The sequence below is a fragment of the Amblyomma mixtum genome, chromosome 2 (assembly GCF_055824585.1).
Source record: "Amblyomma mixtum isolate Tamu chromosome 2, ASM5582458v1, whole genome shotgun sequence".
In the NCBI taxonomy this organism is placed as follows: Eukaryota; Metazoa; Arthropoda; class Arachnida; order Ixodida; family Ixodidae; genus Amblyomma; species Amblyomma mixtum.
Window position 1 is genome coordinate 135346329 of NC_143013.1, and position 72089 is coordinate 135418417.

The 72089-nt window shown below is 46.4% G+C and overlaps 3 protein-coding genes and 1 pseudogene across 3 annotated transcripts; 2 read left to right on the plus strand and 2 right to left on the minus strand.

Moving 5' to 3' along the window:
• The first annotated feature begins 21341 nt into the window (after positions 1 to 21341).
• LOC149361005 (uncharacterized) lies at positions 21342 to 22739 on the plus strand. Its single transcript, XM_089569438.1, has one exon. The coding sequence runs from the start codon at positions 21351 to 21353 to the stop codon at positions 22653 to 22655; it is 1305 nt and encodes a 434-aa protein (XP_089425564.1). The 5' UTR covers positions 21342 to 21350; the 3' UTR covers positions 22656 to 22739.
• Positions 22740 to 25732: 2993 nt separating this feature from the next.
• Positions 25733 to 29398, minus strand: LOC149361006 (uncharacterized). The gene is made up of 2 exons (XM_089572569.1): positions 27375 to 29398; positions 25733 to 26328 (listed from the first exon to the last, which is right to left on the minus strand). Exons 1-2 carry the CDS (start codon positions 27627 to 27629, stop codon positions 26128 to 26130), a joined length of 456 nt encoding a protein of 151 aa, XP_089428695.1. The 5' UTR covers positions 27630 to 29398; the 3' UTR covers positions 25733 to 26127.
• Positions 29399 to 31039: 1641 nt separating this feature from the next.
• Positions 31040 to 40011, minus strand: LOC149361007 (uncharacterized). The gene is made up of 4 exons (XM_089572568.1): positions 39891 to 40011; positions 38653 to 38861; positions 35139 to 35213; positions 31040 to 31475 (listed from the first exon to the last, which is right to left on the minus strand). The coding sequence occupies exons 2-4, from the start codon at positions 38858 to 38860 to the stop codon at positions 31240 to 31242; spliced, it is 519 nt and encodes a 172-aa protein (XP_089428694.1). The 5' UTR covers position 38861; positions 39891 to 40011; the 3' UTR covers positions 31040 to 31239.
• Positions 40012 to 41809: 1798 nt separating this feature from the next.
• Positions 41810 to 44046, plus strand: LOC149361008 (uncharacterized; annotated as a pseudogene).
• Positions 44047 to 72089: the final 28043 nt, after the last annotated feature.

Genomic DNA, 72089 nt, shown 5'->3' on the forward strand with positions numbered 1-72089 from the left:
AGACGTCTTGTCTTCTGTGAGGATCTCCGAGCAGCTTCCGCCCTAGAGTTCAACGCGCGTCGTGTGGAGGGCGGCCTTACGTCTCCTCTAGCTTCAAGGCCTGTGACGCGTGTTTGGATCTGTTGCATGAGGTGTTAAGTTGTTGGATTTGCTGCTGCATTGTTGGAACTGAAGCATTTGCTTTTGGATTTGTTGGGAGAACTCAGCAAATTTTGCTTCGAGCTTAGCATCATTTTTAGCCTCTAATTTTTCCTCTAGGCGAGCCTCAAATTCTTCGAGGTCGACAAAATTAACGTAGCGTTCTGAGTGGGAGGTAGCTTTCCGCTAAGAGGGAGGACTGAAGGTAGTATCTTTGGGTTGCAGTGGAGTAGATGGGGGCGCCTGAGGTGAGATGCTAGGAACAGGTTGAAGTGGTGGAGTGGCATTTATTTGAGGTGGTGGATCGGGCGCAAAGGGTGGACGCTTTAAAGAAGCGTTTTCTTGTTGGAGCCTATGATTGCTAGCTTTAAGGGTTGTTATATCGTCGCGCAGGGCTTGCAGCTCTGAATCACGAGACTGAGATTGCTGAGAGTGAGAAGCCGCAGCTTCCCAGCTCACCTGATTTTTCGTGGAGGGCTCTCGGTGAGGAGACGACTTGGAGTCCAAGGGTGGGAAGGACCGGGAGCGATTCCGGCTGGAGCGCCGGTAAGACGAGGAGGAGCGGTTAGAATCCATTTTGGCCGAGGTGTTTCCAGACCCTTGGCGATGGGTCCGGGATCGGGAACGATGGGAGGTCGAGGCACTGTCTGAGTCAGCTTGCAGCGGGCGTTTCAGTACGACAGCAGGCATTTTGTAGCGGCCTTTACACTTGGAGGAACCAGTCTGGTGAGGACCAGAACAAATTACACAAGTGGGGGTGCATTCATGGGCCTCGTCAGGGTCGCGAGCTCCGCAGTGAGGATAATTTGAGAGCTTGGGAGACCGGCAAACGTCCTCTCGGTGTCCCGTTTTGCGACAGTTAAGGCCGGCTTCCACTTTGTTTTTGAAGATGTAGCAGCGCACAGCACTGCCAGCGTAGGAGACTTGGCGGGGGGGACCTTTGTCTCTGCGAAAGTGGTAACAATAGATTGGGTCATGCCTAAACGGCGGGCGTAGAGAATGCGGTGTTCTGGATTCTGGGGTATCAAGTACTCCATGATTTCCTCCTGGCTCTCATCCACGTATTGATGGTGGATGATACCTTGGACGTATGCGCCTGGTGGGGCCAAATAGGTGGCAACTGCCCAAGTAGCATGACAGCGGGCCAATATTGGAAGACTGTTGGCAAAGCATGGCCCTAAGTAGGCCCAAAGTTCCCAATGAGTTTCCAATATGGGCTGAACCACTCACTGCCGCATCCAATGATGGCCCTGGTTGTCCATCGCTTTCCCAATACTGGCTGTGCCATTACAAAATCCTAGCTATCATGGGCCAGGTTAGCCAGAATTTTCCCGCTGTTTGCCATTGTCGGTTGTGCCATCTTAAAATCATGGCTATCATGGGCCAGGTTAGCCAGAATTTTCCCGCTGTTTGCCATTGTCGGTTGTACCATCTTAAAATCATGGCTATCATGGCCCATGTTAGCCGGAGTTCCCCCGCTGTTTGCCAGAATTGGCTATGCTATTTAAGAAAACTGTCTATTTTATTTATTTATTTATTTATTTATTTATTCAATGTACCTACAGCGCCCTCAGATACATTATTGTAGGGGGGTAAGTACATTAGCAGTAAAATTCAATACAGCAAAATAGAACACAACAGAAAAAAGAAGGTACAGACAAATGCATGAAGAACTTCCAATAAATTCTGATTACAACCGAGACGCCTTCAATAAAAATTGTCAACAGGCGCCTTCAACAAAAATCAAAAAAGTTTCATTTGATTAAATTTTTGGAATAAAAAAATCGCTTCTTTTATTCGCTGTAGGAATTCGCTGCCGCAGTGCGCAGCTGGTGTCTGCTTCATGGAGATCGCGATACAAGCGTAATAGATTAGTGCAAGTGCATTCGCTAAACCGAAATTGTGCGCAGTGTTGGCAACGTCCAGAAACGAAGCAGTCGCCTCACAATTTCGAATTATGCGTTGCGGTCGTGAAATATTAGGCGGGTGCTTAATAAACGCACGCGGAGACGTGCTAAGCGATTCCTGCGCTTCCCTACGTCGTGCCCTGTGATCGCGCCTTTCCCGTGTTTTCTGATTTGCTATTTCCTTCCTTTTCTGCATATCGTAGTGTTAGAAAATGTTGTTTGTGTCCATTTTATTGTTCTATTGCGTAATTTGCATTGGGGGCTATATAGTTCTTGCTCACGTCTTTGCATATTTACTCGCAAGTTTTTGTTTTCTTTCGAACATCACCTTTATTGATGAAAACCGTCGAAAGTAGTTGCGAACCACAATTCATCATGCCTTTGTTTGTTTTTGCTTTTTTTACGCGAAACTTCCACACCAACAAACAATTTGAGGATTCTTCGACGACCACTGAATAAATCGACTGACAACTGGCATTAGACGCATGTTAACCTGGCATGTTTGGCACATGTACGGTACAAGAAACTATGAAAGAGCGCGCATTCTGCTTGGATATTTTTTTATTTATATTTTTTGTTATTATGTGGTAACATTTTAAGCCATCTTGAACTAACAGAAGCCACATCATACGGCCCCACAAAATACGCGAGTGTCTGAAGTCGTTTTGGCGAAATGCATCTTGAAGCTCCAAGTTTTTCACTTCAAAGTTTTCAGGCTTTTGCTGCGGCTTTGCAACAATACGTTGATGCTTCCATGTTTCCCATCCACTTGTTTCTTGTAGATATAGCCTTTTGTACTGCCTGTGACCATGTGACTCATTCTTCGAAAATTCCAAACCCTTTAAACGTGTTTTGGCCCCTTTCCCTCTCTCTCTCAAGTCGAATATCTCCCCACCTCTTCTCCCGGCCGCGTTCTTTTCCAGGTAGCGGGCTAACCCCCCACCCCGCGAAGGGCTATTTTTTCTTTTTGTGTGTCGCTATCTCGAAGCTGTTTACCCTTGCACGCGCTTCGCCGTTCGTGTATACTTCCACGATCTCCCTTTCTCCACCTTTCAGCTCGAGGACTTTTCTCGGAACCACAAAACCTGTATAAAGGAAAATGACTCTATCCCCTCCAGCCAACCCCCCACCATCGTCTCCACTGCTCGTCTTGGAAACGCACGACGCATCACAATAAGACATTCTTGACTCCACGGCGGAGCCCAACCACGCGCACAACCAACACGACGAAAATGCATGCACAATCGAGCTAGCACCGTTCATAGTCTGTGCACGCGAAAAGCCACACTCATATATTAGGAGAGCTCCGACGCTGTTCGTACCGCCTGCAAGATGTAATTTGTAAGTACTAAAACTCTTTTATCTTGATATACGTCTGGAAGTTAAAGTGGTTTTTGTAGTAAATGTTGCTTTGACTACATGCGCCTTTATTTTTTCGGCAGGAAAAGAGAGCGAGCCAAAAAGCACGAGGACGACTTCTGTGTACCCACTCTCATTGCGAAATGGCTTGCTTGACGTCGTGCGCAGTGGAATTGTGGCCGAACGGTGAGAATTTAATTTTTCGTCTTTGGTGAGATGAACTCACTAAAGATTCACTACTTTGGCTAACAGCGGGTTTGAACTCATATGACCTGAGATAGGATGCATTCGGGAATATGTCCTTTACCGCTTATGCACGACGGAAATCAGAATCGCTTAATTAATTTTCCACTGCAGACCAGTTGGTAAGAATATGTGTAATACTTCCGTACTGTTTCTTTTTGCCTTCTACACTTGCAGACTCAATAGAAAACCCGCAATTTCTGGTTAAAGCTTTTGCCCAAGTTCTCTAGCAATGAAAAAGGGCATTACTCTGGACTATCAGACGAGTATTTTTGTGTGGTTTTCAAGTCGCAGTTCCGAATCCAATTATAGCATGCATGCGAAGCGACTAAGTTAAAACCATGGTGCCCTGAGTTCCTTGCATTGAGCGTATTTCGCAAAAAATCGCAAGCCGTATTTTTAACCCCATTAAAAAAAACTAATAAAAAATGTTGTTTTGACGTCCATTTGGAAAAGACGCTACACCCTGTGCATATTTACTTGAATGAAAAATTAGCTCGCAATTTAGAGATACGAGTTATGATATTAAAAGAAAATTATACATTAATCTGTTTTCAATATCACATTAATTTGCTTACCACGCATTGAATATATTTACTGGGAGTGCGACACGACGCATTAAACTAAATTAAACCATCTGGTATAAGGGAAGTTCCCAGGAAGCACAACAACATTGGCCGAACGTTGGGCAACTGTTGGCAAAAATTGGCGCGAACATCGGTCCTACGCTGGCATTTGGGCCGAGCGCTACCACTTTACACATTGGCCCTACTGCGGTTGAATTTCTTTGGAGGAGAAATTCCAGAGGCCTGTGTACTGTGCGATGTCAGTGCCTGTGTATAGCTTGACTTCTTTCGTATGTGCAATTTTGTGTTCAAAATTTTTTGTTTGTTTTTGTTTTTTTTTCTATGTTGGTATGAGTGTTTAGACAAGTAATGTATGCATATGGAGGTATTTCTCCACCTGCTGCCTGATCAGCCAACAAGCAAAATGTGCTTAGGCAGATCAGAATTTACGAATGTGTACGTATACAGACGAATAAAATTTTGATTTGATTTGATTTGCTGAGCAAGCTCCCCGAACTGAGCTCTTGCCGTGGTGGCAGTATTTTATTGGCAGAAAAATGCACAAATTATGCACGTGTTGTGCATTATTATAGTCATATGTAACAACAAAAGAACCAGGAAAAGCCCCTGAAAGGAAGCTGTCCAACAAGTCATGGTGATTGGATTCTGCAGCATCAAGCTTAATCACTTTATAATCAACAAAAATACTGGCACCTGCCAGCTGGCTGCAATGTCATGCAGGGGGATTGAACATAACGTCATGAAAAAGCATTTAGTGCCATTGGGTCAAAGGCTTGCTTTCGGGGCATCACCTGATTTTTTTATTGTTTCATCCGATTATAGGCTACGTGGTCTCAGGGTCAAAATTAACCCTTCCTTGCATTGCCTTTCATAGCAAGCATTCTGCATTGAGGCCTTCAACCTCAGGTATAGGTAGGATAGTGTTTTGATGATGTTTAGTCTTGATTTCATGTGAAGTGGTATTTTCAGTGTAGACTGCATAAGAGTTTGGCTTCTGATGTGTAATCTTTTGCAGGCACATACAAAAAAGCGCAGAAGAAAGCTACAAAATACCAATACAGCTCGGCTGTGGAGAGCTCAGCATTGTCAGGTAATTTTGAGAGCTCTAGATTTTTAAAGACTAAAATACTAGTAAATTATTTGTGCGCTGGAGATATGTAGTGACAATTTTTTTTAGGAAATGGATCTCCTGCGGCACCAGCAGTCCCGCTACCATCATGTCGTAAGTGATAAGCATGGAGGGCACAAAAAAATTTGGGTGGGGCTCTTAAGCTTCGCCTTTAAGAATATAATGTGACAGCATTAATGCTTCCGTCACGGATCCTTTGTCACGCACATACACATTGCTACTCGCCTAATTCCTAATCTGTTAATCTGTGCCTCTTCAAGCTCACACATACTCATTAGTATACATTTGTAAGCTACCATATTATATTAGAGACCACCACACATAGCTAAAAGTCCGATTTAACCAAGCCTTATGAACATGTCTGCGTGGCCTAGGGTAAAGCTAACTCTGGATGCAAAGGTCCTGGGAGCCTGGATTTCGATCTTACCCTCCCATCTCAAATGCGAAGCCCGAGTTGGCAGTGCCTGCTAGCTTGACCATGTCATGTCTTGTGGCTGTCACACAACGCCACTACCAGTCGGTGGATGGCCAGTTCACCTGCCAGAGGCATGCCCGTTCACTCACAATGCCACTGCTCGATTTGCTGGCAAACGGTGCCTTTAACGCCGTCGCGTTAATATTCATGACACATTGAAAGTCCCTGGACACCTTTGGAAAATTTGCGGCCGAAACTAGCATGAATTCTGTACATTACTGAAGGTCATGCTCTCTCGCATAGATTATGTACAGGTTCTTAACTTTTCCTATGCAAGTCTTGTATTACATGCTTTGTCCTCATGTCAATCGATTTCAGGCCCTTTTTGACCACATTACCAGTGGGCAAGAGGAAGTGGTGGACAAGCCATCCGAGGAGACTATGGCTGACGGGGAGCAAGTGACTCCCACTCATGATCGTAAGTCTTGTCACAATCTTTTGTTGTGTATAAACAGCTGTGAACAAGAGAGCCCTTGAATCCACAAGCTCCAAAATAATTTGATTATTCATCACCACTTTCATGGAAATGCTCACTGCAAATATTTTCCAAAGGCAATGGTCTTGTTTAGTGAAAGAATTCAGTACTTCCATTATTTGTCCCCTTGTTATCCTACTGTGCTAATTACTGTAGGTCCTGCCCTGCTTATGGCATTAATTTCTTTTTGTTAGACCTGCAGTTGTCCCCTATAGCCGGCATCACTGGTAAGCTACAACTTATGAGAGAATCAAAGAAAATAAAGCATACAAATTACAAGCTCAGGGCTGCAGGCACTCATTGTCTATTTTAAATAGATTTTTCCTGCATTTTGTTATTGTGTTTCTCACCAGCAAAATCCAGTTGGCGTCAGCTTAGGCATGGTCCTTATATGCTGAAACCCCACCCTTGCACCAAATGTGCCAAACTGTGGCAAAACAAAAAAAGCTGTGCCATCCTGATAAAAATTGAGAATATTTTGTCACACTGCTCGAAACTCGACGTCTCGCGCCAGCATGGATTTGCATGGCATAGCAAGGTTTCGACTTGTGTTTCATACCTCGGCATGAGGTGGCTCAATCATGCTCACGGCTACTCTCATTTACTCGCATTCATGTCCACTCATACAACCACTCAGTCACACTCGAGACGACTCGCACTCACAACTATTCACTAACGCTCATGTCCGCTCGCATTCGCATTCACTCACTGTTTTTTTGGTTGCTGACAATGGAGGGGGATGAGAGATTTACTACCGCAGCCGACAACACTTGTGTCTCCCCTAGCATAACCTAGGTCGCATAGATGTTGTGGTGAGCCGCCCGGGGCTTTGTCGGTCTCTTTGGCCACCAATTTTCAGTTTCGATTCTTCAAGGAAGTGGTGACTTATCATGCATCTCCCGTGTCCTGAACCAGTGTTACGCACGTCTGCTCCCGCACTTGCTGCTAGGACGATGAGTGCCTGTTTATTGGTTTATTGGGGTTTAACGTCCCAAAGCAACTCAGGCAATGAGTGACGCTGTAGTGAAGGGCTCCGGAAATTCCGACCACCTAGGGTTCTTTGAAGGGTCAGTGTACTGAATTTTATCGGCCATATTTTCTTTGCGGGAACCGATAGCTCTTTACTCAAATTACCCTTTAGCTAGGTGTGGTGCCATGAAGTACGGTAGAACATTTTAAAATAGAATTTATTGATGTGGGAACACATCTATATCAGATGGTAGTCTCATCTGGCAACCATGAAAATACAAATGTCATAGCAATTTATAAAGTGCAATTTTCAAGTGCTGAGATGATTAAAAGAAATCGGCACTGAGAGGACAATGGTTACATATGTCGCAACTATGGGAAGCGATGACAAGTGGGAGTCATGAAGTGATGACGAGAGTAGCGACGATCCTGACGATTTCCGCCGCGTGGCATAGCGTGGCGACAAACACGGCGGCGCCCTTCGAAGCCGGATCCCTCGCTTCGAACTGAATTCTCGTTGTTGCTGCCTTTTTCAGTGCGTCCACTGGCCATAAATAGGGCACCGGTCTTTCACTTCGTCTCACCTCGCCTATAAGAAAACGTATAAGAGATAAATTTGCTTTATTTCTTAATTAGGGTGACGATTCTGCCGCTTTTAGGCTTAACAGGAGAGTCAGTTTGTTTACAGTAATGGTTCCTGTCCTGACAACCAGATGGCGCCACTATAGGCTGAGTTTCCCGTTTCAAAGGGGGCGCTCCTATCCATCCATCCATCCATCCATCCATTTATTTTTGCGTCTCTGCTAACATGCGCTGAGCTAAAAGTGGGAATGTGCCTGCGTTTAGGGTACGTATAACTAAAAATATTCATGTGATATACAGAAAAAGCGAGCGGTACACCTTCTACAGTTTACTAGAACGAAACGTAAGTTTCTGTGACATTGGGGCATACCAACGGTACGTAGTATATTCACTTATGCTGATACAAAAAAAGACTACCACCTGCAGCAGAACAATGAACGTTTGGGGTCGCCGCCATGCATTTTTACGCGACTTTTAATGCCAAAATAAAACACAAATTCCTGCCTAAACTGCGAGCAGTTCCCTCGTTATTGACGTTATAGGGTGCTAACTACCAGAATATGCCATTATTTACATTATTTATACACTCATCTTGGTGAGTAGACTGACCCTTTAACATGCACTGACATCGCACAGTACACGGGCCTCTAGAATTTCGCCTCCATCAAAATTTGACCGCCGCGGCCGGGATCGAACCCGTATCTTTCGGCGTCAGCAGCTTAGCGCCGTAACCACTGAGCCACCGCGGCGGGCTATGAGTGTGTGTTTAGTGTAAGCTAAGAAGCTTGCACATTTTTTTGAACAATTTCTAATAACAATAATGATTTGCCTTCACAATGGAGTGGGTCGCAAGTACAGATTTTCTCTTTCCTATTCTCTTTCCTAACTCTTTCCTATTCTGCAGGCACAGTCCAGTGTCCAACATGCCAGTACCACGGCCGCTCAATGGAGAGCGCACTGGGTGCGGCCCGTCGCGTCGCCCGAAAGAGCCGTATCGCGCCTAGTTCTCATCGCCACCGCTGCGGCGCCACCGCTCCGGGACGGGTCCGGGCGGAGAGGTGTGCGCTGCGGCCGAGGAAGTGCTTTCGTTTAGGCGTCCGCGCGGTAGACGCTTTATAATTTTAGCATTTATGACCTGTGTTTCACACATTATGGTGATGCCACGTGCAAGTTTGCTATTGATAGCGTGATAGCGGCATGTCACCATCACAGCGCTTTTAAAAATCGCACGTGCGTTTACACCGAGAATCGAGGCAGAAGTGCGCTTCGCCGAGCCGTCACCTATTCAGTTACGGGCGTTTCAACAACTGTAATAACTTATTATATATTACAGTCTTGAACTCGGGACAAGGTTTCGGGCCACTTATTCAACGTGAACTTTCTGTAAACTTACATTTGTGGTCGTAACGTTCTGTATTATAGTTCAGCCTGTTGCTCCGTTTTCGCTAGAAATAGTTACAAGTGGGTACCACCAAGTACGAGGGTCATCCCAAAATTAAGGTTTGCAGTTCTTTTATAAATCGACAGATATCTTTATTTTAAGCAAATTACAAATCACTTAAAAGGGACACCATTCTTCTACTTTTGCACATAATCGCCGTTGCGGTCTATGCATTTTTACAGGCACTGGGGCAGTTTTTGTATGCCCATGTCATACCAGCTCGCCGCTATGCCGTTGAGGAATCGTTTGACCGCATCTTTCACTTCGTCATCATCAGTGAAGCGCCTTCCAGCGTGGTGTTCTTTTAGCTTTGGAAACAAGTGGTAGTCACTTGGTGCCAAGTCCGGACTGTAGGGTGAGTGGCTTATGACGTCCCGTACAAACTGTTCTAGGAGAACGATGGTTTGACAGGCAACGTGGCGGCGAGCGTTGTTCCTCTTCTGCGATTTTGAATCGCCCGTCTGAGTTTAAGGGTTTCACAATATCTGTCCGCGCTTACTGTGGTGCCAGGAGTCATGAAGTCTACCAACGATACCTATTTTCGATCCCAAAACGCAGTTGCCTTTGCCGGCAGACTGCGCTCGCTTGAATTTTCACGGCTTGGGCGAAGATGAGTGCCGCCACTCACGTGATTTTTGTTTGCTCTCAGGCGTGAAGTGGAATGTCTAGGTTTCATCACCCGTAACAATAGAATACAAAAATGTCTCCGTTTCATCTCCAGAATGCGGAAGAAATTCGCGGGAGGAGTCAACGCATTGTTGTTGATGGTCGTCTGTGAGCATTCGCGCAACCCGTTTTGGGTACACCTTCCAATATTTCAACTTTGCTGTCAAACTGCTATGAATAGCGCTTCTAGAAAAACGCCAGGAACCAAAATGCAGAGATCGTCGAGTGTGATCCACCGATATTGCCGCATCATTTCTTCGACCTTGGCGACTGTCTCATCAGAAATTGACGGTCTCCTGCTTCTTCGTCGTGAATTCCAGTGCTACCAGCTGCGAACTCCCTACACCACTTGCGGAAGTTTTTAACATCCATGCAAGACTCTCCGTACACTCTAAAAAAAAAGGTGGTTGAGGTTACTACATTTTGGGGTAGTAACGACTGTCACATATATGACTACCTAGGTAGTAACTGTACGTAGTAACTGCAAGGTAGTAACATTTACTACCTCTCAGTAACTGTACGTAGTAACTGCGGGGTAGTAACATTTACTACCTCTCGAGAGAAAACACCTTAAGAAATAATCTAATGACTTTTGACATTAGAATCTTATGCATATAAGATAGTAATAGTGCAAAATAAGAGCCAAAATATAAAAAAAAACTAGAGCAAAAAAAAAAAATTTGCCTGCTTTCAGGACGATCCGAACCGCCGACCTTTGACTTTCCATCCTCAAGTTGTTCCTAACCTGTTTCTATCCTACCACGCTAACCACTACGCCACGCCACCATTTTTTTTTTTTTTTTTTTTTTTTTTTTCTTTCATGGTATTTATTTACATGGTTTTGTATACAAAGCATATATATACATATGTGTGTGTGCATATACACACACAAAAACAACTATTTACAGAGCACCTAGGTAGGCGCTAGGTGGCAGAAACATAATAGTAACATATTATAGCTAAAAGGCCGGTAAAGATATACAGCGCATCAGGAGAGGAAACCAATCCGGTACAAAGTCCGATTTTTTGTAAATGTCCGTTACCTGCAGCAACATTCGGCTAAAGTGAATTCTGGGCGAAACAACAGGTTCAACGTTGCGATCTTGCATGCGTGTTTTCCAAAGACTATGAAGTCCAATCAGAAGAATCATATCATAAGGATTCGAGTCAGGTTGGGAAACAACAAGGTAGCGCACACTGTAGGAATTTAGGAGAAAATCTTTCTGTAGCGTCCTTTGCAACACATCCCAAAACAAAATCGCGTCTTTGCAGTCTATAAAACAATGTTCAATTGTTTCAGGCACATTGCACAAGCGACAGTTTACAGAAGACACAAAAATGTTTTTCTTATCGAGCCACGTCTTGACAGGTAGAGTTTCAGTGTGTAATTTATAGAAAAATGTTTTGGTGCAAGGAGAAATTGGCATTTTACGCACTCGCTTTAAAACATCATGACCCATGAGCCCAACGTAGACGGAACGATACAGTGGGGGCGGGAAGAGCATGGATATCAAATCCCTGTACAGATTTTTGCGCGAAACAGAATATAAGTACTCATTTGAAAACCGAACTGTCAAAAAACGCACGGAGGCATAAACTTCCTGCATAAAGCCTAGTAAACGGGGTCGTTCAGTAAAATTGGAAGAAACTACTAAGTTCGGAAGTAAAGTCATGAAGTTAACCTGCAAGAATGCTCTAATAATCGGAAGGGAACAAGCACGAAAAAAGAAGAAACGGGCAACCAACTGCCTCACATACAGGTGCTCTAGGCCCAGGCCTCCTGCGCAAACAGGCCTGAAAAGGTTATCACGCCGCATGGGCTCAAATTTGGAGGACCAAATAAACGTCGCAAATATACGATGGAAACGCTGTATGTAATGTCTGGCGCAGTGAAGGACCTGGAGTACGTAATAAATTCTTGTTGCCAGAAAGGTGTTGCAAGCCTGGGCTCGACCAAAAATTGAGAGGCGATGCGGTACAAATGTCTGAGCATAACGCTCAACAGCCGGAACTCGCTCTCTCCAGTAATGGGCACTGGATTTGTAGGCATGAAGTGGAACGCCAAGATATTTAGGAGGCACACAAGACCATTCTATGCCAGCGTACAGAGGTGGAGTTGTGCCCCATGAACCAAACCATAGGCCAGAACTTTTGGAGCGATTCATTTGAGCACCAGAAACGATGCCGAATTGATCTATTGTGGACAACACATTATCAATGCTGGGCTTGTCAACGCAGAAAAATGCAAGGTCGTCAGCATATGCCAGCAATTTGACTTCATTACCCAAAATAGGGAACCCATGGATATTACTGTTACGCAAAACACTCAAACAAAGCGGTTCCAGGTAAAGAGCAAAAAGCAGAGGAGACATCGGACAGCCTTGCTTCACAGAAGAGCGGATTGGCACAGGGTTCGAGAGCTGGCCATTAATGATCAATCGTGTTGAACAGTTGCTGTAGCAAAGCTGCACCCCTTTAAGTACAGTAGAACCCACGTTTGCTCGCTCTAGAAGTGAAAACAGAAATGAATGGCGAACGCGGTCAAATGCTTTCGCAAGGTCAATCTGAAGGAGGGCAAGCTGCTCATGACAGCTGGAGGAATATTCAAGTATTGTCCGCGCAATGTGCACATTACTTTGAATGGAGCGGCCTCTCAAACCGCAAGTCTGGTGAGATCCAATGAGTACCGACATTGCAAATTGCAGGCGATTTGACAAGACTTTAGCAAAAATTTTGTAATCCACATTTGCCAATGTAATGGGCCGATAACCTTCTACGGAGCGCAGTTTTCCTTCATCAGTAGTTTTCGGAATTAGGACTGTGTGACTTTTTGTAAAAGACTGAGGAAGGGCTCCTATATCCAGCCCCACTGTGAAGACCCGCAGCAGGACAGGAGTGAGAATAGATTTAAAAGCCTTGTAAAATTCGCTTGAAATGCCGTCAGGACCAGGCGTTTTTGAGACAGGTAACTGATCAATTGCATGTTCCACCTCTTCCTGCGTGAAAGAGCCGCTAATAACAGAACAATCATCTTCTGATAAAGGGCTCACTAAGGTGCTGAAATACGCCAAAATTTCCGAATTATGCACATCAGGTGAAGCACTAAACAAGTCTGTGTAATAATCTACAAATACGGTCATCACCTCATTTGTACTGGACACTAGTCTGCCATTGGACATCATCCCCGAAATAAACTTCGCAGTCGCATGACGGCGCTCATCAAGCAAAGCCTGTCGTGTCGGGTGCTCACATTGCAGATCACGCTTGGTACGAGATCGAACACGGGCACCCCGGTAACGTTCTGCATCAAATCGTTGTACGCCACGCCACCATACATTAACTAGTCAACTTATGTGCCGTGATATGTGCAGCCACAGTTGTTTCTTGTTCTTTTCATTGCGTGTAAATGTAGCAGCAGCATCTACATTCTCGCACGGGACAACAATGTTGTTGAGAAGGACCTTTCAGTGGCTGATGGCCAATGACATAAGGAAATCTTCTGTGTTAACGAAAAAGAGTCTCTGCTGAGTTTTTATTGTCGAAAGACATGAATACCCGACTTCGTGGTGACTTTCTAATGTGTCACAAGGAGTGCATGAACATGACATCAGAAACTCAACGCCCATTTTTGTGCATCTTGTAGTAAACCAGAAGGAAAAATGAGCACAAGTCAGGCACAATAGCTTGGGGTTGGTGAAAAAGTGCAATTAAGAAATCAAACTAAAGAATGGAACACATACGCGCTGCGTATATTGTATTGGAAACAAAAAACAGCACTGGCAATTTTGTTAGATTTGCTGCCAATTAGGAAACCCTTTTCATTATATAAAAACATGGGGCATTGAGTAGCAATGTCACCGGGAATGTTAGTATACCTACATGTGCATATTCCGATCATCCATTTCCAGATCAAGGTAGTAATGAATACTACCAGGGTTATAATGAGGTAGTACAAGTGTAGTAACTGCCAAAAAACGTAGTAACAGCAGAAGTTACTACCTTGTTATACTTAATTTTCTTTCGAGGTAGTACCAAGGTCGTAGCAACATAGTACATAGGTAGTAAGGGTTAAAAAAAGGTTGTAACAGCAGCCGTTACTACGTTTTCACTACCTTTTTTTCTAAGAGTGTACACTTCCATCAACTGGCGATAATTTTCGATTGGTTGAACGCCATTTGCGTTAACTTCGCTCCTGGCGGTAGCGACTAACGGGAGCTCCATTTCAAATGGTTGCCGGGCCAAGACTGACCGTCCCTTTCGCGCTGAGTCATGGCTTGTTTGGAACACGGGGAACAATGAACACAGCAGTATGGCTAGCAGCCACGCAAATAGTTTCCCTGCGATCGCAGCCCTTTGGAGACCTTACTTTTGGGATTACCCTCGTAAATATACTACTGACACAGTTGCAAAAGAAACACAAGACAGCCAGTTCAACCAGACTCCAGCAGGCTCGGCCAATGTTCTGCGTTTTATTTTGAAGCTACGTGATGCACCGAAGGAATTAAAGCCTTTTTACAAGCGAAGAACTTTCCTCGAAAGCGTTTTATGAGCAAGTATGATTTTTTCCTGCGTAAGATTGATGTTTTCTGCCCAATTGGTCAGCAGTGGTCGCATTAGTTTGGTTAGAAAGGCTTTGCAGATGTCCTCGGTGTGACTGCGGTCTTCTCTCTCGCAAATCATCTCCGGACATTGCTCAAAATAGGGAATAAGGGCTGAAGCCACCATGTTGCATAGCTTGCTGCTTCTGCGAGAACTCATGGTAAACGATCTTCGGATCTTTTGTTGCATTTGTGGTGCACAGCGGCACGCAGCAGTTGCGTGGCGTGGTGTCGCATGCGCTTAGGACGCTGTCGACACAGGCACCGATGACAAGCACGCAGAACTAGCTGAACCACGCGGTCATGCAGAACAGTTAAGGCGCGAATATAGTCCGACGTAACGCAAGCGAGCGCGCGCGAGCGCACACGCTGCGTTGCGTTGGTGAAAACAGCTCCGTATATAGTTCGACGCACTGCAGCGGCCAACGCAACCGGCGGCTGCCAGCGTGCCCCGACGGGCCCGGCGCAGATTTGGCTCCTGCTCCAAATGCGCGCCGGCGCCGCCGACCGCGCCGACCACAATGCATTGCGCGGAGAAAAATGGCGGATGCCAGCGCGAGCGGCGTGAGCTGCCCAAACACCGAAACCGAGCCGGATATCGTTGTGGAACGCTTTATTGAAGCCATAAAACAACACCCCTGTGTATACGACACAAAAAGACTCGATTTCAGAGTACTTGAGATGGTACTCTGGGTCTGTTTGCCGTAGTTCTTGCACAAGCTGGTGGTACTCGCCTGTTGTTTTCCGCTGTGCGAAAATCTTTCGCACATACATTGAGCGCCTGCGCTTTCGCCGCAAGCGGTGGACTAGTAACACGAGAGCAAGTTTCTGTCGCGCGGATAACACCCTAGCCATATTTCATATAGTAGCCGCAATGGCGTGAATGGAGCGAAACGGATGAGGCGACGCAGAAAAAGGCGCGAACGGAATTCAAACTACCCGCCGGTCGACGATCGGCGCGCGAGTCGGCGGTCGTTCTGCGCATGCTTCGAAGCGGCGCGCGGCGTCTGGACGCATCAAATACTCAGGGGGTGGCGCTCTGGTAAAGTGAGCTAGAAGGGGTAGTGGGCTCACTCCTCAGCCGCCGCCATGCATTGTGGTGACGCCGTCTATGTCAACAGATTCTACTTCTCCGCGCCGCCGCGAGGTGGCACTACCGCCGCCTTCACAGTAGGAGCGTGCGTTGACGCGCGTTTGAGCCGCTGCAGCCGCTGCTGTATGCCTTCGCGTCTTGCGCGTTGCCATAATCAGTACACCAGCTTATCTTACGCAGAAAGTTGGATACAAATACTGGATGACGTCAAGAACCAGTCAGGACCACCTTGAAAACCTATTTGGTATTATCCGGCAGTCATCAGGTAGCAGTGACGGCCCCACTCAGCTTTTGATGTCTTTCACTCTATGGTCTTGTCAAGACAGTAAGCCAGGCGAACTGTGACCAGGGCGAGCTAGCCGCATTGCTAGATATACAGACTTGTGCTGACACGCTGTCACATCAAGAAATCACAAATGCAGCTACGAGTGTATAAATAGGTCAGCCAATTACTGCACCCACATCTGCTGTCCCCAGCCAGCATACAGCTAGAAGTGATTCTAGGCTGATATTTTACATTTCTGGGTACTTTGCTACAAAATGTGTAGTGAAAACGAATTGCGAAGCCTATACAAGCCTACTAACCATGGCACCGCAGGGAGGCTTTCAACTTGTTCGGCTTACAACTTTTCGCGACAATTTCCAAATTTCAGCCACCTTTCACAACATCTCAAAGAACAGCTATATTTTACTCGCATCCGCACGGTACTCGAATATGCCTCAGTGTGCTGGGACCCGCACACACAAGAACTTATTGATAAAGTGGAAAAAATACAAAACAGGGCAATTCTGAGTGTCCTTCAATAATTTCCAAAGCGGACTGGTTTGGTTGGATTTATGGGGTTTAACGTCCCAAAGCGACTAAGGCTATGAGAGACGCCGTAGTGGAGGGCTCCGGAAATTTCCACCACCTGGGGTTCTTTAACGTGCACTGACATCGCACAGTACACGGGCCTCTAGAATTTCTCCTCCAAAGAAATTCTAGCCGCCGCAGCGGGTTCGATCCCGGCTGCGGTGGTTGAATTTCTTTGGAGGAGAAATTCTAGAGGCCCGTGTACTGTGCGATGTCAGTGCACGTTAAAGAACCCCAGGTGGTGGAAATTTCCGGAGCCCTCCACTACGGCGTCTCTCATAGCCAAGCTTAGTCGCTTTGGGACGTTAAAGGTTAAACCCCATAAATCCAACCAAACCAGTCCGCTTTGGAAATTATTGCAGGACAATCAGAATCTCAGAAAGCAAAAGGAATCTTCAGTGGCCAGAACTTAAAACTCAAAGAAGAAATCTGAGATCAAAATTTTTACCTAACATTTTCTATTCCAAGAGTGGTATAGACGGAACAAATTATTTGAAGCAGCCTTTCTATGTCTCGAAGCGAATTGGGACCACAACTTAAAGCTTTATGAACTTCCTTTTAAAGGTGACGTACTCCACTATTCGTTTTTTTTGCGAGCAGTTCGCGAATGAAATGCTTTGCCACCACATATTGTTAATGTTGTACCTAATGAAGCCTTTTTCACGCGTTAAGTGCATGATTTCTTGTTTTTTGAATGTGAAGTGCCCCCCTGCTGTAATGCCGAAAGGTGATGCAGGTACCAAATAAATAAATAAATAAATAAGAGACTGCTGTATCCGTCAGGTCAGCTGTACAGCTACATGAACAAACTAGAAAATATGTTCACGGAGTGTTTTTCCTGCAACGAGCTGCATTCGGACAGCATCATGGATGTACTCGGAGTTGTAAAAGAAAGGCTCTCGCAAGAAATCGGGTGCCCACAGCATGCCTCGCGTCTCTCGGCTAACGTTATCAGCTTTTATCTAACGACACGGTTGCATTTTTTTTGTGTGTGTTTGTGAAAGGAATGCTGGCGGATCAGGGAAGCGAGAAAAAGCTAAACATTTAAAGTTGAGCCGCTGCTCATGAACTATACACGTCCTATAAATCGTGTTTTTCATGTGTTCAGAACTCCATAGTGCGGCCTCACTTCTTTCCTATAAGTCAGTTTTCATGTCAATGTAAAAACTCCATATGCGCGCCGTTTCATTTTACAGTTATTTTAGATACTTTATCTGCATTGAACAAGCGCGAGTAGTGGAGAATGTGCTGCTGCAAGCTTTTAAGCTATGTTGAACGCAACAATTTTAGTTAGCTCTGTTCCAGAAATGGTGTGAGCAGTAAATTCACGAGCCAAAAGAAATGCGCACAACGAAACGGCGCTGACAGCTACAGCTGTAGCCAAAGAAATACCAAGAACGTATGCATGTCCTTATTGCACGCTTCGTATACTTTAAGCCGTGAATAATAATCCTCAGGAAGCGGGGCTATTGGGCGCCGCAATCATTTTCATACAGGTGTGTATTCATGTTTCTGATCTGCGTTGCGGCAGGTACGCCGCAGAGGAGCCAGAAATGCGTTTGCGGTTCGAACACGGTAACCTGTTAGTTCATCGTGTGCTACCGGTAGCAGCATTAGTTATTATTATATTCGACGTCTGTCTACCTGTTCCATGCAAGTCTAACAATTGTGACTGAAGGCAGCGAGGTTTTCTAAGCCAGACTGCCGCGAGAAAGCTGCTCAACCAGCAAAGCGCTACAGTGAAGTCGCCGGTGGCGCCACCCCGTGCGTGTAACATATACTGCGTCAGGGAAAGAGCCCCAGCGAGCCCACTACCCCCTTCTAGCTCACTTTAGCTCTGGCCGGCGCAGCGAAACCGGCGTAGCGCGACAGACTGCGAGCGACGCTCGCACACGTGCCAACACAGCCAGCGCACTCCTTCCGCGTCGTCAGGCCGTCCGTGCCGGCGGCGGCTTGTCACGGAGAGGTGGCGCCCCCGCGGAAAATAACGGCGGAAACTTGAACTTCTCCCAATACGCGCTCCCCCAGCCATTGAGGCGCGACGCGGCGGGCCGCACCAAGTGCGCCGCCTCCATTGAGCGGCCGTAGTACCCTTCAGCCTGTTTCTAGACAGGTTTTATGGGGAGCTCCTTTATGCATCCTCTCGCCCGTTGCCCCTACCCTAGGTCTGTTCCCTCTTGGTGATATTTTTGGCTATGGTGAAAAGGAACAAAAGATTGCCGTTCCGCTCTTACGGAAACCTCTGCTTTGGTTGTCCAAGAACACCGGCGTGCCACCTTGTGCAGCTTCACCCTTGAGCACCCTCGACAGTGCATATTTGCTTCTCTCAGCTGTCAGCAACATTAAAATAGCTAAGTGGATACCATCGTCGCAAAACACCTGCAGCAAACTTTGCTGTCGAGTCCACCCACCACTCACAGCCACTTGCTACTCACATCCACTCATTCCCACTCTTGACCGCTCACGGCCACTCGTCACTCACGTTTACTTGCAGACTTAAGTGTGAGACGATATAAGTTCACTCACTGCACACTGACCTCACCCAATCACATCACTGCTGACTTGAAAGTGAACTGCACGATTGGAATTAGCCCAGACAGGTACATGATTCCTAATGTTTATATCATAACATAGTTAAGGGTAAGAGTGTGACGTCTAACGTTTTTTTTCCAAAAAAGTTTCGAAAACACCCATTTTTTAATCCATGCTTTCTCTGACCTCTGTATCGCTGGAGGCAGAGCAAATTTTTTTGAATTAGTACATTGTCATTTGTAAATACTGAGAGCAGCCTCAATTTTTGTCCTGGATAAATATTTTTGTAATTGCAATAATTTTCGTTATGCAAGTTCAGTAAACGGAAATGTATAAAAATGGCCATTTTTTTGAACATTTCATTCTTTATTTGTCTATCTATGAACACTTAAAAGATTTTACTGGGCCGCTTTTTCACCATTCACGCTGCAAGCCAATTTTTAAGTAATGACATATTTGAAATCAGCTGGACAAGACTAATGTCGCCACAATTTCTTTAAGTTATCTTCAAGGATGAAAAACTGTAGTGCTCGAGACAAGGACACAACAAAGACGACAACACATGCGCTAACTTTCAACTGAATCTTTATTCAATGCACAGTTTGTAAAAACTGCGAGAGCATCAAAATATTGTCCCACAAGCCCATCACACCGCAAGTCACTTTTCACATTTTGTTCAGGCCATCAAGAAAAATCATCTCCTTCTTTGATAGAGATACATACGGGATGCTTACACACTTCTAAGTTTTTTATTCGTCTTGCTTCAATAATCTCCCGTGCTAGCTGTTTCCTGCTTTTGTTAATCACCTGGCATTCATCAAACTTTGGCATGCATATATCTGGTTTACATTCCTCATAGTGTTCTGAAAGATTGCCTTTTCCATTTTCTATATTATTATTGTGCTTGCATAGCCCCTCGTTTAGGCATCTCCCGGTTTAGCCAATGTAAACCATACCACATGATAGTGGCAAGGAATACACGACACCTTTTGCGCAGTAAAAAAATTTCTTCTTGTGATTCTTTGTACAGCTTTGATTTTTCACAGTGTAAGGATTCGTCATCTTACATAGTTTTGCCAGTTTATCTGGGGCTGAAAACACTACCTGAACGCCTACTCGTTGGCCTATCTTTTTTCAGATTACTGTTATTTTTCTACATCTCTCAGGCAGAGTTTGACATTTGGAATTATTCTTACGAATCATCCCCTCAGCCACTGACACCAAGATGTCTTTAGGATACCTAGCCTCTTGTAAACGTTTAACCTGTTCCTGAAAACTACGGTTCACCCGGTGCCCACACGACTTTTCCAGAGCCTTTAAATGCAGTATTTAAAAGAGGCATGTTGACAAAGCCTCTTTTTATCAACTTAGAGTGCTCCGAATTGTAAGCAAGCAAGGATTTGTTGGCACGAGGCGCATAGCTCCAGCAAGTGTGTTCTTTATCACACACCAGGTTAATGTCAAGGAAGCGAATTTCTTTGTTTTCAGGATATATTCACAGGTCAGCTGAAGTGGCTCGAGGCACTCATTAAAAACTGCTGTTACATCAGATGATACTGTTTTTAGGCCACCCGAGGTACTGTCGATGAGGATAAGAAAATCATCCACATATCTAAATACTCTGGTCACTTTGGAACCAATTAGGCAACCATTGATGATTCTGTCAACACTTGCTAGGTACAAGTTGCTCAAAACCGGTGCTAGGCACGACCCAATACAAACCCCCTGTTTTCGCCCTGCCAGCTGATAAAGGTGGACTGGAGATAAAAAGCTAAAAGGCCCCAAAAATTCTGTACAGACACTCCTGTAGCATTCTGGAAATCTATTACTCCTAAATCGTCTGTTATCTGGTTACTTATTTACACATTCCCTGTGTACTGTGCCGGCAATAAGGAAGGCGGGTTTGCCGTTTTTCCAGAATCTATGTTCAGTGACAAAGCTAACGAGGTCATTTCTAAGCTCTTTAACTGTCAGGCAAACCAGTCACTGTCTAGGCTCAAAACTCAAGCAAAAAAGTTGTGTAAGAAACTAAGTCTTGATGGGCAGTGAAAGCGATAGAAAGCAGCAAGCAAAATCACCTCGAGGTCTTTTTCTGTGCGAAAACGCACAAACCGGACGTCCCTCTAAGGGTATCATTTCAGAAAATGACACTTGGCACAAGTCAATCGCCTTATTTTTACAAGAGAAACTAAACCTGTTAACAATCAAGGATCCGTACCTTATAAGGAATTCGGAAGAAGTAATAGGCTTCCTTAACGCACAACCTGACAAAGGTCGTGTGTGGGCGTGGGAACAGCGTCGTCATGCGGCTGCTTCACGGCATGCGTTTCTTCATGCAGATAACGGCAATCCTTCAACTCAGCGCGGGACCTATGGCATCGGCTGATGCCATTCCGGCTGTGCCTGTGACTGTCGACATTCAAGTTGGCAGCGTGGAAAACGGAGAGCTCTGGCAACCCTACTACACTATGGCTCCATCGTACAAGTCCCTCGCATCGTCCACGACATCACCTTTCCACCTGGATAAAAACGGACTGCAGCGGCCTGCGCCTTTCAGTGGGCGTGGGAACAGCGTCGTCATGCGGCTGCTTCACGGCATGCGTTTCTTCATGCAGGTTGGTAATAACTATTCTATGTTTGCTAAGAAATCGAGCAATATGTGCCTGCTGCTGTTCCCACGCCCGGGAGTGCTGTTGATTTTGCTTGCCCAGTGCTTTGATGTTTCTAGTCAACTGCTTTTGTTGTCGGGGGACGTTGAGCTTAACCCCGGCCCTGGGTCGGGCTCTGGAGCTGCCACACGGTCCAAAGACAGCGCTGTTGATAATTCTCTGCAGAAACAACTCAACGACATGTTGACTCTGTTAGAAGGTGTTAATTCAAGGACCGCAAAAATGGAGTTAGAGCAATCACACTTAATAGCCTCTATTAATGAAATGAAACTAAATCAGGAATCTATGATTAGGAATATTGCCGATATTGACGCGAGACTGTCGGCAGTGGAATCTAAATCATCCGCCACTGATGCGGCTCACGGTGAATTGCGGATTTTGCGTGAGCTAGCCGATCAGCTTGTCAATGAAAATAGCAAGTTACGTCTTGGACAGGCAGAGCTGGAAGACCGGCAGCGCAGGGAAAATCTTCTGTTCTTCGGCGTACCCGACAGTTTGTCCGAAACGTGGGATGAAACGGAAGAAAAGTTACTGAACCTTGTTTCAGGCTGCTTTGATACTGTTCTTACGAATGACATGTTTGAACGAGCACACAGGATTGGTGTGTTCTCAGACGAAAAGAATCGTCCGATTGTTGTGAAGTTCCGGTCTTTCAAAACAAAACAACAAATCCTAGTGCAGTCTGCTAAACTTAAAGATAAAAAGGTCACTGTAAGTGAAGATTATTCTTTGCAGACATGTGTCGCTAGAAAGAAGCTTGTGCAGTTCGCGAAGGATGCTGACTTTAAGTATAAGCTGAGGTATAACAAACTGTATTGTGACAACAAATGCTACGGCTATGACCCTATTCACGATAGCGTTTTCGAGCTAGCTGGCCCACCGGGATCTTTAGTGGCCCCTTGTCGCGCTGCTTCTGGCTCGCCACACGCTTCGCCATAGAGGTGCGGGAGGGGCAGTGGACGGGCGACTGGAGATAAGACAGCGCTTTCAATTCTTTTCACAAACATAAGAAGCATAATACCAAAGCGGGAAGGTCTAAACTCTGTCATCGACTCATGTGATGCCGATGTTGTATTGCTAACAGAAACGTGGCTCTCTGCAAAGATAGAGAGCAAGGAACTGTTTGATTGCAAGAAGCGCTACAATGTTTATCGTTCTGATAGAGGTCACAGAAGTGGAGGAGGTGTTTTAATAGCCATCGCCGATAATATTGTCTTCACCGATTAGTCTTTCTAGCACTTTAGAGTTGGTTTGGGTTGAACTTCGTGTTCATTTCAGGAAACTGATTCTGGGCATATGCTACCGTCCCCCGTCTTCGTGTGCAACTTTCGCTGAAGATTTGCATGATGCTCTTAACATGATCTCAGTACGTTATCCGGGCGCGGCAATCCTTCTTGCTGGTGACTTCAATTATCCCAGTATCGTGTGAGCTAATACGTCGCCGTATCCTCGCCCCTTTTCTACCGAATGCAATAACTTTTTGCGAACCTGTTTGGACTTTAACCTTTCGCAGCTAGTTACTAAGCCAACTCGTATCACGCCATCATCTTCCAATGTTTTAGACCTTGTGCTAACCAACGCGCCGGATCTTATCGCTTCAATCTCGTACTTACCTGGTCTTAGTGATCACACCTTGCTTCATTTCGATGTAAAAATTAATATTCCTAATCGCCGGAACATCTTCAAGTCAATTAGAGATTACAAGCGGGCGGACTATGATGCTATTAATCGTGAATTAGCTCTTTTCTTAAACAGTTATTTACCAGATTTTCCACAGCGTTCTGTCCACACTAACTGGGAAATGTTTAGGGACACTGTTGAACGTCTCACTAATACATTTGTGCCGCTAAGAATTTTGCGGTGTAATAGCCAATCACCGTGGTTTAACAACGTTCTAAAAAGACTATCCAATAAGAAAAAACGTTTGTTTCGCTCGGCGAAATCGTCGAATTCGCAACAACGATGGGACTGTTACCTTTCTGCGGCCGCTGAGTACAAATTAGCTCTGAAAAATGCTAAGGACACCTTCTTTAACAGTACTTTGCCTGCTTTGCTGATTAATAACCCTAGACAGTTTTGGAACACTGTGAACAAGAAAGATAGTTCGTCAATACTACTTACATCTTCTGACGGCGTTGCATTTTCACCTCATGAATGCGCTAGTGTTCTTAACAGTGTTTTTCCCAGGCAGCACAACAACATTGGTCAAACGTCGGGCAACTGTTGGCAAAAATTGGCACGAACATCGGTCCTACACTGGCATTTGGGCCGAGCGCTACCACATCACACATTGGCCCTACTTTCATGCCAGTTTTGGGCCAACGTTCAGCCAATCAAGCGGCCAACGCAAGACCAATGTTCGTTCTGCAGCATGGGCCAGCAAAGGTCTCATACTGGTATCCAACTTTCAAACATTGGTAGCCAGCTTTCAAACATTGGTAGCCAGCTTTCGAATAATGGTTTCCAGCTTTCGAATAATGGCATCCAGCTTTCGAATGATGGTTTCCAGCTTTCGAATAATGGCATCCAGCTTTCGAATAATGGTTTCCAGCTTTCGAATAATGGCATCCAGCTTTTGAACGCTGGCGCATGCAAACCCAGCCGCTGGCTACTGACCAGCATTTTCAATCGTCTTCGAAAGTAACCAGGCTGCGTGGCTGGCTTCTTGCATGGATTAACAAACATATGTAGGGTAAGAACCCTAGGATCTCCTCACCGTCCAGAACTCATCGTTAGGGAATTAAGGATTCCCTTATACAACTGTGATGCAAACTATGCACCCTGGTTACTTTTCGAAAATATGGTACAATTCCACCTACCAACCCACAGGAAGGTAAGCAAGAAATGAGGCAACCAAAAGTATTCACAAAATAAGATCTTTATTTTTTCAACACGAAAGCTAGGCGGGCGAGTTGGTGATACATTTCAAAAATAGCAGCGCGAGAAACGGGGACGAGGGGTAGAAAAACATAGGACAAGCACTGATCAGGACAGTGCTTGCCCTGTGTTTTTCTACCCTTCATCCCCGTTTTTCGCGCTGTTATTTTTGAAAATCTTTTTGAAACGTGAGGTGCGCTAGGCAGGGAGGGCTAGGGGTTCGGAAGGGGACAGGACTTTGGATGGAGTGCCGGGCTCGTGGTGAAGTGGGGTGCCAGGCTTGCGGTAGGGTGCTGTGCAGGGTTCATGGTGGGGTGCTGGGCAGGGCTAGTGGTGGGGTACTGTGCTTGGGTGCGAGGCAGGGGTGGGGTACGTGGCAGGGCAAGGGTGCGGGGCAGGACTGGTGTGCGGGGCAGGACTGGTGTGCGGGGCAGGGCTTGGGTGGGGGCAAGGACTGGGTGGGAGGCAGGACTTTGGGTGGGATGCTCGATTTGGGCTAGGGTGCCAGGCAGGGCCTGGGGTGGGGTGCAGGGCAGGGCCTGGGGTGGGGTGCAGGGCAGGGCGAGCGAGCAGGGGGAAGAGCCAGCGCTGGGCTGGGTGGCTGCCGAGACGGCAGGTTGGAGGGGTTGCCTAAACTCCTCGGCATACCTCCTCTTCCTGCCGCCTCCTCGGTCAACTGACCCCGGCAGCCACCTTCGAATAAATCCCAGTGCTTCAGCTTGGTCAACCCCCTGCTTCTCAGTAATCGCACCTGTGTAAAACAAGTTTACATTAAATACAACATTTAGGGGCATGCGACAGTATTTTCTCAACATCAAATACAAATAGTTTAGCTAAAAACCAAACTGAAGAGGAATCAAACTAATATTCACTACTTGTTCTAATATTCGTACAAAATGAGAATCGTGCCAAATATAGCATCAGTGACGGTGCTGTGTTACAATACTAAAGGCTAACCTCCCAGCAGATAAAAGATGCAACCCTAATCTCCTCTAAGTGGCTGTAACATGAAGTCAGCATATTACATCTATAAGCATAACGTTATATGTACGGGCTATTTTTGACTAATGAGAATAAAATAGAGGCTGCACCTGTGAACAAAACATGGGTGCCTGCTACATATGAGCCATAACCTCAGAGATCTGCCATCAAAGCATGGTTTTCCGAGCTTGCTTGAGCCCCTATGTGCCGTCCAGATTTCAAGGCCATGTACGAGTCCTGTGTATACTGCTACACAAATGGACCATGCTGTGGCACTGAACTCTTCGTCCCATGCATATGAATTGCGTCAGAATGGCTCATGGCATTGGTGTAGGCGCCGTTTTTGAAACAGCTGAAGAAAAATGCAGCAGGTCTTATTTGAACATTGTGCCAATTATTTGAAAGCATTCCAGCAGTTAACATTATGAACAATTTTGAACAAACAGATTTGATTCATTTGAATAATCCCACACATAGGAGGGTGCTCATTTCACTATTCAAACTGCTGGAATATTTGCATACTCTTGAAATATGTGGCAGCACGTAGTACTGTCTACAGGCAGCAGAAGAATAGAAAATAAAAATGAAATATACCTGTCGCCACCTTGCACAGCGTCATGTTGATGAATGCCTTCTTTCCCTTCCGTCCGTGAAGGCTAAACTGCTCCTGCACCCTCACACCCATGATGTTTGTCATAATATTCGACCCCACCTCCCGCAAGGACCGTCCACCCAAGCGGACCAGGTTCCTCTGCTACAAAAATATAAGAAATGCGACACGACCTCTTTTTGGTCATAACACTGTATCTTCAACCGTAGTAGCTACCTGTCAGCACCAAACAGAAAACAAAACAGAAAGGAGACGCAGTTCCGCTGAAGCCCCAGCGAAGCTGAAAAAAAAAAATGCTTCATAACCAAGTAAGTGTTTATAACCAAATCATGACATGCCACTCCCTTTCTTTGCGAGAGGCTAAAGACCTAAACGAACACTGACTCGTGAAGCAGTCAGTGGGGAAAGAACAGTATTGCACACCTTTATTGCGAAGACTTTAAAAAATTTTCTCGCCCCAACCGCTGGCTCGTTTATACTGAAAATGTGCACTGAACTTGGGTATTGCAGGTAACTTTTGACTCGTAGTAAGTTTGTCAACAGTACTTGCCTGGTTCAGCCGCACATGATGCAAACCCGTAATCGTTCGGTTCGAAACTGATGAACTGAAAGCCGGCAACCCTAGGTTTTTGACAAAATGGTGTTCGTGGCGCCATCTGTTGTTTACGGAGGAATGCGCCACGACACAAAGTGTGTCGAGATCAACATCACAAGCTGCGCAGGTCCCTCGACGGCACCACTGCCGCCCTTCGTGGCAATCTGGCGTTGGCGGCGGCTTTCAGTTCGTGGATCTCGGTGCAAACGATTACAGAGTTGCATTATTTGCGGCTGATTCAAGTAAGTATCATTGCAAAGCATGCTATGGGACAAAAGTTACCACAGCACACAAGCTCTGTGCCCAGTTTTACCCCAAACGAGCCAGCGGTTGAGGCGAAAAAATGTTTTGAAGCCTTCACGATAAACATGAACAATACCGTATACCTGACCAGAAAAGGTTAATATGTATATTCACATGCCACATTAAGTACGGATTATGGGTAAGAAAAGCATCATTACTAACCACTGCATCCAACTAATCTTGGCGGGTGACTTATTTGTTAATAGAACTAGGAAAAACAAGCACAAAACCGACATACATTTGTTACTGGTCACTGCAATCACTGCAAAAAACTAAACAAACAGGAGATTACCACAGCAGCGGCCACGCCCGAATCCCGAACTGCTGCTTCCGCTACCTCCAATTCTTCCAGGGTATAGGCAGGTAGGGTGGGCAGCTCCACACTTGGGGCTGAAGGGGCTGAAGCGGGAGCCTGAGCCCCGTTCGCTGCCTCCAGCGCCGCCAGCTTCTCCAAAATCTTCTCATTCTGCTGAGAATTGTGACGCAGCTGCTGGCGCACCTCCAGGAGAAGGTGCAACACCCGCAGAGTGATCGCCGAAACAAACATTTAAGTCAGAGGAGGCTTCTGCACATCAGACAGTGACACATCCACATACAGGATAACCTCAATAATTCGAACTCTGTTGGTTCGAAATCACGGATAATTTGAAGAATTTCTGCAATCCCATTATTTATACTGCAAATTTGATCATATAATTCAAAGCAGCGGCATGCACTAGCCCGGTTATTTGATGATCTGAGATGCCATGCGAGGATGTCCGATCCTGATTTTGCCACAAACTGATGAAGTGACAGCCACTTCCAGCCGCGAGGCAGCGCTGCAAAGCATTGCCGATTAGTAATGCCGATGCTCAATATGCAAAGCACCCCAGTCCCAGTACTCTCAGCAAAAAACGAATCAGCTACGACTTGTGGACCGCTGAAGCATGCGCCTTCAGAGGAAAAGACATGTTATACTGCAACGCAGGCGAGAATACCAGCTTCCACGTGACAGGCTCCCCAACGCTTCGTCAAGACATGGCCAAACTAGAGGCAGTGGTGCGCATGCTTGTTGCTCATCTCCAGCCTGGTCGTGGTCAAGACAGCACCTAGAAGAGGTGCTGGCATCAAAGCACCTCCTGCACCTAACATCGTCAGTGTGTGCTTCACAATGCGACCATTCTGATGTGCCCGCGACAGGTTGACTCGCACGCAATGCCACCCTGCGCCGTTTCTTTGAGTAGTGTGCCATGATAGGAGGGTTAGGTCAACCTTCAAATTAGGATCATTCTGAAATTCGGGATCGACCTGCACACAGAGTTAATCTATCTAATGGTGTCTAAGGTTGTTTGGACGAGCAGCAGGTAGTACGCACCCCGTGCTGGTGCCTGTTCACCGGCAGGATGCATGGGGCTCCTTACATAAAAAAAGCTGCTAATTCGCATGCTAATCAGTTCCTCTGACGAAAATTCAAATTGTGCGCTGTTTACCCAGCTCATGTGCGCTGGCGATCACTTCCTTGGACAAGGGGTAGGTAGTACAGGGACACATTTACAACCGTTAATATCCAGGGTGTGCATCGCACCGCAGTATGAAACTACAGAATCGTAGTTTAGTTTGTTGCTTGTCATAGAGGCCACATGAGAGTGTGGAACACCGCTTTTCTGCTTGTTATTTCCAGTGGCTTCAGACTGCTGTCCTTATAATTGCGTAGTTACACATTTGTCGCTTTCAGTTTCGCGTGCGCCGCGATGCCATCCAGTGGGAAACTACAAAACAAAATGCAGCGGTGGGACAAAGCATGCAGGGCTAGGATGTGCAATGACCTTTTTTGGGGGGAGGGCCAGCAAGGGCTACGAGCTGGAGAGTCAACCTTTCGTAGGTAATTATAATGTAATCACAAAGGTAGCATATTCTTGCAACAAAATTTTTGTCTGCGTCCATTTTTTTTTTGCTGCGGTCTGTTAATTCGAAAACCCGGTTAATTAGAATATTTTTTGCAGTCCTGATGACTTCCAATTAAATTAGGTTTCACTGTTTATGCCAGTGATGCTGCGATCATTGTATATGTTGTGCCCTCAAAGTGCTGATATCTAACGCTAATGCTAAGTGCTAATAATTGCCACGTGTATATATGCACGCCTCAACCAGTGCGACCCTCTGATTGCTTAGCTTGCCTCGCATTCGACCAGCGTCAGTGTTGCGCTAATGATGATTATGATGGGATTGTCACGCCCTTTGTAGCGAGCAGGCATTTCACAATGCGCTGATCACTGCCTTGACATGGCAGAACCAGCAAGGACAACGCTGCCACTAAGAAGCTTTGTCTGAGCCAGCTGTAGGCATATTTGTGTCGGAAACAACCTGCGTGTTTCGAATTTTTGTTGTTTGGGCACTCAATTGCGCCAAACACACTTGAAGCACTCTATTTACCGCCACAGTTTCGAATTCATTTACTATAGTCACACTGATGATTTGCCTTGCTCCTGCGGGGTGCCGAAGCAGCAATAATGCATACGTCCTGTCTCTCCTGCACTGAAACCTGCTCTTATCGCCTTACCTTAACGCCACCGAGACAGTGGGCTGCATATCATGCTCTCATGTGCGGAGCAAAGCTCGGGTGCGTCACTGGTGTGTGCCACCCGAGCACGATTTGGCCCACGTACCCATGTGCACCCACTAATCATGAAATGAACCACGAGAGATTCCAGCCAGCAGTTGTAGCTGCTCTGTCCGAGCTAGAGAGCTTAACTGCGATGGGTTATATACAGACATCAGTCTGTTTTACAGTATACATATTGCAACCAAGCACTATCCTGGCGACGCTGGAATGCACTACAACCGGCGCCAGGAGCAGGAGTTTCACCTTATTTTAAGCTCAGCGACTACAGCACGCTCCAGTGCAGGAGCAATGTGCTGCAGGAGAGATGTACAGGGAGCATGCATTGCTGGCTGCATTGGCGCCACGCAAAAACAAGGCAGAAAATAAATGGTAACTATATCAAACCAACCGAAAACTATGGTGACATGTTGAGTGTTTCGAGCATATTTGGTCGACAGAGACACGCGGTCGAGTTCCAGCGGCAACAAAACTTCGAAACACACTGGATATTTGCTGCAGAAACATGCCTACAGCTGTCCCAGATAAAGCAAGGCAGCAGTCTGCACATTCCAAAATGCTCACTCACTACAAAGGGCCCAACCAACAGATCATACTATCAATAGTGCAATACTGACACCGGCCGAAAGCAAGGCAAGCAAAGCAATGGGAGGGTCGCACCGGTTAGGGATGTGCACATGCACCTGGCGATTTTAAGCTTTCGTCTGGCTCAGTGAGGCAGTGCTAATACAGTTTTTTCTTGTGCAGCACGCTCCGTTTACTTCTGTCTGCACCAGTACCGAAGTGGAGAGACCACGCAAACAGACAGAACTACGTGCCAGCACTTTCTCACTGTGCAGCACCTGTTTTCAAGATATGGATATGGTACCCGACCAAATATGTTTGTCTGCCCACACACTCCCTTCAGGCACGCTCTTATACGTAGAAAAATCACAGTCATCGTCACTGGCGTGGTCTCTCCTCTTTTGCTCACAACTGTGAATGCTGTAGGAAAGCCAAGCATGCCAGTGCTGTCAGTTCCCCTCCCAGCTCCCGCCCTCGTTGCAGTACAGAACTGTGTGTGATCGGCTCTATGTGTTCCAAACTCTAAGTCCAAAAAAAAGGGAAAAAAATGCTGCAGCGAGTGTTTGCACCAGCAGCAACTATTCATAATGCACAAATTTTGAAACCTGGCAAATCAAGCTTTAGTACTCCAAAAGGTGACACAGATATATGAGTAATGAAAGTTAAGAGCCTCACGATCAGCGGCGGCCTGGTGGCTGGTGGCCTCAGCTTCTGCAATGTCCCCGTGCTCCTCTCCCTCCTTATCCCTTTGGGCATTGCAGAGTGAGGCTGAAGGCAAACAAGAAATGCAGCATTAGTGGCAATGCAAACAATGTGAAAAACTGCAATTAACAACAGTGCTACTGGTAAATGGCAGGTGAACTTTCTAAGCTTCCTTTGGCAGAACTGACCAGGAATAAGTGCAAACTTAAACGGGAGGAAAGCGTCAGCACACTGACCACTGTTTTTGAGATGGAAAACTTGTCCTCATCTGCAATTTGATGAAGGCGCTTAACTACCTCTTGCTAAAGCAGTCAGCACATGGAGTCCTTCCTCCCTCCCTTAGTTCAAATTCACATTTCTCTCCAACACTTGCCAACATAATACATGAGCACACTTCTGACAAGAAAGTGAGTGCCAAAAGGCTGTGTGAAAAGAATTGAACTCTACAATTGAACACAAAAATTAGTGATGGCTTACGGGGCGATGGCAGTTGAACCGGAGGCTCCAAACGGGCAGCCAATTCATCCCCTAAAGAAGACAGAAGGCGAGTAAGCATACACGTTGCACATTACAAGAAAGAGGATCTCGACCAAAATTTGTGAATGAATTCACTTATGAAATCTTAAGGAATACATATGTTTATTGCAGATTCCAAAAATGCCATTTGATTACATGCAAAAATAAGCCTGCCTCCTTATGTAATACAGTAAAAGCTCGTTGTTTCGACCCCCCTGAACTCAGAAACCCGGAAAATTGAAACTGCCAACTTAGACTACCCGCCGCGGTGGCTCAGTGGTAAGGTCTACCGAGCCGGAGTACCCAGGTTCGAATCCGACTGCAGCGGCCACGTTTTGATGGAGCTGAAATGCAAGAGGCGCCCGTTTGCTGTGCGATGTCGGTGCATGTCGAAAATCCCCAGATGGTCGAAGTTATTCCAGAGACCTCCACTACGGCATCTCTTTCTCTCTCTGTTCTTTCACTCCTACCTTCCTCCCTATCCTTACCACACGGTTCAGGTGTGAGATATATAAGGCAGATACTACGCCATTTCCTTTCCTCAAAAACCTATTTACTACTTAGTCCTGGCCAAAGGTGCTTTACCGTATTTACTGAAATGTATCGAGTTTTTTAACCAGAAGTGAAAATACAAAGTCCGCCCTTGCATTATAATCGAGTATAATTAAAAGAAAAATTTACACTATGCCTAATTTATGCAAATGTTTGTTGAAGGTGCAGGACAAGTTAGTCCCAAAGTTCAGGAAACGAAAAAAAAAAGAATAAGAATGAAGTTAGAATACCGCATTGGCTTACCAACAGAAAGTCTGAGCCACAAGTACTTAGCTGAGGCGGCGGCACGGCACCTCACATATCAGAGTAGCAGCAAAGCAGCGAGAACCTATTCACCAGAGATGGCTCCCTAGCACACTGAGCGCAAATTCCATGCACCTTCCACAGGAAACACAGTACAACACACAAGGTTGTAAAGGCCATTGTTTTGCTCTCTTAAAGTTCAGTGAACACTATAACACCTGCAGCACCACTGATGTCACAAGCTAACGCTAGTGATCAGATTCCGGAGCACGGAAAGCTTAATGCTGCTGTTGCGCCCGAAAAGGTGCCCTCGCTGCTCTTCTCCGTTCCTGACAGACTTTTCGCTAGCATCAAATTCACGAAATTTTACAGCGGCTCGAAGCGTTGGATGATAGCTCTTTTAAATGCTGCCAAGGACGACCACTGGCATTCGGAAGGCTCACCCTCGTGGTTGAGACTGCGAGAAGTTTCAGTTTTGAAAAGAAGTTGACATAGCGACAGCATGGCGGGAATCCTTGATTATCATATTGGTCTTATCTGATCTTTTTCACTACTCTCATGACAAAAGGGGCACGCAAAACTTTCCCGTGGTAACGCTGGTAGTAACTCCTGTACAGGCACGTCCTTAATTTTCTATGAAAATGAGCCACAGGAAAGCCATTTTTTTTTTATACTTGCTAGTAAATCTCTGTCGAACTTCAGCCTCGTTTCTCACATCACTATCACACACTATTTTTTTCCTGTTTTGTGTACACAAAGTCGACCACTGTGTTACTATCGTGGTCGCGTTACATTTGAGTAAATACAGTATGTCTATGGCGCCATACCGATGATTAATTCAGATGCTATGGGTATTGCCCCGGTTTATTTGAACGGGCCCCTGACTGAAGGCAACATACAGGGGTGGTATAATATAATGATTCCCAAACCAATCCCAATCCATTTTTGAATTTCCCCATTTGCTCATTGGTTGTAGAGACGCCACGCCCCTCATTCACTCTTGGTTATTTGTTGAAGTCTAGGGCATGGTGTCACTCCAGTGAATGGCAAAGGATGGGAAAGTCAAAAGTGGAACCAATTCAGGAAGGAATTGTTATATTATATCGAACCGGTATGACTGGCATGGCAAGATGAATTCCATGCTGCAGAGTAGCTTTCGAGAGTAGCTGAAACTGTGCGCTTGTCATGTGCCATTTGCTGTTTGTGCAGTGAAGTCTTCTCACCGCTGACGGTGCCACTTGTGAGGGGTTTGACACAGCAGCAGTGCAGCGCACCGTGTTGAACCGCGCAGTATGCCAGGAAGGCCCTTGTGATCTTGAGCAATTCTACTTAAACACTCTCAACAGTTTGCCCAAAATAAATCATTAATGGAAACATGAAAAACTAGTCAGTGCCAAGCTGTTATCTGAAAAGCTGGGAACCCATCACCCAGTCTTAAAAAATAAGTTTATTGTCATGGAAGAACTTCTGAAGTTTTTTCAAGGTCATTAGACATTTAAACTATTTATGTTCTTGGTCCATTGAGGTTCAAATTAACAAGCTTTTACAGTATATGCAATGCAATGTTGTTCTCATTGGCTTTAAAGAAATCTTCACTGCAGGCAACTTACAAAATGCATACCACTGCCTTGTAAACAATGCAATACGAGTAATACGTCACGCTGGCTGTCATAAAATTTCTGTCAAGGTTTTCAAGTGGTCAGTTTAGAAATGAGAAAGGAAGTTCTTGGTTCCATTTCCACAAGTTATGCGATTAGCAAGGTGATAAATTTGCCCTTATTACATTCCTTGCTGTCACGACAAATTAATGACATCCATTTAAGCAAGTTTGGAGCAGTAAAATAATCTTAAAAGCTTCAGACAAAAAACTTGCAACATAGTAATCATATGCACAAGGGCTTCTTTTACATAGCATTAAATGGCATAACTGGAATCGGCACACAGAACCACATGTTCCATAAAGATCTCGTAACTGAGACTTCATAAATACCGTATTTACTCGCATAATAGGCGCACCCAGAACTTTGCACTTGATCAATACTGTATTTACACGACTGCAAGCCGACGCCCTCCTGCCTCCCCCATCTCAGGTGAAGAAAAAAGAAGACACTCGTGCACATTCCACAACCCGAGCTTATTTTAACAGCTGGACTGACTACTAGTCCTCACTGGAGCTACTGCCGTCGCAGCTGCTGCGGACCCACAGCACGTACAACGACATCGCATGGAACAGCCACACGCAGTTTACAGGGATGCTCACTTTAAATGTCTGTTTGGAAAGCTTCATCTCCAGCTGGAAACCTTCCCGACTTCAGCCCACGAAAACCACGGCACTTGGAGTCACATACGAAAATTTAGGCACGCCCAGTCGCAACTGCTGCATTTCTCAGCCACGTCGATTTCAGGACCGCTGCACACTTCCTGTGTTTGAGAGCAAACTCCCAGCCGTGTACCTATTAAGGTGCTTGTCCATTGTGGAAAAATTGCACCGCTCTGCAGTGGCACACGAAAGCTACAATTACAATAAACTAACACGCTACCACAGATCCCGTGCTACAGTGCCTAGAATTCTAGTTGTGTACCCGTGCCTTCGACAGCCACAAAAAGCTTTTTTTTTTAATTTAATCTTTCCTTCGGGAGACCATGGTAAGGCCCTTAAACGTGTGCGTTTATATGGTACGTTCAGTTTTAAAGTGCGAGAATGCGAGACGAAAAATTTTCTGAAATTTTACCCCGAGTTAGGCGCACCCTGAACTTTGAGCCAGACCTTGTGAAAAAAAAAAAAAGTGCGCCTATTATGCGAGTAAATATGGTCATTCTTTTTCTCTGAGATACTCTTCCTCCATTAATTTATCTATAAATTTAGATCTTTTCAATTACCAGAAACTGCAGAGCTCTCTACTGCAGAGTTGTATTGGTATCGCTTGACTTTTCTCTCTGCGTTCAAGTAGGTGCCTGAAAAAAAGGGAAAATCTCAGGTATGCTGAAAGCGGCATTTTCCACAAAATCAAAGGACATGGCAGTGACACACCGACAGACATGAGGCAGTACTCACATGAGGCAGTACTCGTACAGAACACAAAAGCAAAAGCCTGGGCTCTTGCTAGATCAACCCCTGATTAAGACACATCTGAGTGCAAGCAAAAGTCAGACTACACTTGGACGTCAAAAAGCATCCAAACGCCTCACAAACACTGATAAAACAAGAAATTACAACATTTTATAAAATTCTAGACATTAATGCACTGGCACAGATGGTATGCTCTTTCAGGTATCCAGTGCAAAGCCTGAGAGGAATGCATGTTTGTGATTTAAAAGAACAGTACAGCCCTGGGGAGAGTACACACACACACACGCACGCACACACATGTGCAATGAAGTGCCACATACAAAACAAAAATGAAAATTGTTTTTGAGGAAAGGAAACTGCACAGTAACTGTCTCACATATCTCAGTGGACACCCGACGTGCGTAAGGGAAGGGATAAAGGGGGTGAAAGAAGCGAAGAAAGATAATTGCCCGTATTCCAAACCACTCCCTAAGCTTAGAGTATTTCTTGTAATCATTGTTTCACAGAGATTTGAGCTGGTTGGGTCATATTTAAAACTTTTACCAGCGCTGCAACTGGGGACAGGGAACAAGGAGAGATGGAAGGAGAAGCGCTGCTAACTGCTAGTAGCGCCAGTTGTTAGTAGCGCTCGTCCTTCCGTCTCTCCTTGTTCCCTGTCCCCAGTTGCAGCGCTGGTAAAAGTTTCGAAAACAATCATTGCTTGCTCCAGCTACAATACACAAACCAGGAGCTACCAGGAACAGTTATGTGTGGCTTTATTGTCGTTCCCAAAGCTGCACATAAGATGTGAAAGACAGCGTAGTGGAAGGCTCTGAAATATTTTCCACCACCTTTAATGTGCACTGAAATCACATGGTACACACACGGCTTTTGAGTTTGCCCTAAACCAAAGCGTGAAAGAGAAACTTATTGCTGCATGATGCCTGTGACTAACCTCAAGTTCAAAAAAAAGAAAAAGTGCACTACATATTGATGAGTTAAACTATCCACTGGAATCCGGCACATCTATGATCAACTTTTCTAACATTGCTTTTCTAAAAGAGATCCATGATTGGGCTGGTGAACAATAACATCGCTGCAGATTATATGTAGTCCGCATGCTTTCCCCATTTTGCATTCAAGTATTACACAAATACTCCTCAAAGCGACAACTCTATCCAGTTTGTTTCCTATTTTAGAACTGATTTTTATTCGGGAGCAAAGAACTTCACTTATTTACAAGGACACCGGATTGAAAAATTTAACTTTTTTCCTCAACAGACCTCATTGGAACTCTTAACATGAAATGCCAAAAAAGGACTGATCACTGTTTGAAAACGAAACACAGTGCAGCCCAGCCCAAAGCATCTGCCACACACTGTTTTGGAATTCAGCTCATCTATTACGCTCAACTCCAACCACTTTTTGAAGAATAAAAACCCAAGAAGGAACTGGCAATGGCCTATACATCACTCGCACATGTTGACAGTTCAGGCTCGCAAAGCAAGCACTTGCTATATTTGAGAACGCCCTAGTCTGGATGCATAGCTGTTTACCACTGTGATGCAGCTTGATGTCTTAATTCAGTTTACTTTAAGCAGTATGACAAAATAAAAGGTGCATGTGCTTGGTCCTTTGTAGCTTGAAAAGCTCACGAGACCAAGTCTACTATGTTTCCAACTGCAAATTGAAATGTGTGATGGCACCGATCCTTACAAACTGCATCTGCCAGAATGCTGCGCTGAATGTGATGCACTCGCATCGCTAAATTGCTTTGTCTTCTCGAGAAATCACTTCACTTTGCAGATGACAAGTCCTTGTACAGCTATGTATAATTACTTTACCAGCAGATGGGTGAATGGCATAGCAACAAAGCAGCTTGCATCAAAGCGTGTCATCATTCTTAGTGAGTTAATTTACAGCCTTTTCATATGTTGCTACTGAAGTAAAACTTTGTATTCGTTCAAACTCACTGCATTCATGCTCATTTTGTTCCTGTAAGACAATGATTGCTTTGTTTTCTTTTGTGCTATGGTTTCACTGCTTACGACAGCTGTACGGGGCTTGCAAAAAGTGAGGTAGTGTTCAGAAAAAGAACTGCATAAATGAGGATATGATCAGCAAAATTTTGGCAACTTTCAAAACTATACAAATGAAAGCTCAAGCTGAATGTTTCCTGGGGCTGCTCTGAACTGCGTTGGAACCTATAGTGCAGCTCAAGCAATGTTCCAGGCTCTGTGGATGGAGCGTGCTCGCTGCAACAGCATCCCACTTGCTATACTGTCAGTAATAAGGGAGTAATTACTCACTGGCATCCACCCACACGCAGCCATACAGCTACAAAGGAAAGCTGTACAGCTTTCTCAGAAACTTCGTATTTAAAGTAGTTTTTCTTTAACTACGAAGTTTCTGTGAAAGCTGTATAGCTTTCCTTTGTGGCCGTATGGCTGTGCTTTGGTGGATGCCAATGAGTAATTACTCCCTTATTACAAATTTACTCCACCTTGGGGTATTCCCCTAAACATTTGACCTATACTGTCAGTGTTTACAGCAATGGAAATATGAAGATGTCGAGGCAGTAGCCTACATAGTTGTCCATGACCCGGCATCAAACAGGGTACCCAGTCAAGGTTTGAGTTTATAATCTGCATGTCCCTCCTTGAGAGTGGACATGTGAACATTCACTGCACTGTTGAGCACACAGCTATCGAGAAAAGCTTGCCTGTACATTGCTGTGCAAAACAATCTCGACAGCAGAAGGAAGAAGAGGCTTAAGTGCCTCAGTAAATGTTGTAAACATAGGTATAACTAGAAAATATCCTTTCCTCCGATTATTCATTTTTCAAAGCATTTTTGTTGACGACCTGTATGCACAACAGCCTTATTCCTGTGCACTGGTTCATGATAACTGCAGGCAAACTAGCCTTTTTGCCGTATGGCTATTCCTTCTCTTTAGCAGCAGACCTTTGGATTCTTGCTCTGCAGCCCAAAACACCTCAAACAGCCATGGTAAAGTCAGAGACACATCCACAGACCAGATCTCGCCGTCTTAAACCCTTAAACTATGATCCTTGGGAGCAGCAAGTGTTCTCAAAAAGTGGCGGCTTCCCATCCCCTGGTTTCGAGATGCAACATTCATACTGCCCATGTAGAGTTAATGCAAATTAAGTAAAGACAACACTTTATACATGTAGTGGGTGAGAATGCATCCACCCTCTTGCTTTCGCAGATATGTGACAAAGCAGCAGCTGGGAATGAAACTTCTCGGCAGGCAGTGAGCTTTCCACAACAGCAGACTCATCATTTATGCCCTCATTGCATAATGTCTATAATGCAATTACTCACGGCTCCTGGCGACAACAGACACAGGAAACTGTTGCCACTCGCCGTCAGCAGAGGCTGGGTCAGCCTCCTCCTCTGCCAGGCGGAGGACGTCAACTCCTCTTGTGACAGGCCACTGGCATGAACAGTGGTCTTCTGACAGCCACGTCAGGGGGACAGCTGCCACACTGTTTTCCTCTGGAAACCTCACCACAGCAAAGCGCTTAGGCATGCTGCACAGAGAAGACAGGGTTCAAAAAGGACGGCTGGGAAGCATAAATTTCACACACACTCGCAATTCGACATGCCGTTCCATACATTGCGCATGCAACGCTTCAATGTCAGTAGCTGAACACATCCAACTACTCGCCTATCAATGGCGGTGCACGAGGTTCCCAAAGCGACATCGGCGCGGGACGCCGTAATGGAGGGCGCCGGTAATTTCCGATATCTGGGGGCCTTACACGTGCACTGGCATCGGACAATACACGGGAGCATTGCGTTCGCCTCCATCAAAGCGCGGCCGCCACGGCCGGGATCGAATCCGCGTTCTCCGGCTCAGCAGTCGAGCGCCCTAACCACAGATCCACCGCGGCAAGGCTCGCCTATCAATTAGCAAAGGAAACGTGAACTGCCGCGGAATTATGCCTTAATGCAGCACTGAACATAGGAACTCGGCGACACATCAAGAAAATACTAGAGAGAGAAGCTACGCTACATCTTACGCAATTACTGTCGCGTATAGGAAATCGTGTTAAGAGGTAGGGGAAAAAAACATGCCTAATCGCATTTTAGATCGCTAAATCACACAACTGAAGCAAGAATTCAGCGCCAATGAGAGCAAATACGACCGTGACAAGCTACGCCATTGCACGTGGCAACCAAGTCGCGTGCAAAAATTCGCGTTTGGTGCTAGTGGAGAAAATTAAGCACAAATCGCATTTTTCGGCCGTCCCTAGAAAACGCTCACAGCAGTTCAGTAGAAAGGGCTTGGCATGTATTCACTGTTATCGCTCCAGCGCGCACGGCTGCGCTGAGCGCGTAGCACCTTCTCTTTTTCTTATTAATTCGCCTCTCATTAATTGATCTGCACGGGGAAGCGATAGGGACCCTGTCAGGACCTATTCAACAATCCCGCGCAATTTTCTTCCGAATTTTCTCAGTGAAACTTTGAGCAACTAACCACAGGTATTCGACAGAACACAATCACGGCATTAACCTAACCAAAGCAGGCGACGTAACAGAACAGCAGGTATACTTACGCGAATCGACTTTACGGCTCGCACGATGATTTCAAATGGGGATCTTCCGCTTGAAAAACACGTGCGGGACAATCGAACTCGCACGTGTGCAGCGCGGACAGCACGTTGAGATCGAGGAAGAACACGCGTCATGGAGGTCTTTTTTGAAAAAAAAAAAAAACACATTGAAGCGTACCGTTGACTAGCGCCACTACCCTCAATTTTTGGCGTATTGAAACTGATGCGTAGGTAAAAAGCCTTACAATTTTTTCCCTCCCAACGAAGCGGCCACAGGCGACAAACAGAAAAATTTTTAATTTTTTGTTTTGCAAGTTCTTTATGAGAAGTTTTAGCGCCACGGTGGTTCAGGTACACTGTGGGCTCAGGTGTATGGTCACAAGTAAAACTCGTTGGAGGGTACACTTCTGAAAAAGATCGTCATGATAGGACAAAAAGGTCACTGGAAGTAAGGTAGCAGATGCATATTTAGTTTCCGCATTTCCCCCGTACCGAGGAGTATGCACCCGGAGTATACTGAATGTTACGAGACACCAAATGAAATGCGAATAAATGTATAACGTACGGCGGAATACGGTGACAGGGACGCGATGACAGCAGTAATCGTGGACAATAAGCTAGGAGTAAGAGCGTGCGCGTCAATTCGAACGAGGCTTCCAAAGGAAGCTGAAGAAACAGCAATGACTCAGCAACTACACGCAGTCAAATATCGAAAGTCGTTGTTCGAATCTTGCAGCAGATTCCCCGAGCCCATAAGGCATATGTAGTAGCTCACGATAAAAACGGTGGGCACGGCACTGCCCGAGGACTTACAGCGCTTTCATCCAAAGTCCCGCAGGAGGGACAGCGAGAAAAGCTAAAAAGTAAATAAGAGGCACCTACCACACTGTTTCTTCCACCGTGACGTACCATAAGAAAATTGATTAAATCTTTTTATTGCTATCACGATTCCTTGATCTGTGACCTATTGGGAGGGGGAGTAGAGCAGAAAAGTTCACATGTGGTGGTCCACGCTGGTGGCGCGCGCAAATGAAGCCCAGAAGGACTGAACACTGAACAGAACAGACGTGTCCTTGGAGCGAGCGGAGTTTCGGAGAATCTTGCACAAGATACACCGCAGTAGATATCAGAATAAATGTCCATTATGTGTTGCATGCATGGGCGTCTCAAGAAATAAACCTACCACTGCTACACAAAAGGTTTGGTTCATGGTTTATGGGGGTTTAAAATCCCAAAGCGACTCAGGCTATGAGGGCCGCCGTAGTCAAGGGCCCCGGAAATTTCGTCCACCTGGGGTTCTTTAACATCGCAAGTACACTATACAAAAGGACGCGAAAACATGCAGGCCTGCACGATGACGCGCCTTTGCCAGTGCCATGACTGTTGCCCTAATTCATGACAGCAGCCTTTGACGGTTATTGCAACATTCGTCCCCACGTTCACACTTGGCTATTCGGTGCACAGGAAGCGCGGAACGACAGGACGTACCAACGGCGCATGCAACGGGATTATGTCCAGCGTCACCATATACCGGCGTATATGAGCTGCTAAAACATATTTTCGCCGTAACAACCTAGCACTTGAACATTGGGAGAAAGTGCTGTCCAGCAGACCGAGAGAGCAAGAGATAACTGGCCTGAAGAGCAATTAAAGGAGGTGGCAGAATCAAATGGGGTCTTTTTTAAGCACTCCACCCACGGTCAAAAAACCTCTACAGAGTTTTGATCATGAATTCATTTATTAATCATTTATTGATGAATTCCACCTTCCTCTACGCTGCTAACGTCGCTGACGCTGCTGGCTTTGGCTACTGCTGGCTGCCTCGCTGCTTTGGCTATTGCTGGCGCTCTCCTCTTTTCCTCTTTTGTCGTTTGTCCGTGCACGCGGTCGGTCCTCGTTCGTGGTCATCGCTTGTTCGACATTTGGGACTGCTTGGAACTGCGCAGCTTTATTTCAGCTTCGCGATGCCATCGAAGTGGCAAAAGTACCGCACCGTGAGGAAGCAGTATCAACAAATCTTGGAGGAACTCGGCATCCCTGAAGTCGCAGCCAAGCCTTCCCCTGCACTCCCTCCGATGCGACGAGGTTGCGAAGAAGCCCCCTCGGAAGACTTGTGCGGCATTCCAGGCCCGTCACCCTCAGGATCAGGGGCAAGCAAGCGGCTGAAAATGCAAGTCGGCGCCGACGGTGCTTGCGCCAGCGGCAGCGGACTAGCCGACGAAGTAGACTCTCAAGGAGGACGCTTGCCCACATCACGTTTAGAAGGCGGCGCAGATGAGGGTGATCGTTCAGCGCAGAACAGCCAGTGCAGCGACTCTAGCGAGAGTGACTCAAATGACAGTGAGTCAGATGACAGCGATAGCAGTGAAGTAATGCCTGCTGATGCTGCATCCCCAGTCAACCCAGCGGGCAGCCAGCAAAGTGAAGCTTTCTTTCAAATGCCTGTGGAAGCAGAGCTTTCTCCAGCACAAGAATTAGCCCACATTGCAAGCAAGCATAATATGACTCACACATGCCTTAATGACGTCCTCAAGTTTTGCCGCCGGCAAGGGATCGCAGGCCTTCCCAAAGACGCAAGGACCTTGATGAAAACCGAAAGAAAAGCCAACCTGGAGCACGATGGGTCTTTTGTGCATTTTGGCCTTGCGGACGGAATTGCACAGGCAGTTGGGCATGGACCTGTGCCACAAAATGTCCAGCTTCATGTGAACATTGATGGATTGCCATTGCATAAAAGCACCCAGACTGCGCTGTGGCCTATTTTGTGCCGTGTTACCAACATTACCGCTTCTGCACCTTTCATGGTCAGCGCATACTGTGGTGCAGGGAAACCGCCGTGCCTTGCAGACTACCTGGCCCCATTCCTCAAGGAAGTTGACCACCTGACCTGTCATGGACTGGTCATCAAAGGAAGTCATGCGAATGTTACTCTCGCTGCTGTAATCTGCGATGCCCCTGCTAGGAGCTTCGTGAAAGCCATTACTGGCCATAGTGGCTATCACGCATGTGAACGCTGCAGTCAGAAAGGGTGCTACCTTGAAGGCAGGCTCACGTTTCCTGAGCTGCATGCACCGCAGCGCACAAATGAATCATTTCGTTCCCAGGCAGACGAGCGGCACCACACTGGCGTTTCGCCATTTACATCTCTAAATATCGACATGGTGGCATGTTTCCCAACGGAATACATGCACCTCGTCTGCCTGGGCGTGATGCGGCGCCTTCTCAGAAACTGGGTCTGCAAAGGACACGCAGCAAGGCTGGGCAGAGTTCAAAGGGCTGAGCTCAATAACAGGTTACGAGAAGCAGCCACAGACTTCCCCAGCTTCTTTCAGCGGAAGCCGAGGGGAACTGAAGAACTGGACAGATGGAAGGCAACGGAATTTCGTTCATTTCTCCTTTACCTGGGGCCAGTTGTGCTGAATTCTATTTTAACAAAAGAGCAGTACGGCACTTTGTGATTTTTCATGTGGCTGTACGCATACTCGTGTCGCCAGAACATCATGCAGCACTGAACGAGTTTGCTCGGGACTTGCTCATGTATTTTGTGCAGGAGTTCGGCAAGCTGTATGGACCCAAGCAACTTGTCTACAACGTTCATTCGCTTATTCATCTGCCACAGCAATGCCTGGACCATGGGCCTCTGGACAGCTTCAGTGCTTTCCCATTCGAAAGCCATCTTGGGAGAATGAAGAAGCTGCTACGGACGTCCAGCAAGCCTCTAGCGCAGCTAAGCAGAAGAATGTCGGAGAAAAGACTGCTGCCACACCATAGCACGCAGCAAATGGAGAGGAGTGTGAAGGTAGGGGAGTGCTACCTTGTAGAAGATCGCCCTGTTGTCATCATCGATGTGTATGAAAATACTGTCAAGGCTGGCATTTTGCCCAATGCCAAGGATTTTTACAAGACCCCACTGCCCTCATCAAGGCTGAACATTTGGCGCTGCCGTGCTCTTGGCGATGAGATAATGACCTGGCCCCTGTCAGACATCAAAGAGAAGGTCCAATGCCTGAAGTTGAGATATAAGCGAGGGCATGTCATTTTGCCACTGCTTCACCTGCACTGAAAGCCAGAATTGGTATTGGCAGAACCTTTGTCATAAGTTCGGTTTGGTTTATTGGGGTTTAACGTCCCAAAGCAACTCAGGCTATGAGGGACGCCGTAGTGAATGGCTCTGGAAATTTCCACCACCTGGGGTTCTTTAACGTGCACTGACATCGCACAGCACACGGGCCTCTAGAATTTTGCCTCCAAAGAAATTCAACCGCCGCGGCCAGGATCGAACCCGTGTCTTTCGGGTCAGCAGCCAAGCGCCGTAACCACTGTGCCACCGCGGCAAGCCTTTGCCATAAGTAATATGTTCCGTATGAAGGGAACAGCTCAAAGTATGCATCATTCATCTTGACTACCTGGGTTTGGTTTATGTGCACTGACATCGCACGGCACACAAGCATTTTTGCATTTCACCTCCATCGAACTATGGCTGCTGCTGTTAGGATCAAACTTGTGTCATTGAGATCAGCACAGGGATGCCAAAGCCACACTGCTTCTGTATTTTGCATCTATCGAAATGCAGCACAGCTTGCATGTGACTTGTAGCTTTGTGCTTAGTAGCAGGATGCCACTGTAGCGCCCGGCGACGCTATAAAGCGCAGGCGCTGAGATCGGCGTTCCCGCGACAAAAGAAAATAAAGAACAACAGCGCGTGCTCGGAGCGCACGCCCGGCACGCGCAGTCCGGAACTAGAAGCCTGCCACGCTGGTCGTCTCTGTCTGGTGCTCCGCTGCGACCCCGCTAATACCTCAACAGTGGTGACCCGGCGAACCGTGCCTTCTATCTCAGCGGCGTTCCAGCATGGCGTACTGGCAGCACCCAAGTTTCGACCCGCCGCTCCCGGCGTTCCGGCCTGCAGGCGTCGGCGGGTGGTTCGCCCAACTGGAGGCTGCGATGTACCTGAACGGCATCACCATCCAGCCGTTCAAACACGAAGTCCTTTGTGACATCCTCCCGGCCGACCTCCTGCGTCGGCTCACCTACTCTGCTTTCGGCGGCCGGCCATACGATGAGCTGTGTGCGGCCGTCTTGGCGTACTTCGGCGCCTACTACGTTCCGCCGCCGCTCTACGACGCAGCGGACCCGTTTTCGCCGCCGCCAGCCTCTGGCCCTGCACCGGCCTCGCTCGCGCCCACGCAGCCTTCATCAGAACCCGGCCCGCCTCAGCAGCCCCTCGCCGCATCGCCGCCACTCCCGTCCAGCGTCTCCAGCCCGGCTGTCTCTTTCGACGCCACACCAGGTGGGATCCGCACGAGCTCCGCCTCGCGTCCTGCTCCCACTACTATCCGACCCGCGTCTCTGGCTCTGCCTCTTTGCGCTTCAGTGGCGTTGTCGCCAGAGCCTCCTGCAGCCAAAGACGACTCTGCGGCAGCAGCCGTGCCGAGGTTTCCGGCATCCCCATCTACCTCGTCACTACCGCCAACAGCTCTGCAGACCTCTGCTGTGAGGGTGCCGCCGCCACCGCAGCATATGCCACATACCAGCCCCACTACCCTGGCGACCACACCGCCTGCCCAAGAGGCCCCACCCCAAGCCCTCAGTACGATCAACTGCTTCTCGGATTCTGACCCTGGCAGCTCGACACCGCTGCAGCAAGCGTCTGCTTTGGTGCCTGACTTGAGCCACCCTCGGCACCGAATGGTCGAGCTACCCACACCGAGTAGTGCAGCAACTGTCCAACCACCAGCTGTGCCTGTTGCTGTCAGCCAGCCGTCTGATGTAGCAGTCTCAGCTCCACGGCATGTCACTGCCACAACCTCCTGGCAGCCACCTACAGCCAACCGTGCCCACACGCGCATCAGCACTGGCCAGTCGCTCCGGACTGTCACTCCCGCTTCGCCCAAGCACCTGGCATTGAGCCCAGCAACTTGCTCCGGCATCGTCACAGCTGTCGCCGCTATGTCGATGGTCAAAACACAGCTGCTGTCAGGCCACGGAGCCGTTTCGCCCATTCCAGCGCTTGTGCCGACGTACTCGGCGCGCCGGATTCCCACCGACACCAGCTCCAACGTCCCCACACCGACGACACTTGTGTCCGCGGGCAGCACTACAGTCGGTGACGGCCCGACCATGGCCTCCCCTGCTCCCATGTCCGTTGTCAGCTCGGCACCCTGCATCATTCGCCCCTTGCGCAGCAGCCAGGCTCGTCCACCTGAGCCGGCGCACTCCACCCGACTGCTCTTCCCGGCCTCTGACCTGAACTTATCGGACCTTGTAGCGACCCCGTGGGGACACTGTTACTCTAGCTGCCTGCTTGCCTGCCGTGGCTACTCCATCTCTGCCCCGTCGGCACGTACATTCCGACGTTCCGTCTAGGCGGGGGGCCCTGTAGCGCCCGGCGACGCTATAAAGCGCAGGCGCTGAGATCGGCGTTCCCGCGACAAAAGAAAATAAAGAACGACAGCGCGTGCTCGGAGCGCACGCCCGGCACGCGCAGTCCGGAACTAGAAGCCTGCCACGCTGGTCGTCTCTGTCTGGTGCTCCGCTGCGACTCCGCCAATTCCTCAACACCACTACCATTCAGACAGCTAGCAGTTGTGCTGGCATAAGCCACTGAAGATATATGACACAGCTTTGGAGTCATCCTTTCTGAGGTGCATGCACCAAAATGTGTGTGTATGTACCTTTCTACATCGACATCTCCAGCCCTGAAGCCTTTGAAGAAACCTTGCCTGGCGCTGCTTTCATCTCTGAAGATAACGGCCCTTTTCGGGGCCACTCAAAATCTGCTGGCAGGGCTGCAGCTGCGCCTCTGAAAACCACGTGCTCCTCTCGAAAATCATCTCAACTCAGTAGTGTACTACAGAAAGCAGACTACTATGGGGTATAACTGCTTGAAAGCAATGTGTAAATGAACTTTATTGCAAAAAGTCACAACTGACTAATGTAGAGCTTGAACATGAGATAGAAGTAGTGTGCTATAAGTAAAGCCTCGGGATGTAATTTTCTAATGTCCTTTTACGTGAGGAACCCATCACTGTTCCCTGCACTCCCCACATGCAAAAATATATTTCTGCCAGCAGTGTGCAGGTCACTGCTGATGTAGAGCAAGGGCAGTTGTTTGTATGCCATGCAGCCCTGCCCTCATGTCGTTAGGCTATGGCTATTTCTTAAGAAGAGGCAACATCCAAAGTGTGCGCTTTTCTCACTGCACCTCTTTCAACAATTCTGTGCGCTGTTGGTCTCGTATAAGGTCACTCCCATTCTTCTATGGTGACATGCTGACATTAATGCACTGGTAGCAAAGTGCGTCAAAGCTTGAGGAGGGACTATTTGAGCGAGTATAATTTTGGAAAAAGTGTTTGCTCCAGGCTCTCGTTATAATATGACATCTTTAAAATCATTCACCTAATCAAGCAAGATATAAAAGTCGGAACTCACTGCATACCTCTCATACTTCACAGCTTCAGGACTGATTGCCTCATAATCATAATCATTTAATGCTTCTGAAAGAAAATCATACCTTCAGGGCTGGTTGCCTCCTTGCCATAATCATTGAATGCTGTTGAGAGAAATTGAGGCCTGTAAATAGTGCGGTTTATTGAAGTCCCTGCTTATGACATAAAACAGACTATTTACCTGATTAAAACTGTTTGACTGCAACGTACAACGACAGCTTTCAGTCGAGAAATATGAAAGTGCTGGTACTTTGTGAACACTATGCTTCAAAGCAGAGGTGCTTGTGCCATCCCATTTTCTAGAAAGAAAATATTACATGATTTTGAATGAATAGAGGAACCCGCTTGATATGCCTGTAAGGGCTAGCGAGTGGTTCGATTCTAGCTTGTAAACTGAATTTTCTGTAGCAGCTGTCAGACTACATGGTGACTGGCCAGCAATGGTTGGTCAGTCTAGCATGGCACATGGCCAGAGCCTCATGACTTAAGACCCCTACTGAAAGAGTGATAACTTGAAAACTTCTTGATAACTCAGCTGTTGTTATGCCCCGTAGTCACCATGCCCCGTACCATGCCCCGTAGTCACGTATTTTGCATGCCCCCTGACAAAGCATATGACAAAATGTGTCTTGGAGCTGGCGTAGTGATGTATATTGCTTCAGTCTTGAACAGCAGGCTGGAGACCAGGCGGTAGGTGACTATGGCATAGGTTCTAGGAATAGCAGGGGAGAGCTATTAGTAGAGTTCGCAGATAGAAACATTTTACGGATCATGAATACCTTCTTCCGCACGAGAGAACAGGAAGCGGACGTGGAAGAGCCCCGATGGTGAGACTAAAAATGAAATAGACTTCATACTGTGCACTCACTCTGGCATCGTAGAGGATGTGGAGGTCCTTGGAAAGGTCCGTTGTAGCGACCACAGAATGGTGAGGTCTCATATTAGCTTTGATTGGAAGAGGGAACGGAGGAAACTAGTGAATCGGAAGGCTATTAACGAGTTAGCATTAAGAGGGAAGGTAGAGGAATTCGGAATATCACTGCAGAACAGACTTTCAGCTTTAAATGAAGAAGACAACCGTAATGTTGAAACAATGAACGGTAGTCTCACAGCTATCGTTACGGAGTGCGCCGCAGAAGTAGGTGGTAGGATGCTTCGACAGGATACCAGAAAGCTACCTCGGGAGACTAAAGATCTGATTAAGAAACGGCAAAGTATGAGGACATCTAACTCCACAGACAACTAGCAGAGCTATCGAAGTTAATAAATAAGCAAGGTAGTCGACATAAGGAAGTTCAACGTGGAGAAAATCGAGCATGCTCTAAAGAATGGAGGTAGCCTAAAAGCAGAGAAGACAAAACTAGGTATAGGTAAAAACCAGATGTATGCGCTAAAAGACTAAGAGGGCAATGTCATTAGCAATATGGATAAGACAGTTAAAGTAGCTGAACAGTTTTACACAAATCTATACAGTAGCGAATGCAATCGGAACATTACTGAGAGAGGCATTTGAGCACAGCAATGGGACATCCCGCCAGTAATGAAGGAGGAAGTAAAGAAAGCCTTAGGAGCAATGCAAAGGGGGAAATTTAAGCAGCTGTTGAGGATCAGGTAACAGCAGATTTGTTGAAGGACGGAGGAGAGATTGTGCTAGAAAAACTAGCCACCCCGTATACGCAATGCCTTGTGACCTCGAGCGTACCGGAAGCTTGGAAGAACGCTAACATTATCTTAATTCATAAGAAAGGAGACGTCAAGGACTTGAAGAATTACAGACCGATCAGCTTACTGTCCGTTGCCTACAAGGTATTTACTAAGGTAATCACTAATAGAGTCGGGACAACCTTAGACTTCAGTCAACCAAATGATCAGGCAGGCTTTCGTAAAGGATACTCGACAATAGATCACATTCACACTATCAGTCAGGTGATAGAGAAATGCACAGAATTTAACCAAACCCTATATATAGTCTTCATTGATTACGAGCGCAGAATATAACCAAACCCTATATATAGCCTTCATTGATTACGAGAAAGCATTCGACTCAGTGGAAACCTCTGCTGTCATGCAGGCATTGCGGAATCAGGGTGTAGAAGAGTGTTATGTGAAAATGTTGGAAGATATAGCAATTGCACAGCCACCATAGTCCTTCATAAAGTCAGCAATAAAATTGCAATAAGAAAAGGTCTCGGGCAAGGAGACACAATCTCACCAATGCTCTTCACCGCCTGTTTACAGGAGGTATTTTGGGGCCTTAAATGGAGAGAGTTGGGGATAAGAGTAATCCACGATTTGCTGATGACATTGCCTTGCTAAGTAACTCAGGACACGAGTTGCAAATCATGATCAGAGTTAGACAAGCAGAGCAGAATGGTGGGGCTAAAAATCAAAATACAGAAAACCAAAGTCATATTCAAATGTCTCACAAGGGAACAACAGTTCACAATTGGCAGTGAGATGCTGAAAATGGTAATTAAGGCAGGTAGGGGCCAATGATCCGGATCATGAGAGAAAAATAACTAGGAAAATAAGAATGGGATGGAGCATATATGACAGGCTCTCTCAGATCATGAATGGCAATTTAAGAATATCTCTCAAGAGAAAACTATATAACAGACAAACGTAATAGGGGACGGCAGTAGGTTAGGTGGGCGGATGAGATTAAGAAGTTTGCGGGGATACAGTGGCGGCAACTGACAAAGGACAGGGTTAATTGGAGAGACACGGGAGAGGCTTTTTCCCTGCAGCGGGTGTAGTCAGGCTGATGATGATGATTGTTAGTGCATGGCAATAGTTGATGTTTTATTTGTGCTTACTATATTTAGGCACACAATTCATGCACTTGTTCTTCAGAAGTTAATGAACATTTAAGCACTATGATTTCTTGCATGGTCTATTAGCAGAAATGTATATTTTGACGAACACAGTAATGGGTTCGTTTATGATGTGAATAAATAAAGTATTTTATAGTAAGACTAAAGGTAACCAAGAAAGTTTAGTTCAGTCAGCCTGTTGATCGATACATTGTCCTGCTACAATATAGCTGACCAGGCAAGATTCAATTCTCGGAGCTCAAATGAGTGAATGCATTTCCATCAAATCTTCTTTCATCCTCCTGCAGTGGTTGCAGAGAAATCAGTTACTGTTCTGTGTATGTAACATTGTGTGCTATTTTCATTATTGCTGTGATATCACACTTAAACTAGGTAGATCTGTAAGAGTATTTGCCCTTGGCCATTGATGAGGCAGTAAATTCAACACAAATTAAATCAAAGGTTCGTGGCTATTCAGTCAATAAATTTAGGTGCTGCATAATGGATACTGAAGTGCGAAAAGACTAGTGCACGGAAGAAACGCCATATACTCCAAATTTAGGCCCCTCTACAAGATAGCACCACAGCACCAAGGTCTCTATGGCACAATTTCATGATGATATATTACTGAGCAGTAAATTAGACTGTAGGAAGAGGTGCCTTATAACAGCACTGTTTGTGAATGTCAGTGGTTGTTAAACATATCACATTTTTCACATGCAGGCTTTGGTTATTGCTGACACTTAAAATGATGTATTGCAGAGTGAAAAAAGGGGTTAAAAATTAAAAATGCTGCTGAATAGGTTGTTTTGTTACCCTTCACACTTCGCTATGCTTCACTCCAGCAGCAACAGCTGTTCTGATCTGGATAATCACATATGCAAGCAAGCCTGGCCGTGTCAGTTAGGTATGAACATATAGGGTGTTTCACTTAAGACTTTACACAATTTTTAAAATAGGCTTTTTGAGTTAGAAGAGTGCTATTTTGGCATACCATCGTCAGCGGTGTAGGACATCAGAATGCAGGTAAGACGTGCTAACTAGCAGGCTGGTTAACTAATATAGTTATCTTTTTAACTATTAATGTTAGGCTCCTTAATTAACAAATTCTGTCTACATTATGCCAAAATATACGTGCTTTCGAGAAGCTTGCAGGCAAAGCAACCTCTCCATTGTATGCAATTGGTTGAAATGGCCAAAATTTGTTGGGCCACAGTGACGAGAGTAACCGCGTTTTCAAAATTCTAAAAACTTATATGGATATTAATTATGGTGGGCTACACGCCTCTTAAGTATTAATGTGCCTAAGAATTAAGAAGCCTCTCTTCTGATTAGTTGTGAATTGTTGGTATAGGTGTGGTTGTGAATTTTGAACCACGGAGGTTGGTGGTTCGCGTAAACTGGAACAAAATGCCGCAGTTTGTGGCAAGGTACGCTTTGATCTGAATATATGTTGCAACTGTGCACCATTATCCCACTACCTCACTGAGGAACTCACTAGGAATGCATGTGCAAAATGTATTTTAGTGATTTTGTACGCGTCTCAGTTAAGCATGCAGTCTTAAAGTTCACCATTTCGCGCCGAGTTTACAGGTTGCTATTCTGCACAGTGAGCCATAGTGCACCTGTAATACAGAATGCTGTGCAATGGGTCAAGTACGTGCTGTAAAAGACCATACACGATAAATTTTGTGGTGCTGCACAAGGCGACTCGTATGCTACCTATACTTGGATGCCTTCTGAATCCCGTCAGAAGTGTGCTGTTGAAATCTTAAAGGTGCTCTGAAATACCTTCTGAGGAGAGCACATCAACTCTCTCAATTGCTGCACTTTGTTGTCATGAACACTGGAGCCAAATAATACACTTCTGCACACAGTCGAGAACCCATAAACACGCTCGAAAGTTGGCGAGCCCTTCCCAGCTACTTTTTCATACTCGCAGCCTCCTCCGTCACTCGCACCTGTGTATACATGTTGACAGGTGGCTATTGGTTAGATTCTTTCGGACAACAGGCAGCCACCATGAGTGCAGCCAATAAGCGGCGTAGCTTCAGCAGGTCTGGAAGCTCTGGCCCCGGAGGTGAGGCCGGAGGAGGTGCATCGACCTTCCAGCACGCATATAGTGATGAGAGAACAAGGAAAGGCACGAAGACACTGAAATTAAAATTTTGACTGTAGATAACTCGGCTTCTACAAAGTGCGTTGAGAAAAATTCTTGCTGGACAATATTCACGAAGTGGCATGCTTTAACAGCCTAGGCATACTGCAACTTTATCAGAGCCCCTTTCAGAGCTCCCTTATGGCACACTGGTGATACATCACACTATATTTTTCATATTCAAATGCGACATGTCTCATGCAATTAGGCAAGGAGAGAAGGTACATTTGCTTACGTCTAACAAAACCTCAAGATCACAAAGGTACAATAGAAATGAAGCACTTGTTTCTTAACAGTGGTTGGATGGACAAATATAGTAATGAGGTATCAGTTTCAATATTGTTTCAAACGACCATCAATATCCATTATCAATATAACTCAAACATCTATGCCTGGATTACCTAGGTGATGTTACAAAAACTGTGCCACCCTCCAAGACAGGTTGCAGATACAAAATGTGCTTTCTATCAAAATACTGAATCACAGGTTAGCAAACAGGCCACAAGGGCAGCTGATAGTGCATTAATGATGTATCCGAGGAAGCTGCAAGAGAACAACAATTACGTGCATCATCTTGAAGAGTGTTGGGATGCGAAGACCAAAAAAAGCGCACTCTATTCCTCCTATGGTACACCTCAGCCTTTGGCACAGTATGTGTGGTCCGCTGTCTGAGATGATCCTATTCCGTGGAATCGCATATATCTGGCGTGTACTCCCGCTGACTTGGCGTAGCACTGTATATATATGCGCTCAACATTAGAGGTGAGTGTAGAGTCACCCCAACTGCCCTCAGCGACATTTAATGCTTTGTAGATACTGCAAATTTTTCCATGACGGCGCATACTGTTGGTGGCTGAGTGAATTAAGGAAGCCAGGCGTGTCTGTGCAGCGATGTGCAAGTGTATAAGTAGTAAACTTGAGGCATACGTAGAAATTTTAAGCACAATTTTATTAGCAGCATGTTTGTATAATACGTGTCGTGTGGCACGCCCATTGCCACGTTCAACGCACCTGTACCTTATATCGCGGCTTATTGCAGCATGCAAGGCGATGGTTTCCACTCTACCAGTGAATGTGTCATTCTCATGCGCTCGCAAGGTCACTTGGGCCTGGAAGCCATCACATCACGTTCATAACACCCAACTGCAAGCTGTGAGATGGAGTAAGTGCAAGCTATCTGATGCACTGAAGGGCTGCAGGCATGTGTTTGAAACTTGTCATTCCAAATTAAAACATTCATATATGCTTATTCTCTTCTGGCTATTTATTACAGATATGCAACATGCATGCTTAGTGAAACAGTTGTCTTTTCCAAATTACATTAAATTCAAATGGATCAATGAAATGAATGGTACCTGCTTTCAGTAACAGCCAGAAATAGCCTAAGCAAGGAGTCATGCATGGCAGACATTGTCAGTGATGAACAAGAGTGAATGACACCAGCTTAGGAGATGGGTAGTCATTATGGCCTTTTACGCTAAATGGTATTTCGTGTGCTTGCCGTGTTCTCCTAGAAACGCGTCCCATGTGTGGAATTAGATGTTTTCATATAGCGCTGCTCGGTCGGCAGGTTGTTAAAGTTTCCCGCCAGCACTGATGATCAGAGCTCTATATATCCTTCAAGTTACTTTGCACAAGAAATGAAGGCTTGTTAATGCAAAACATCGCTGCGCGCAGCGACCGGCAGCGAAATTTCTGCAGCCTTTCAATACGGCGTCCCTCATAGCCTGAGCCGATTCGGGACGTTAAACCCCACAAACCAAACCAAATCGAACACCTTGAGTGAGGCTGAACTCCACGTAGCCGTACATGCACAATATTTCGCGGGAATGCGCGAGAATGGCGAGCGACGGCGCCTTCGTGGGAGTGTTTTGCCGTGTCGCTTGCCTCGTCGCTCGGTTATATGTATTCCTTTTCTCGTGGCTCGGACGGAAGTAAAATTTTAAAGAAGAGAACGATATGTCTTTTGGTATCGGAGGGCTAATAACATTTTGAGCGGGCTACGGGCGGGCTGCGTGCGGGCGCACTGCAAGGCGAGATGCCTGTATACATACAGCTGCAGGTAAGGGCGAGCTGGTGTGCTTCAGCGGTCGATGCAGGATACTCGCGGCGCAGCTGTTTTACAGGCACATATACACACAGATTATGGGAATGTTTACCAAGCCGGAGATGCTCAGGAACCGAATGAAAGCCCATGGCAGTCGGATGCCGCAGCTAGCATGATCGAGGCTTGCGCGTTTGCAAACACAGCCGCGGAGGCCACGGCTTTCCTGAATATGCTGCCACGGCTAAAGCAGCCGCTTCACGCCTCGACGTCCTCGACACGTAATTACGTTCCTCGTGCACAAGAACTTCCTCTGGGCGACGCGATCTGCTGACTTCGGTTTGATAGAGCTTTTTTTTTTTCGTAACTATATTCCTCTATCTCCGACTGTGCAATCGAAAAATACTGGTTGTTTAACCAACTCGTTGTGTGAACGATTGGCGTCAGAAGTGAGTTTTTGATTACGCGAAGGTACAGTGCCGGGCTTTAATTATTGAAAAAAAGGCGCACTGGGAATCGAACCTCCTATACCTGTCCTTCGATTAAGGTTCAAATGTCAACAGCAGCGCACAGCGCGTTGCATACACGTAAACAACCACACCTGTATTTCCAGAAGTCACATTTCAACAGCTTAATTCTGATCAAATGCATATATATACGGGTAGCTATAGTGAAATACAGGACTTCGATCGCAATTCTCCTAAACGTATTATTGCTGCTCACAATGCGCAACCTGAGTGCAGCTTTTCCAACGGAATCATGGGTAGCAAATTTGCTCACAAACTGCAAAAGTGTTCGGTTAAAATATAATAATAGATAAAACCAAATCTTTGAACTAGAATGTTTCAGCGCGTTCGAAAATTATGAACTGCCGATATGGTACTCGACAATAAAATTAATTTTGAACCCATTTTAATGGATGACACAATGTTTACCAACGTTTGCCAGTATACATTGAACACTGGATAAGCGGTGGCAATCCTAGGCCAATATAGCCAGCTCCCGGAAATGGCATAGCCAATTCTGGCAGAGAGTGGAACAACAATGGCTAACATGGCCAATGATAGCCAGGATTCGATGATGGCACAGCCAGCAATGGCAAACAGTGGGAAAATCCTGGCTAACCTGGCCCATGATAGCCAGGATCTAATGATGGCTCAGCCAATACTGGTAAAGCGACGGACAACCAGGGCCATTGTTGGATGTGCTAAGGAGTGGCACAACCAATATTGGAAACTCATTGGGAACTCTGGGCCTACTTAGGGCCATGCTTTGCCAACAGTATTCCAATATTGGCCCTCTGTCATGTGCTACCTGGGTTGTTGCTGCTTTTTCTGGCAATGTTTCCCTTACCAATCAGGAGTGTCCGGTATTGGATGCTTTTCCCATGGATCCAATTCTTTTTGAGACAACTGGCATCCTGAGGATAATTGAAAACCTTAAGATTTCTTCCTCCTGTGGCGTCGATAACATTAATTCGAAATTTCTAGTTAACACAAAGATGTACAGTTCCATGATCCTCACCAAACTGTTTGACCAGTCTCTGGAAACAGGCTGTATTCCCAATGACTGGAAGGTTGGGAGGGTGATTCCGCTGCATAAGTCTGGCGATAAACATTGCCCTGATAACTTTCGCCCTGTGTCGCTCACCAGCATTCCATGTAAAATCATGGAACATGTCATCTACACTCATCTTGTCAACTTTTTAGAATCCAATTGCTTTTTCACTAATGCCCAACACGGCTTCCGTAAATCATTTTCATGCGAAACGCAACTCATATGTTTCACAAATGACCTGCATTGCATTCTGGATCGTGGGTCGCATGCTGATTCTGTATTTATGGATTTTTCTAAAGCATTTGACAAGGTTTCACATGAGCTTCTTTTTCTTAAACTAAACAGCCTTAACATTGATTCCACATTGCTTGCATGGCTGCATTGTTTTCTTTCAAACCGAAGTCAGTTCGTAACAGCAAATAACGTCAATTCAGATTCCTCTCCTGTTTGCTCTGGCGTGCCTCAGGGGTCCGTTCTTGGGCCCCTCCTCTTTCTCATTTATATAAACGACTTACCAACTAATATATCGTCTTCCATTTGTCTTTTTGCCGATGACTGTGTTATTTACCGCGAAATTAATGATGATAATGATGTGTGTTCTTCAGTCAGATATTAACAAGGTACTGGATTGGTGTAACCTGTGGAATATGAAGCTAAACATTACTAAATGCAAGCATTTTCCCATTTCTCGTCTATCTAATACACCCTCTACCTACTGCATCAATGGCATCACTCTTGAAACTGTGTCGTCTTATAAATATCTGGGTGTTCACGTCTCTTCAAACCTGTCTTGGAAAACTCATGTTGACTACATTACAAATAACGCCAATCGCATGCTTGGATACCTTCGCAGAAATTTTTCATGTGCACCGAGTTCATTAAAACTATTAATTTACAAAACATTGGTCAGCTCTAAATTGGAATATGCTTCATCGGTGTGGAACCCTGGGGTCGAATCTCTCATTTCTGACTTAGAATCTATTCAAAACCGCGGTTGTCGCTTCATACTTTCCAACTGTCATCGTACTAGTAGTGTAACTGCCATGAAAACTAACCTTTCCCTACAGCTTCTTTCCCATCGCAGGTCAATAGCTTCATTATGTACTTTTCACAAAATTTATCATAATCCTTATCTTAAAGAGAAGTTACTAAAAAGACCACCCTATATTTCCGCACGCATTGATCACCGCCACAAAGTTTGGATCCCTCCTTGTCGTACAAGATGTTTTCACGATTCATTCATACCCAGAACTTGTGTCAGCTGGAATCACCTTCCCCAGAATATTGCTGTAATTACGGATACTGCTGCATTTCGTAACGCTGTTATTAATTTTATATAAGTATGTGTCTATAACTTTGTTAATTTATTAGCTGCTGCTTTCTTTTGTGTTTTGTTTTGTGTAATGCTGCCTTTTGTTAATTCTGTTATTGATTTTATACCAGTGTGTGCTGTAACTATATTAAATTTTTCTAGCTGCTGTTTTGTTTTTTATACTTGCATGTTATTCCCACTCCCCTCTTTAACTCCTAACGGCCCTGAGGGTAAATAAATAAATAAATAATAAATAAATAAACGGCTTGGCCTTCTCAATCGATATTAAAGATCTTTACTATTCACTACCCCATGCAAGTTCGATGAATCACAAGTGATTAACAAAAGCAGGAAACAGCTACCACGGGAGATTATTGAAGCCAGACGAATAAAAACCTTAGAAGATAAGTGAGTAAGCATCCCGTATGTATCTCTACCAAAGAAGATGATTTTTCTTGATGGCTCGAACAAAATGTGAAAAGTGACCTGAGGTGTGATGGGCTTGTGGGAGGATATTATGATGCTCTCGCAGTATTTAAAAGCTGTTTATGCATTGAATGAAGATTCAGTTGAAAGTTAGTGCATGTGTTGTCGTCTTCGTTGTGTCCTTGTCTCGAGCGCTACAGTTTTTCATCATGAGCAACCAACTCGCCCAAACATCCACCCTTATCTTTAAGACCCATGTTCCTATTTAAGAAGGCCTAATACAGAGCAGCATGTTGCTGCCTTGCTCATTGCTTAGGTTGGTTTCTTGAGTAAATCACAATTTCCAATGGGGAGCCTGCCCTGACTAAAAATCTTTTTCAGCGGTCCAGTTGAAGGCAATACAGCTGCTGCTGGAAATACGGCAGCAGCAGCGGGAGAAGCATCGCCTGGCCATGAAACACCAGGCGGAAGTCCTCGAGAGGCTGGCTAGGCTAGAAGCCGGTACTGTTTTCTCACCAGAGGCTGCTTCGGCAGCCCCAGTCCCAGTGCCGGCCAGCCTGCAGCTGCCGGCTTACAGCCTCGACAAGATGGAGGCTGCAGAAGCTGCAGTGCAACGCGAGTCTGTGGCCACTGCCTTGGTATTTATGTTGTTTTAATAAGTAAACAATACTTAGTGACTGAAAAGATATCTATCCTTAGCAGTGTATTCTTTCAGTGCTGGATGAAGTTTAGTTGTCAGTTCAGTGTGTTCTACATGCTTAAAGTGCAGGGTCAGGGGTTCTTCAAGTTTTGGGTGGGTGGATGTCACATTCCCGAGCATTTCTTCCTGTGGACTAAACCTAAAATGCCACATTTAACTACTGTTTAAAACTACTTGAAAACAAACCAAAACAGACTTCATGGCCAGGGATGATGCTTCTTATGGCATAGCAATGTTGTAAAAATTTCTAGAAGCACTTGTAAGTGCGTTGACTATTTATGAAACAGATTTCATAAAATGCCTCATATGACCAAGCATATATATCATTGTTTTGCATGAGACACGGCAGGATTTATTGTGCAGAAAGTCATTGTGTTGCGAGTGAAGTGTTCCCTTAAAATCAAACTGAGGCTATGGAAATGGCAAACTTGAAAAGTGATTTTTCCAGGAATAACGTGCTGTGTTGGTGTGACTTTAAAAGTAGGTGCATTCCATGCAATCACTATGTGATTCATGTCTAAGTTCTCAGTGAAATGGCGTGTGAAAGGGATGGATCTTGAAAAGGTTACTGTGGCATTATTTTTGTGTTCTTACACCTAACTGAAATCTTTTATGTAAGCATACTTCTTACAGTACTTCATTTTACTGCTTTATTTGCATGCTTGTGGTTAGATGTAGCAAGGAAATGTAAAGAGAGAGAGCGAGAAATGAATTTAATGAGGGAAAGGTGGAGAGGTCGGCCGGTGGTAACACGGCCCTGGCCTGCTACTCCACACAGGGGAAAGGGAAGAGGAGGAAAAGGAAAGTGAGCCGCCGCGGTGGCTCAGCGGTTATGGTGCTCGGCTGCTGACCCAAAAGACGCGGGTTCGATCCCGGCCGCGGCGGCTAGAATTTCTTTGGAGGAGAAATTCTAGAGGCCCGTGTACTGTGCGATGTCAGTGCACGTTAAAGAACCCCAGGTGGTTGAAATTTCCGGAGCCCTCCACTACGGTGTCTCTCATAGCCTTAGTCGCTTTGGAACGTTAAACCCCATAAACCATAAACCAAACCAACCAAAAGAAAAGTGCGAATGAAGGCTGATGATGGCATAATACAGTGAGTTCCACGGGTGATGCAAGGAAATGTATAACTCCCATCAGGTAAGGGGTATGCTTTTCATCCATATAGTGGAGCATTCAAAATGCCCATCAAGCTGAAATTTTTTACGGCAAGAAGATCCTTTCTTCTCACATTCTAATGGTGTATTCTAGTTGGCGATCTTCAGATGCCGATATTTGCCACTTCCTTTCTGGCATCGTAATTTTGGATTTTTGCAATGAAGCTCGCTGCACAGATCCAACGATTTCACCTGGTTTGACAGGAGCGAAAACGTGAATTCATGGAGTTGCTTCATATTGCCGATTGGAACACGCTACAAGGTTCTCTTATTTCTAAGGCTGTCACGAGTGCTCCACTGCGTAGGTCAGTGGTAGGGAGACCCGAACTATTTTGTGGCCATGGAAAGACTGGCTTCCTCTTTGTACAGTGTAGTGGCAATGATTAGACTGAGCACGTGCATGAAAGAAGAACAATTTAGAAGAACTGGAAGTATGGACGGCAAGCAGGTGTCTTATTGGCTATCCCATCAAGCAGTTTTGGGTGATGTGAGAATTTTTTTCTGGAATCTAGAACTAAGCGATAGAGCGAATGGTGCAGCGAATTACAGTTGGCAAAATGGCACGGCTTTTTGTTGCTGCTACTTATTCCTTCGCTTGGAATCTTCCACTTATAGTGTAGGACTTTAGTACATTAATATCGAAAAACCTACATAAACAAATCAGTCAACTGTTCGGGAAGCACCCCATTCAGTCGCTTACACCAGCATGTGTGCCATTTATAGCTGTGCCTCATGACGTTGGTTGCAACTGGCCACTGGGTGGTGCAGTGTTGAGAAAACAGCTGGGGCACCAAAGTTCCAGTGACGGTGACTGGCATGGATGAGTAAAATAAGTTGATCAAATCAGTTATTTAAACAATGAAAATGTTTAGAAAGTCTTTCTACAGAGGGGCTCTTGCCAACCTAACTGTACGTATATTTGCTTTGCTTTGTCTAAGATTTTCAGTATAATTACTAGCAAGGTTAGGCTGCATTAGACATGACTAATAAATTTGCATCCATTCATCTGAGCTCATAAGTAACCACACTAACACTTTCTTATAACATGCTTTCAGTGTTATTAAGTCGTCCTTAATACTCTTTTTTGCCAAATAACAATTGCTTGAATGTGAATTTTCTTTCAGCGGAATCAGCTGATGCGCCTGGGCGGGAAATCATTGAATGAAGTTGGCGGGAGTATTATGATGGCTATAATGAGCGTAGAGGTCCAGAGGCTGTACAGCCTCCACGGACGGAAGGGCAAAAAAGCCTTTGCAAACTTAAAGCTTTGCAAAGTGGCAACATGTATGTTTCTTATATTACTTTTGCCATTTAATTTTAAACTTTGAAAAGTGCGGATGAAGCTGCAGTGTGAGCAGATGAGAGGGTTAAAATAAATACTGGGCCTTTTTCAAGCAGTAGACATATATAGTTAGGAAGATGGTGCAAGGTTTCTTTTAGACGCAACAGGTTGTGCTACAGATTGTTTCCCTACTTTAACAGTTTCACTGCTGCCTTTGTAAATGGGTAGAATGGGTAATCCTTTGCGCACCATAAGGTTTTTTTTAACCACCTGCTTCAAAGACAGCTTATTGCGCCAATTTATGTGGCACAGGGAACATTGCGTTTAGTGAAAGCTTTGTCAGTGTTTCCGTTACCTACAAATGCTTATTTTGTGGTTTGGTGACAAAGATGGAGGGGGGGCAGACTACAGTAAAACTCTTGGTGCGATACAAGAGGTGTGACCTTAGGGACAATGGATTCTTGAAACAATACCTCTCACTTTGATGAACGTCCATGGTATATGCATGTTCTGCAAAGCAGTGCACGCAATTGCACTTTGTCACTGACAGGTTACTTTTGCAGGGGCTAAACAATGGTTCCAGTTATGCTTCCCACATGATATAACTGCACATTCTTCTTCAGTCTACACAGTGGGCTCACAACAAGGTGAATAAGAGGCGATTGGCTTGGCTGAGGAGAGTCTCAAGGCTGCCACATCTTGCCACAGCTAAAATTACTTCCAGCAGCAGAATTATGTGGCCATTCACATGAATGACATGACCATGTTTTTCTGTGAACTCTGCTGCTCATATAGTCTACACCATGCATTTTCCCAATTGTATATGCGTTCTTTATAAAGCATTATCTAGCTGCAGATGTAATTGCACAGAGAGACAGGCCAAGAATTTTGAACTCAGTAGAGGTGCTAATAATGTGGTCCAAATAATAATCTTTCTTGCTGTAACCTATTCTAACCAGCAGTTTTCTTGCACCCTGCTCCACATTTATGGTAATATTTTGATGCAACGGATTTATAGAAGTGGTCTGTGTGAATATGAGTGATATTTAAAAAGCTATGCATGGGCCCTAGCTGTAATTCACAAATTCTTAAAATGTGCTTCTAGTGACCACTGCTGACGCCTCACCGCTCTTTTTGTACCCCCTTCCAGTTGACGTCAGCTGGGATTTCTGGGTGCACCTTCACTGGGTGCGCTCAAGAAACACAGCCCGGGCGAGGTGGGGCATGTCACAACCTGTTTTCTTTAGCTTTTCTTGCCCACTGGGGTGCTCTGAGTTGAGGGGACAGGATCATCTTTTTTGATCGCCAATATCTTCGGTGTTAGTGAAGCTAGCCTAAAAATTCTTGCTTTGCAGAGTGAACTGATGGAATAGCAATTGTGTGTATTTTCTAGCTTTAGTAAATAGTTTTTCATGTTCCCTTTAACATGCTTTCACAGTTTTATTTTCATTGTTTGGAAAGCTTATACGAGCTGAAAATGCCCTTTGAACCTGTGGTGTAATAGAAGCTGCAGTCACTTGCCTTCTATTTATAGGCATCTATGATGCCACTTAGCAGCTGCAAGGTGGTCAATCGCAACGAGAAGTCAGTGTCAATGGATTGAGGCCCCTCTAGTGATTCTTCATTGTTCAGTTGTGTCCAGGTTTTTTATGTTGCCTTGATTATGAGGCATGTAATAGTATATCTGTTTACTACATTTTTAACCTGATGTCCTGGCTCAGGTACTCAGCTACTGATTCCAAATGAGGGATCAAACACCATCCATAGTAGCTGCATTGCTCTGGAGGCTAAATGCAAAGAGGCGCGTGTGCTAAGTGATGTCGGTGCATATTAAATTAAGAACTCCAGGTGGCCAAAATTAATCTGGAGCCCTTCAGTACAGCATTTTTCATTGGCCATTTCCTGCAATGTATTTTCTACATTTTTCTAAAATGATGGACGTGATTTTTGTGTGCCTGGAAATAATGTTTATTTTCTTTGTTCACTTTTCCTGTGCAGACGCCATTTGTGAAAAAATGTACATTGATGCATCGGAGGCACAGGGGTTTATTCGCAGGTGGCTGCCCGGTTCATGTGATAGGGGGGGTGGAAGGAAGAGGCGCTTTGCCGAAGCCTTCTCCCCCTTCCAACTAAGCACGCCACCTGCGAGTGTGGGGACAGCCCCCTGCACTGTGGCTGCATGTGTTCTTCCAAATCCCCTGGCCTCTTCAGCACCCCGAGGGCCCTCCCTCCCTACAGCCCTTACCCCCACTTACCCCACAGCCCCTGCCATCACCCATCCCACAGCCCCTAACACCACCCATCCCACAGGACCTGCCACCACACTTCCCGGTAACGATTAATTCCATTAGGACTTTTTTCATAAAATAAATGTTCTTTTCATGAATACTTTGGTTGTCTATTTTATGAATATTTGCATGGTTGTTTACGAGTGAACTTTTGCACTAATGTTGGCCACTGAAGATGAGAATTATCATAGGCTTTACTGGCGAGTAGTAAATAGAAAAGAGCAGTGGCATGCCAATCTGTAAGCCACTGATGTGACAGGTTGTGTGCGCTGTCATGAATGGAAAAACCTGTGCTTAGTCTGCATTGAGAGTGCCAAATGGCTGAACATATCAATCTTGGCATCAACAGTGGGATATGAATGGAGTACATGAATGGAGTAGCCGGTTTTCAGTACATATTGGTAGGGCCGGAATGGCTAACCATGGGACTAATATTGGCATCAACAATGGGACATCAATGGAATAGCTGATGTTCAGTCCATATTGGAAGTACCAGCATGGCTGAACATTGGACCGATACTTGCAGGACCAATGAAGTATGAGTGGATAGGCCAGTGATATGCCCATAATGGCAGTGCCAGAATGGCTGAACAATGGGACAATCTTGGTATGAAGTATGGGCCAAGGTTGGAAAATGTAATGTGCTTCTATGCCAATGCAAGCCCAATATTGATGCCACTGTATTCCAACAATGAGCCATTGTTGGTCCAATCCTGGCGTGCTGCCTGGGTAGTGTAGCGCAGGCAAATTAACTAGTGCGGAGATCCACATGTGATTCACTCAACACTCATGGTGCATTACTTTTTCTTTTCTATGGAGTGTTTTTCAGGCATTATGCAACGCAGAAGGGCTGCACGGAGGAGGATGTCATGAAGGCTTCGAAAAACATCCGGATGTGGCTGTCGCAGAAAGTGTGCGAGCTGCGGCGACAGAGGCCCCAAAAATAAAAGAGCCGCATCTTTCGTCAGCATAGAAAATTGCATGTTTTTCATCCTAGAAGTAGCATGGGATTTTTTCCTATGCAACTTTCTCCAAATAATGCACCATTACGACTCACCATACATACCGAACGCATCTGGCAACATCATAGAGGCAGTAGGGCATATGCCAGTCTCGTGATACGAGCCTGTATGCCTGCATGCATGGAAACACCAGCCATGTCGTCTGGTATTTACAGCAGACACGGCCTGGTGGATTTTTATGCCCATAAACAACAGCCCGGGAACGCCAGCGCGGAGACATTAAACCGTGTCTTCTGGTGTTAACACCAGGCACAACCTGGTGGGTTTCTCAACCCCAAAAACACCAGTCCGGAAACACCGCAACCGTGTCTGAATTTCAAACCTGGTGTTAACGTACCACTTACGGCCTAGTGGAATTTTCAATTGTGCGGCGACGCCGCGAAACGCAGAAATAGGCGCCAAAGAGCTGCGCTCTAAAATACTTCGAACACAAGCGAATTTGAGTTATCCTCCCCCTCAACCCCCTTTATGTACTGCACAGTAGTATATACTGTAATGACAAAGAAGTGCCCGCGCGGCAGCAGGACTGCTCTCGGAGAGCGCGTGCTTCCTGTTGGTGTCGTTGGAACCGCTGACTGTCGGTGAACGCCGTTCCGCGCTTTGTGCTTAGAGCCGTGCTGTTGGTTTGGTTGGTTTATTGGGGTTTAACGTCCCAAAGTGACTGAAGCTATTAGAGATGCCGTAGTGAAGGGACACGAAAATTTCGACCACGTGCGGTTGTTTAACGTGCACTGATATCGCACACTACACGGGCCTTTAGAATTTCGCCTTCAAGAAATTCAGCCGCCGCGGCCGGGACCGAACCCGCGTCTTTCCGGCCAGCAGCCGAGCGCCGTAACCACTGAGCCACCGCAGCGGGGCGTGCCGTACTGTGTTTTGTGATTTGTACCCGAAAAATCCATTACAAGTGGTGGAGGTGGACTCTGATCCCGTCCTGGAGCTGAGAAACGGTAGCGTTACCACCCAAATCACGAGAGACACAGCACCGCCGCCACCACCGCCGCCAGCGGTACTGTCAGCACCTGTTATCTGCGCTGGCATGCCTCGGCAGCGGGACCCAGCTGTCTTCAGCGGCACAGGCGACAGTGACGTCGAAGATTGGCTGGCGTGTTACAAGCGGGTAAGCACGCACAACCGCTGGGACGATACCATGAAGCCTAACAACGTTATGTTCTACCTTGCTGACGTCGACAACCTCTGGTTTCGCAACCACGAAGCAGACATAACCACCTGGTCGGCTTTCAAAACGAGCTTTGCCGAGGTATTTGGCCGTCCTGGTGTGCGCAAGCTCCGCGCTGAACAGCGCTTGCGTGAGCGGGCGCAGCAGCCGGGTGAGACGTTCACCAGCAACGTGGAAGACGTCGTAGACCTGTGCAAGCGCGTCAATTCTGAGCTTTCTGAGGCCGATAAGATCAGGCACATTATGAAAGGCATCGACGAGGACGCCTTTCAAATGCTTCTTGCCAGGCAGCCGGGCACCGTTACCTCCGTCGTCATCTTGTGCCAGAGCTACGAGGAGCTCCGCAAGCAACGCGTCTTCGCTCGTCGCCCTATGCGACAGGCCGAGGTACTATCCGCGGACGCCGTGGTCACCGGAGAGCCCCAGTTCATGCAGGAGGTGAAGCGGTTCATCCGTAAAGAAGTTGCACGTCAACTCGCACTCGTGCATGCGCCTCCAGCTCCGTCATCAGCACTTCCTCCTGCCTTTCAGCAGACCATCCAGGCACAGGTCGCAGACGCCCTGCAGATCGCGGATGCCGTGCCACCTGTCCCTCGGCAGGCAGAGGCTGCCCCGATTACCTATGCCGCCGTCCTGTCCCGCCCGGCTTCTCATCCCACAGGCAATTTCTCCGAAGCCACAGCAGCTCCGCCGCCTTTGGCACCGCGACCTGTTCGGTCGTATCGGGTTCCCGCACCACCATCGTTGCCGCACATGGCGCCGGCCCCCCTTCCGTACGGTCGCCCATGGCGCACTCGCGACAACAGGCCCATTTGTTTTGCCTGTGTCATTGCCGGACATATCGCTTGCTACTGCCGCAATCATACCTATTCGCCTACTGACGTCATGACGCCATCAGCGTACGGACCTTACACTTAGCGCTACCGCTTGCAGCCTAGTTCGCCACCATCTTTGTTCGCAACTGACAACCAGTCCGCAACGCTCCCATTATCCGCGGCGCCGTTCCATCTACCCGATGCGGCGCCGCGTCAGCCCCATTGAAGCGGAAAACTAGTGAGCGCAGTTCCTGAGCCAAGAGCTGCGCCTTCGGCGAACTTTACAAGGTCTCTGACGTCCCCCGCCAATGTCGTTGATGTAGTAGTAGATGGTGTTGCGATGTGTGCCTTGACTGACACCGGAGCAGCCGTATCAGTTATGGACGCGAAATTTCGCCGCCGCATCAAGAAAGTTGTGACGCCATTTCCTGCTATTTTGGTCGGTACTGCTGACGCCCAGCAAATTCAGCCGCTCGCTTGCACTGCACGAGTTGCTATCCAAGACGTCATCTACGCAATTGAGTTCGTGGTACTCTCCTCCTGCTCGCATGACGTCATTCTTGGGTGGGACTTTCTGTCGGAACACTCTGCGGTCGTCGACTGCGCCCGTGCTGAAGTCACTCTCTCTGTCCTGCCCCACGACTCCACTGCCAAAACCGCTGAGTATCCGGACAAACTTATTCTTTCCCATGATGTCGAACTTCCTGCTTTCTCGTCCGTTGTAGTCTCCCTGCCCTGTGTCTCTCCAGCCGACACACCTGTACTCTTTACTCCCTCGGAACTGTTCGTTCGCCGCAGGAACCTACCGCTTCCCTTCGCCTCACGATGACCTTCGGAACAGCAACCATGCTCATCAGCAATCATCTGCCCTCTTTGACTCTGCGTCGTGGTGAATGCATTGGGTATGTAGCATCGGCTGAACTCCTACAAGTCGTCGACGACGTCGAGGCCGCTCCTACACCGTTGCTCGATGCTCTCACTCCGGCTCCCCGGTCCCACCGACCACCCTCTGATGTCCTGTACAGTGCTATCGATGGTCACCTTCATCCGGCGTGCCGTGACCAGCTGTCCGCCCTTTTGTGCGACTTTCGTTCGTCTTTTGATGTGTGCCAAACCACTCTGCCGCGTGTCCGCTGTCACACACACCATCGATACTGGCACCCATCCTCCTCTGCGCCAGCTACCATATCGCGTGTCAGCTCCAGAGCGTCGCGTCATCACACAGCAAGTAGACATGTTAGAGCGCGGGATTATACAGCCCTCGTAGAGCCCATGGTCTTCCCCGGTCGTTCTTCTTGGAAAGACGGCTCTATCCGATTTTTCATGGATTATCGACGGCTGAACACTGTAACCCGGAAAGATGTTTATCCTCTGCCACGCATAGATGAGGAGCTGAATTTTTTTCGTCACACGATCTGAGATCTGGTTATTGGCAAATACCCACGGCCGAAGATGACCGCGAAAAAACAGCATTCGTCACGCCTGATTCGTTATATGAGTTTAATATAATGCCATTTGGGCTTTGCAATGCCCCCGCTACATTCGAAAGAATCATGGACAATGTCCTATGTGGCCTACGCTGGAAGACGTGCCTCTGCTACTTTTACAACGTCGTCGTGTTTTCGGCCGACTTCTCGACACATCTGACTCATCTGCGCCAAGTGCTCACTTGCCTACCACCGCAGGGCTGCAATTAAATTTGAAAAAAAAAAAATGCCATTTCGGAGCTCGCCAACTGACCATCCTCGGTCACCTCGTCTCTAAACACGGCGTCCTTCCGGATCCCGCAAAACTTCGTGCGGTTGCCGAATATTCGAAACCGTCCACGCCCAAAGAAATGCGGAGTTTCATTGGCCTATGCTCATATTTTCGGCGCTTGATCGGTAATTTCGCCACCATCATTTCCCCTTTGACGCAACTTCAAGCCCAAAATTCCTTGTCATCGTGGTGCTCCAAATGTGATGATGCTTTCGCTAGGATGCGCCGGCTCCTTACTTCACCACCCATACTTCGCCATTACGACCCGAACGCTCTAACCGAGATCCACACGGATGCTAGTGGCATTGGCATTGGTGCTGTGCTTGCACAACGGAAGCCTGGGTTTCGTGAATATGTTGTCGCCTATGCCAGCCGCACACTTTCTAAAGCCGAGATCAATTACTCCGTGTCCGAAAAAAAATGTTTGGCCATTTTGTGGGCAATAACCAAATTTCGATCATATCTCTACCGTTCCGGACGCAAGCACACTGACGCCAACGCCCTCTCCCAGTCAACGCTACTTGCCAACGATGTGACCCTCTCTAGCATAGACCCCGTGCTCTCTTCATTACGCCCTCCTAACATGCATGTGGAGCAGCGCAAAGACGCCTCGATAACGTCTCTCGTGCATCTCATTTCCGAGCGCACTACGCCAGCGCCCTCCCGCTCGCTTCGTCGTCAAGCCCGCCACTTCACTCTACAAGACGGTCTTATTTATCTCCGGAATTACATGCCAGATGGTCGAAGATGGCTGCTTGTCATACTTGAAACTTGGGGAAAAAACCCACCTAGGCGCAAATGACTTTCACGACACAAAAAGAGACGAGGAGAAAACGGACAAGTTTCAAGATGAATAACCAACTAGCCCGTCAACATGCCTTACTGTGCTTGTCATACCTCGCCACTTAAGCGGTGAAGTCTGCGCATATTTCCATGCCGAACCCCAGAACGCTCATGCTGGTCTCTTAAAAACATACATGCGACTTCGGCACCGGTACTACTGGCGCGGCATGTATACCTTTCTATTCGCTCATGCCTTGACTGCCAACGCCGGAAGTCACCACCGCAGCGCCTTTCCGGACCATTGCAGCCTTTGCCTTGCCCTGCCCGTCCGTTTGATTGTGTGGCCATCGACCTTTATGGGCCTCTGCCGCCTTCTACTTCTCGTCACCGCTGGATTATCGTCGCCGTCGACCATCATACGCGCTATGCCGAGACGTCCCCTCTTTCGGCGGCTACAGCCAGGGAAGTAGCTTTCTTCATTCTTCGCAACTTCGTTCTTCGCCATGGTGCTCCCCGCGAGCTTCTTAGCGATCGCGGGCGCGTTTTTATCAGATGTTGTCCAGGCGCATCTACAACAAAGTCACGCAGTTCACAGAACAAGCACGGCGTACCATCCTCAGACGAATGGGCTGACCGAAAGGTTTAATCGGACGCTCGGTGACATGCTCATAATGTATGTCACTCCTAACCACTCTAACTGGGACCTCGTACTCCCATTTGTCACATACGCCTATAATACCGTCGTCCAGTCTACTACTGGGTTTTCGCAATTCTTCCCCCTTTATGAACGCGAACCTACCTCCTTGCTTGACACCATTCTCCCCTGCCATCCTCACGCATCTGACTGCTCGCCTGCTTCTGAACTCGCCAAGTATGCCGAAGAATGCCGCCAACTAGCCCGATCCCTCCCGTGCCACGATCAACATCGTCAAAACGAACGGCGTGATTCTGGTCAAACCTTTACCCACCTACCTGCCGGCTCCCTCGTTTGGCTCTGGGTCCCTTCTGGCCCTCCTGGCCTGTCGTCCAAGTTCCTCTCCAAATATCACGGCCCTTATCGTGTTGTTCGTCAGAGTTCCCCCGTCACCTACGTTGTTGAACCGTTGACACTCTCCTCTGACCACCGCCGCCGTGGCCGTGAAACCGTTCACATTAGCCGCCTGAAGCCTTACCACGAACCCGTGATGTGTACCACGTCTTGAGTCGCCAGGGTGGCTCCTCCTTCGCCGGTAGCGATTGTAATGACGAAGAAGTGCCCGCGCGGCAGCGGGACTGCTCTCGGCAAGCAAGCGCTTCCTGTTGGTGCCGTTGGAACCGCTGACTGTCGGTGCCGTTGGAACCGCTGACTGTCGCTGAACGCCGTTCCGCGCTTTGCGCTTTGTGCTGTGCTGTGCTTTATGCCCGAAAAACCCATTACAATACAAATTACACATATGTAAATTCATCCTTTTGCTATAATACCAACACATCTAAAAAAATTTTTGCAACTACTTCTCAAACTGTGCGACCTGACAAAAACTTCGCAACTTTCATACGACATCAGGCATAGAAAGAGTTGGACGCTGCCATTTTCTAGACCTAACCACGGGTTCATGAAGATAGCAAGTGGTCTTCCAAATTAGAGGATGTAAACCTAGGTATAAATAATATCTCAAGAAAAGGCTGGAAAAATTATCTCAATTTTAGCACAGACCTTGCAACTTAGACTAGTAATGTAATAAACTTCCGGTCCTCAAATGCAATTTGTTGCGATTGTATCTATAATTTCTGTGTCCTGTATCTAACGGTGGCTTTATATGGTTTCCCTTACACTTCATTCTATGAAGTCTTAGGTAACTTTATTTTTTTTTCTGCGGTAAGATTACAGCATAATGAACATGGCGCGTTTTTTCTATTATGTGTATTATGGTAACATGAGATGTCAAGTGCTAGGGTAGCATTGGTGTGTCACATATGTACCATTGTATGTCTATTGGTGTTATCAGTTGTGTCTTATTGCTTGTATTATGTCCTCTTGTACGCCTATGAATAGTAAGCACTACTGTGTCCAATGTGAGTGCCTACAACATGTGTATAAGTGATCTTCTCTGCTTTTAATCCAGACATCTATAATTGTTTCGATGAGAAGCTGCATGTCAAACGCCCTTCAACCTGTCAAATATAACGACAGCAACCTTCGTCAAGCTGCCAAATCAGCAGCTTCTTGTTGCTTGCCCTCGCATTTTTTGTACTTTTGCAAAAAACGTGAAATAATTGAATTGAATTGAATATGGGACTAACAACGAAGGTGGACCACGAACGCTGCGGACTGTATGAGGTGGTGCTGTGCCCCTGGCTTTGGCTCCTTACATTTGTAATGGAAAAACAAATCTGGTACCACAAGAAGGCTTGAAACCTTGTTATGTAACAGTTATATGAATACCTGGGCAATAATTAATTTTACGTAGAATCTGAGATGCCAGAAGCCCAAGCAAGTTTCCAATCTTCGGAGTTACGCGTTGTGTGAAGTTTGTTTCTTCGGCTAAAGATTGAACAAGGCACTCACACTAAGACGTCACAAACACCAGGGGAATAGTGTACTTCCTAATGTGCAGTCAAAACCCGAGTTTCTCGTTTCAAGACAGCGCATTTCACCATTAAATATAAACCCTGCCATGTGCACCCCACAGTCTGAAGCCGGGAAAACCGATCCTGTCTGCAACCTTATTCTTCGAGGCCGGCGAATGGCCGCTAAAAAGACAGCCTGTATGCCGGATATCCCCCGAGAGCTTGATAGTTTCTATATTACCAGCATCCCAAACATGCGTAAAGTTTGAGCTGAATGCGTGCCGAAATTTTCGGACATTGAACAGAAGGCACGATTTGAGGCATAAAGACCTATTGTGGCCTATTATTTTGTTATAATAGACTGTTTACATATGCTAGCGACTGAGGATAAACCTTGATCCACATTTATGATGCCGAAACCAAGGAGCAGTCAGAAGAACGGCTCCACAGAGGGTTACCGCGATAGTAGTAGTTTTGAACCCAGAAACTAGCGAAAAAAGTCATGGCAACGATTTCCTGGGATAAATAGCGTTCTGCTGATCGACTGCCTACCTCAGGGCTGTGGTATAAACGCAGAGTTGTAGCCAGTCGCCTCAACCAGCTGACAAACACAAGACAAAACTCTGGTAAGTTGACCAAAGAGATCAATTTGTTGCAGGACAATGCAATTTTTACATGTTCAAACTTCTGGCTGCCAAAGTGGAGGCCCTGGGTTTCCAGAAACATCAACACCCCCCCCACCCCCCCCCCCCCCCCATCACACGGTTCCGTGGCTTCTCACGACCATGTTTCCTAACTTGAAGTAACACTTGAAAAGTCGTCGCTCTGACGACATTGCTAACGTCAAATATGGTGCTGAAGGCTGGTTTGGCGACATATTCCATCATTTTTTTATGAACCAGACAAGCTGGAT

Coding starts and splice junctions, on each gene's coding strand:
- LOC149361005 (XM_089569438.1), top strand. CDS start 21,351: ATGCGGCTGCTTCACGGCATGCGTTTCTTCATGCAGATAACGGCAATC.
- LOC149361006 (XM_089572569.1), bottom strand. CDS start 27,629: ATGTTTGTTTCGGCGATCACTCTGCGGGTGTTGCACCTTCTCCTGGAG. Junction 26,329..27,374: donor CGGGCGTGGCCGCTGCTGTG/GTAATCTCCTGT, acceptor ATATTTTTGTAG/CAGAGGAACCTGGTCCGCTT.
- LOC149361007 (XM_089572568.1), bottom strand. CDS start 38,860: ATGCCTAAGCGCTTTGCTGTGGTGAGGTTTCCAGAGGAAAACAGTGTG. Junction 35,214..38,652: donor GTCTGTTGTCGCCAGGAGCC/GTGAGTAATTGC, acceptor CCTTTTTTTCAG/GCACCTACTTGAACGCAGAG. Junction 31,476..35,138: donor AGAGAGCTCTGCAGTTTCTG/GTAATTGAAAAG, acceptor TGTCTTCTTTAG/GGGATGAATTGGCTGCCCGT.